At 49.6% G+C, this 70,650-nt stretch overlaps 3 protein-coding genes and 3 non-coding genes across 6 annotated transcripts; 5 read left to right on the forward strand and 1 right to left on the reverse strand.

Moving 5' to 3' along the window:
* Nucleotides 1-5,001: 5,001 nt before the first annotated feature.
* On the forward strand, nt 5,002-12,074 carry LOC133346334 (histone-lysine N-methyltransferase PRDM7-like). The gene is made up of 4 exons (XM_061557829.1): nt 5,002-5,013; nt 5,903-6,041; nt 9,289-9,447; nt 11,703-12,074. Exons 1-4 carry the CDS (start codon nt 5,002-5,004, stop codon nt 11,837-11,839), a joined length of 447 nt encoding a protein of 148 aa, XP_061413813.1. The 3' UTR covers nt 11,840-12,074.
* A 3,732-nt stretch (nt 12,075-15,806) lies between these two features.
* On the forward strand, nt 15,807-31,702 carry LOC133346335 (histone-lysine N-methyltransferase PRDM9-like). Its single transcript, XM_061557830.1, has 4 exons — nt 15,807-16,641; nt 17,727-17,794; nt 18,597-18,939; nt 28,630-31,702. The coding sequence occupies exons 1-4, from the start codon at nt 16,219-16,221 to the stop codon at nt 29,392-29,394; spliced, it is 1,599 nt and encodes a 532-aa protein (XP_061413814.1). The 5' UTR covers nt 15,807-16,218; the 3' UTR covers nt 29,395-31,702.
* Nucleotides 31,703-56,039: 24,337 nt separating this feature from the next.
* LOC133346514 (uncharacterized) lies at nt 56,040-63,292 on the reverse strand. The gene is made up of 2 exons (XM_061558152.1): nt 57,050-63,292; nt 56,040-56,896 (listed from the first exon to the last, which is right to left on the reverse strand). Exons 1-2 carry the CDS (start codon nt 59,248-59,250, stop codon nt 56,515-56,517), a joined length of 2,583 nt encoding a protein of 860 aa, XP_061414136.1. The 5' UTR covers nt 59,251-63,292; the 3' UTR covers nt 56,040-56,514.
* A 253-nt stretch (nt 63,293-63,545) lies between these two features.
* On the forward strand, nt 63,546-63,652 carry LOC133346812 (U6 spliceosomal RNA). Its single transcript, XR_009755602.1, has one exon. It is a non-coding gene; the product is annotated as a U6 spliceosomal RNA (small nuclear RNA).
* Nucleotides 63,653-64,610: 958 nt separating this feature from the next.
* On the forward strand, nt 64,611-64,717 carry LOC133346838 (U6 spliceosomal RNA). Its single transcript, XR_009755627.1, has one exon. It is a non-coding gene; the product is annotated as a U6 spliceosomal RNA (small nuclear RNA).
* Nucleotides 64,718-65,652: 935 nt separating this feature from the next.
* Nucleotides 65,653-65,759, forward strand: LOC133346813 (U6 spliceosomal RNA). The gene has a single exon (XR_009755603.1). It is a non-coding gene; the product is annotated as a U6 spliceosomal RNA (small nuclear RNA).
* Nucleotides 65,760-70,650: the final 4,891 nt, after the last annotated feature.

Genomic DNA, 70,650 nt, shown 5'->3' on the forward strand with positions numbered 1-70,650 from the left:
CGTCAACACCCCCCTCCCCACTGACTCGCGCGCACACAGAGCGATGACGTCAACACCCCCCTCCCCACTGACTCGCGCGCCCACAGAGCAAGGATTGCAACAGGCGATGTCATTGGCTGTGCCGGATGCGACGGCCATCTTGTTTAGTTCATTTAGTTCACGGATCGCAGGGGGAGCGGGCGGCCATCTTGTCAGACAGAGGGACGGCCTCGCGAAGCCTTCTGCACTAGGCCTCGCGAAGCCTCCTGCAGTAGGCCTCGCGAAGCCTTCTGCACTAGGCCTCGCGAAGCCTCCTGCAGTAGGCCTCGCGAAGCCTCCTGCACTAGGCCTCGCGTAGCCTTCTCTGCAGTAGGCCTCGCGAAGCCTTCTCTGCAATAGGCCTCGCGTAGCCTTCTCTGCAGTAGGCCTCGCGAAGCCTCCTGCACTAGGCCTCGCGTAGCCTTCTCTGCAGTAGGCCTCGCGAAGCCTCCTGCACTAGGCCTCGCGAAGCCTTCTCTGCAGTAGGCCTCGCGAAGCCTCCTGCACTAGGCCTCGCGTAGCCTTCTCTGCAGTAGGCCTCGCGAAGCCTTCTCTGCAGTAGGCCTCGCGAAGCCTCCTGCACTAGGCCTCGCGTAGCCTTCTCTGCAGTAGGCCTCGCGAAGCCTTCTCTGCAATAGGCCTCGCGTAGCCTTCTCTGCAGTAAGCCTCGCGATGCCTTCCCTGCAGTAGGCCTCGCGAAGCCTCCTGCACTAGGCCTCGCGAAGCCTCCTGCAGTAGGCCTCGCGAAGCCTTCTGCACTAGGCCTCGCGAACCCTCCTGCACTAGGCCTCGCGTAGCCTTCTCTGCAGTAGGCCTCGCGAAGCCTTCTCTGCAGTAGGCCTCGCGAAGCCTCCTGCACTAGGCCTCGCGTAGCCTTCTCTGCAGTAGGCCTCGCGAAGCCTTCTGCACTAGGCCTCGCGAAGCCTCCTGCACTAGGCCTCGCGAAGCCTTCTCTGCAGTAGGCCTCGCGAAGCCTTCTCTGCAGTAGGCCTCGCGAAGCCTCCTGCACTAGGCCTCGCGTAGCCTCTGCAGTAGGCCTCGCGAAGCCTTCTGCACTAGGCCTCGCGAAGCCTTCTCTGCAATAGGCCTCGCGAAGCCTTCTCTTCAGTAGGCCTCGCGAAGCCTTCTCTGCAGTAGGCCTCGCGATGCCTTCCCTGCAGTAGGCCTCGCAAAGCCTCCTGCAGTAGGCCTCGCGATGCCTTCTCTGCAGTAGGCCTCGCGAAGCCTTCTCTGCACTAGGCCTCGCGAAGCCTTCTCTGCACTAGGCCTCGCGAAGCCTCCTGCAGTAGGCCTCGCGATGCCTTCTCTGCAGTAGGCCTCGCGAAGCCTCCTGCAGTAGGCCTCGCGATGCCTTCCCTGCAGTAGGCCTCGCGAAGCCTCCTGCAGTAGGCCTCGCGATGCCTTCTCTGCAGTAGGCCTCGCGAAGCCTCCTGCAGTAGGCCTCGCGAAGCCTTCTGCACTAGGCCTCGCGAAGCCTTCCCTGCAGTAGGCCTCGCGAAGCCTTCTGCACTAGGCCTCGCGAAGCCTTCCCTGCAGTAGGCCTCGCGAAGCCTTCTCTGCAGTAGGCCTCGCGAAGCCTTCTGCACTAGGCCTCGCGAAGCCTTCCCTGCAGTAGGCCTCGCGAAGCCTTCTCTGCAGTAGGCCTCGCGAAGCCTCCTGCAGTAGGCCTCGCGAAGCCTTCTCTGCAGTAGGCCTCGCGAAGCCTTCCCTGCAGTAGGCCTCGCGAAGCCTTCTCTGCAGTAGGCCTCGCGAAGCCTTCTCTGCAGTAGGCCTCACGATGCCTTCTCTGCAGTAGGCCTCGCAAAGCCTTTTCCGCAGTAGGCCTCGCGCCGTGCTTTTCGTGCACAAATAAGGCGATTAAATGTATCTTGTCTCTGTGTTAATAAAACGTGCTGCGTTTCAGTAAAGTAAATTTGAAGCGAAGTTTATTATTACACTTGTTAAGCCAGGAAAGCCCCACTGAGTCAAAAGGTTTTTGTAGGGTCCTGCCAAGTGTTTGCAGTAGGGGGCGATGTTGCTACACCTAATCGGACGATACGAAGGGAGAGATTGAGGCCTAGTTCTAGGCTTTAGGCCTAGCTGTAGGCTTTAGGGCGCTGTGAGTTAATTTTTAATTTAAATGTTTTAATGATTTATATAAAAGCTTTAAATTTAAATGTTTCTATTTAAAAACATGAGGGAATGTAACATTGGTAAACATAACTCCTTTTCACACACGCGGGGGTACGATACGAAGGGAGAGTTTCAGGCCTAGTTCTAGGCTTTAGGCCTAGCTGTAGGCTTTAGGGCGCTGTGAGTTTTTTTTATTTAATTTCAAAGTTTTAATTAAAAGCTATCTCAGGGAATAAGGGAATGTTACACGTGTCATGCCAAGTGTTTGCAGTAGGGGGCGATGTTGCTACCAGGATAGCGTCACTGAGTCTAAAGGTTTTTGTAGGGTCATGCCAAGTGTTTGCAATAGGGGGCGATGTTGATACATGGACGGACGGACAGTCAGATGGACGGACGGACGGACAGACACATTAATCTATTGGTGGTCTGGTCCACTTCATTCCTTCCAGTATAAAACCCCACCCACTCCCCCCACCCCATCACCCCCCCACCCCATCACCCCCCACTCCCCCCACCCCATCACCCCCCTTCACTCCCCGCCACTTCCCCCACCCCCACTCCCCCCACCCCATCACTCACCCCCACCCCCTTGTCCCCCTCCCCCCTCTTCCCCACCCCCCCACACCCCCAACCGCCATTCCGCCCCCACTCCGTTTTCCCCCCCCCCACTCCCCCCCACCCCCCCCCCACTCCCCCCCACCACCAATCGCTGCCATTGGCCACTCAGTGACGGTGACGTCACCACGGCGCCTGTGCCAGGCTGGGTGCACTTCGAGGCTGCCGCGTGAAGTGTCGACGGCTCGACACTGAGGTGGTGACGTCACGCGAGCGTTGTGTTTAACGATTTAACGATATTAGCGTAAAGATATGAGCATTAGCTGAAGTGATGTGAATACGTTCGGATTACCTCAAGTAATGTTACATTTACCTGAGGTGATGTTACCTCCCGCGAGGTAAAGTTACCTCGCCTTCCATTGCATTCCGATTACCTTACCCTGAGGTAATAATCACGCGATAATTGTGTTGAACGATTTACCTCACTTAAGGTAACATTACCTCGCCTGAGGTAAAGATACCTCACCTGAGGTGAAATTAACTAACCTGGGGTAATGTTTCCTCTACCCTGAGGAAGTAATGTTACCTCAGGTGAGGTAAAGTTACCTCTACCTGAAGTAACGTTACCTCACCTAAGGTAAAGTTATCTCACTTGAGGTAATGATACCTCAGGTGAGGTAAAGTTACCTCGACCTGAAGTAACGTTACCTCACCTAAGGTAAAGTTATCTCACTTGAGGTAATGATACCTCAGGTGAGGTAAAGTTACCTCGACCTGAAGTAACGTTACCTCACCTAAGGTAAAGTTACCTCACCTGAAGTAATTTTACTTCACCTAAGGTAACGTTACCTCGACCTGAGGTTACTAAGGGCACCACGGGGTGACCAGCTCCTCCCCACCCCCCACCGAGCCCCCCCCTCCCCACCCATCCCCACCCCCCACCCAGCCCCACCCTCCCCACCCAGCCCCACCCCGCCCCACCCTCCCCACCCAGCCCCTCCCTCCCCACCCAGCCCCACCCTCCCCACCCAGCCCCTCCCTCCCCACCCAGCCCCACCCCACCCAGCCCCACCCTCCCCACCCAGCCCCTCCCTCCCCACCCAGCCCCACCCAGCCCCACCCCACCCTCCCCACCCAGCCCCACCCTCCCCACCCAGCCCCTCCCCTCCCCAACCATCCCCACCCTCCCCACCCAGCCCCTCCCCAACCATCCCCACCCTCCCCACCCAGCCCCTCCCTCCCCACCCAGCCCCACCCCCCCCACCCAGCCCCTCCCCTCTCCACCCCCTCCCAGCCCCTCCCCACCCAGCCCCTCCCTCCCCACCCAGCCCCTCCCTACACGACGCACGGACGGACACATAATCCCCTGTGGGCTGGTGTAACCAGGAGGTTCCTACCAGTAGTCAAGTGAGGATTCTATCTCACGCGAATTTTAAATCGTGTAAGATTTACGCTACGAGACGACTTCACGTTACGATTACAGCTACACATCTCGTACAGTGTTGACATGAGCGACTAATTAATTGTACAATATTTACTTTGCACTGAATGAGAATGTCGCGGTGAAGATTACCTTATAATATAACGTGATTTGATACGGATTGCATCACATTCTGATTACCTTACCCTCAGTGCCGGATAAAGTTAGTTCGGGGCCTCTAGCATGTGCTAGAAAGGGGCCCAATTATTATTTTTTAAACGTAAACATTAAAACACATTTTTTACTTGCACAGTAAAGTATTTGTATTTTTTCATTTGCTATACAGCCGGATAATACGAATAATCGCTAACCTTAAACACCCAGTCGTTCATAAAAAAAAGTTGAAGGCGGTATAGTACTATAGTAATAGAGCAAGTGCAGAATCAATTAACCCGAATTGATATCTTGAAAGCATTTAGCGCGGGGCCCTTGAAAGTGCGGGGCCCGTAGCATTTGTAGCAACTTTTGCGACTCCGATAATTATAAACCCCCCCACCCCCCACTCCCCCCCACTCCCCCACTCCCCCCCACCCCCTCGTCCCCCCCCCACTCCCCTCCCACCACCGCCAATCGCCGCCATTGGCCACTGAGTGACGGTGACGTCACCACGGCGCCTGTGCCAGGCTGGGTGCACTTCGAGGCTGCCGCGTGAAGTGTCGACGGCTCGACACTGAGGTGGTGACGTCACGCGAGCGTTGTGTTTAACGATTTAACCACGTGACGATATTACGATATTAGCGTAAAAATATGAACATTAGCTGAAGTGATGTGAACACGTTCGGATTACCTCAAGTAATGTTACATTTACCTAAGGTGATGTTACCTCATCTGAGGTGATGTTTCCTCAGGTGAGGTAATGTTACCTTAGCTGACGTAATTTTACCTCTGCCTGAGGTAATGTTACCTCGACCTAACGTTATATTACATCGCTTGAGGTAAAGTTACCTCACGTGAGGTAAAGTTACCTCGCCTTCCGACAGTCTGTTAAGGCCACACGGGGGATCTTAGTCTCGTATCCCTGTGACTCTGTCTCCGTGTGACTCTGTCTCCCTGTGACTCTGTCTCCGTGTGACTCTGTCTCCGTGTGACTCTGTCTCCGTGTGACTCTGTCTCCCTGTGACTCTGTCTCCGTGTGACTCTGTCTCCGTGTGACTCTGTCTCAGTGTGACTCTGTCTCAGTGTGACTCTGTCTCCCTGTGACTGTCTCCGTGTGACTCTGTCTCCGTGTGACTCTGTCTCCCTGTGACTCTGTCTCCCTGTGACTCTGTCTCCGTGTGACTCTGTCTCAGTGTGACTCTGTCTCCCTGTGACTGTCTCCGTGTGACTCTGTCTCAGTGTGACTCTGTCTCCCTGTGACTCTGTCTCCCTGTGACTCTGTCTCCGTGTGACTCTGTCTCAGTGTGACTCTGTCTCAGTGTGACTCTGTCTCCCTGTGACTGTCTCCGTGTGACTCTGTCTCCGTGTGACTCTGTCTCCCTGTGACTCTGTCTCCGTGTGACTCTGTCTCAGTGTGACTCTGTCTCCCTGTGACTGTCTCCGTGTGACTCTGTCTCCCTGTGACTCTGTCTCCGTGTGACTCTGTCTCCCTGTGACTCTGTCTCCGTGTGACTCTGTCTCAGTGTGACTCTGTCTCCCTGTGACTCTGTCTCCGTGTGACTCTGTCTCCGTGTGACTCCGTCTCCGTGACTGCGTCTGACTGTCGTCCGCGTCTCGTCCCTCCGTGTCTCTGCGCCTCAGCAGCAGCAGCAGCAGGAGATGGGCGACTTCCGAGACATCAGAGGCTTCTTCACCAAGGCCGAGTGGAGCGATCTGGCCGAGTGCGAGAAGCGGCGCTACAGGAACATCAAGCAGAACCACGCCGTCCTGCTGAACCTCGGTGGGTACGGCAGGCCGAGCCTCTTCGCAACTCAACTAATTGTCGCAGTGATTATAATGATGAGACCAAGACGTCGTAGCAGAGTGGCATGCATGGGGCGCCATGGTGGCGAGATGTTAACTAACTCGCCTGGTCTACAGGAGGTCGTGGGTTCGATCCCGACCCTGACGATGCCTGTCATATATCTGGAGTCTGCGTGTGTCTCTTCCCGGTGAGATGTTAACTACCTCGCCTGGTCTACAGGAGGTCGTGGGTTCGATGGCGACCCTGACGATGCCTGTCATATATCTGGAGTCTGCGTGTGTCTCTCCCCGGTGAGATGTTAACTACCTCGCCTGGTCTACAGGAGGTCGTGGGTTCGATGGCGACCCTGACGATGCCTGTCATATATCTGGAGTCTGCGTGTGTCTCTCCCCGGTGAGATGTTAACTACCTCTCATGGTCTACAGGAGGTCGTGGGTTAGATCCCGGTCCTCCGGGTTTTTGCTCCACTTGTAGAATCAACATCACGCGTTTAGAGTATTTGTCTGCTGCTATAAATGTCCACGTGGTAAGCCACTTGGTTGAGCTGTCATTTGTGGCAGCCAGGTCGCTTCTGAAGAAGGAGCCAATAGCTCAGTGGACTTCACCTGTGAAGTAAAAATAGATTTAGTTTTAGTTTAATGATTTGTTTACCTTTACTCTACTTTGCACGCCTATCGTGTTTGTGTTTTGTGTTGTAACTTTCTGACCCCGTGCCCCCTATGGGACATCTATGAAAAAGAGCTTCATAGCTCATCGGATTCATAATTCTAGTCACGTAGGTAAAAATAAAATTAAAATTAATCAAAGTAAAATTAAAATTTATAAAAGTACTTTTATTAATTTAAATTTTATTTTTTACCTACGGATTCATAATGTTGGAGAGTAAACCCACAACATTTACAAAAATAGTTTATTTTGACTTAAAACTTTCGTGACTGCAGGAATTCATATTCTTTGGTTCTTTCGATAAAGTGACGTAGATAGAAAAACTAAAATAAAAATAAAGTGAATAATAAAAATGATAAAGCACTCATGTATAATCAAAACTTTTGAGTTATAAATTAGTCTTCTTGGTTCTTTCGGTAAAGTCACATAGAAGGGAAAAAAACATAAAATACAATTATTAAAATACAATTTTAATGTTTTCTTTTTAATATTTTATTATTTCCCTTCTACGTGACTTTACCGAAAGAACCAAGAAGATGAATCCCTGCAGTCACGAAAGCTTTAAATTGAAATGTATACATTAGTGTTTTTTTTATGGAGCAGTCTAATTAGTGTCTTATTTTTATAATTTTTTATTCACTTAATTTGTATCATTTGAACTGCCTCTATTGGGAGGGTTTCCACATAACCATGAGATCTTTTAACAATCTCCGTGACAAGAAAGTTCATCTGATCGAGTCACTCACATTTCTGAAGAGATGCCGTGACTCTAACGTAATACCGATCTCATTGACACTGATTTCTGCTGCAGTCACATCTTCCAATGCCAGACGAATTTTGTTCAGGGCGAGCTTGGCCCTGATCTCAGAGAGAATTAGACTGCTCCATACTGAACTAGATCATGTAGACAAGACACTCTTGAAATCACACTTAACATTGACGGGAAAAATGTCGACATCTGATTGGGAACATGTAGATAACATGACCGCTTAATCAGCCACTACAATGTCAGCGAAATGTAAAGATCTGATTTTCGAGTTCAACCTCCTTTCTAACAAGAAACCAGATCCACACGTTAAAAGGTTAGACGTTGACAAGGTTGTTATTAATCTGAGTAATAGCCCAATGTGCGATGGTCTAAAGTCGGTTTTGGCTAAAGGGTTGAACTTCTCAGTCACCCCCAAACACATTCCAGTGGATGACGTTATTGCCCAGGTCGATGTCGCTCTTAAGGGTTTGGGGCGCATCGCTGCAGACGTTACAAGATCTGAAATTGCTGCAACCCTCAAAAGCGCTAAGATACCAGTCAGCAACATCAGTGAGGATGAACGTTTTTGTGGTTTTTGATTATTTTTATTCACTTTATTTTTCTATCTACGTGACTTTGCCGAAAGAACCAAAGAATATTTACAAAAAAATGTATTTTGTGTGTGTGTAATTTGTTTACCTTTTCTATACTTTGCACTCCTATCGTGTTTACTGTATTGCTTGGAGTTATTGTAGCAGCCAAATAATATAAATGAACGTAGTAGCGGTACACCGTTGCGCTGTATGAAATAATCATCACATTTTTGGCAAAAGTTATTTATTTCCTCGCGATTCGAGACCCCAGACAGAAGGATATTTTGGGGTGGTGGTGGTGCGTCAAAATCAGTTGTCGTGATGCCAAAGCGGTGGGAAGACGGAACGTGACATGAGCAGCACTGAACACGAAGCTTCGCAGTCTGTTGCCGTACAGCGGCGCCCAGTCTGATGACGATCGGCTGCTCCGTGCTCCAGTGGCAAGATTGGACTCCTCGTGCCCCTAGAGACTCGGTCGGACGGTGCCTCGATACGACTCGTGGTGTCGCCACCGCACGTTCGGAATGGGGGACGCGGCTGCTGAATCTGAGTGCAACTTCTGATGGAGAGTCCTGCAGCTCACTCAAGGGGCAACGGCGACATCGTCGGGACTATGAAAAATAAGAATCGGTTTTACTCTTTATGGGAATGAAACAGGAGGTGTTAAGATGTTCAAACACCAGATAGATTATAGCTTTTGCAAGGAATCAGGTTACTGCATTAACCACGCGTACTGAACACGCAAACAAACACTCTCTGATAACATTTAATCATTGTCTTTGATACTGATTGGTCTACCCCAGAGACAGCCTTCTTCATGGCCTAGTCTCACCAGTGTCAGACCAGAGAACAACACCAAAAGGCGACCAGTACAAAGACAATGCAGTGTCAAGAGCATTTATAGCTCGGGGTGAGTAGCTATATCATTGGACCTTTTTGCCAGAATCAAAGTATAAAAAATAGGAATCGGTTTTACCCTTTCTGGCAATAAAACAGGAGCTGTTAAGATGTTCACACACCAAATAGATGATTCCTTTTTGCAAGGAATCAAGTTACTGCATTAACCACGCGTACTTGTGTTGAACACGCAAACAAACACGCTCTGATAGTAATCACATCGTCAGGACTGTGTTACGAGGACCCGGTGTGTTGCTATGCTGCACGGGTGTACTGCCAATACGTACAAATAACAATGACCGACTGCCTCCTTGCGCAGGGATGAACCCGGCCCAGCCCGAGTTCATGCGCGCACGCGGCAAGCGCAGGGCGAGGGGGAATAGAGCGGAGTGCGGGCGGTCGAGCGACTCCGACGAGGAGTGGACGGGGAGGAGGAAGAGGAAGGAGGTGGCGATGCACGGAGGACGAAGAGGCAAACGTAAAAGGGCGCTTGCAGACCGTGCAGAGACCCCCTGTAGACTCACACAGAGACCCCCTGTAGACTCACACAGAGACCCCTGTAGACTCACACAGAGGCCCCCTGTATACTCACGCAGAAACCCCCTGAAGACTCACAAAGAGACCCTGTGTAGAATCACACAGAGACCCCTGTAGACTCACACAGAGACCCCTGTAGACTCACACAGAGACCCCCTCTCGACTCACGCAGAGACCCCCTGTAGACTCACACAGAGACCCCCTGTAGACTCACGCAGAGACCCCCTGTAGACTCACGCAGAGACCCCCTGTAGACTCACGCAGAGACCCCTATAGACTCACACAGATACCCCCTGTAGACTAACACAGAGACCCCCTGTAGACTCACACAGAGACCCTCTGTAGACTCACGCAGAGACCCCCTGTAGACTCACGCAGAGACCCCCTGTAGACTCACACAGAGACCCCCTGTAGACTCCCACAGAGACCCCCTGTAGACTCACGCAGAGACCCCCTGTAGACTCACACAGAGACCCCCTGTAGACTCACACAGAGACCCCTGTAGACTCACACAGAAACCCCCTGTAGACTCACACAGAGACCCCCTGTAGACTCACGCAGAGACCCCTGTAGACTCACACAGAAACCCCCTGTAGACTCACGCAGAGACCCCCTGTAGACTCACACAGAGACCCCTGTAGACTCACGCAGAGACCCCTGTAGACTCACACAGAGACCCCTGTAGACTTACGCAGAGACCCCCTGTAGACTCATGCAGAGATCCCCTGTAGACTCACGCAGAGACCCCCTGTAGACTCACACAGAGACCCCCTGTAGACTCACACAGAGAACCCCTGTAGACTCACGCAGAGACCCCTGTAGACTCACACAGAGACCCCCTGTAGACTCACATAGACCCCTGTAGACTCACACAGAGACCCCCTGTAGACTCACACAGAGACCCCCTGTAGACTCACACAGAAACCCCCTGTAGACTCACACAGAGACCCCCTGTAGACTCACGCAGAGACCCCTGTAGACTCACACAGAAACCCCCTGTAGACTCACACAGAGACCCCCTGAAGACTCACACAAAGACCCCTGTAGACTCACACAGAGACCCCTGTAGACTCACAGAGACCCCCTGTAGACTCACGCAGAGACCCCTGTAGACTCACACAGAGACCCCCTGTAGACTCACGCAGAGACCCCTGTAGACTCGCTTGATGAAGCTGGTTGTAATCACCAGCGGAACCAAGTTAAATGCCCGCTCACGGCCAACACCAGTGACGACGATCCGAACCGGTCCTGAGCCTCCCCTAGGTTGACTCAGCGTCAAAATGAGTACCCGGTGCAGTGGTGTGTAGTAAACATCACAACTGGGGAGACAAAGACGGTCGGGCGTGTTGCTAGCTGCCCATCCCCCCGTGTGCCGTGCTGGCCTTCGTAGATGCTGCTTGCTGACAGCACTTGACCGCAACAGTCTGTGAAGGCTACACGGGGCATCTTTTTAATTGTGGACCGAGTTGGCACAGTCGCGGGCACAGGTGGTGCATCTGGCAGTCATCTCAGTAAACCTATGGCACCTGCAGGGTCCGTCTCGTGACCTGCACCTAGCCTGGCACAACAGTCAACCCATGGCATGGCACCTGGTTCTGTCCTGTGACAACAGTCTGTTAAGGCGGCACAGGGGAGATCATTGACTTTTTGGTAAATATGTGAGTGAGTAAATGTTTGCATGCGTAAATACGCGTGTGGGTGTGTTCACACGTGTGTGTGTGTGTTAATGCATTTCCGTGTGTTCACACGTGTGTGCGTGTGTTAACGCGTGTGCATATGGGGAGCGGTAGTGTAGCGGTTAGCGCGCTGCGCTATGAACCCGGCGACCCGGGTTCGATTCCCGCTCACGGTCAACACCAGTGACGATTATTTGAACCGGTCCTGTGCCTCCCCTATGTCGGCTCAGCCTCAACTGAGTACCTGGTGCGGTGTGTAAACATCACCACTGGGGAGACAAAGACGGTCGGGCGTGGTGCTGGCCACCCACCCCCTCGTGTACCGTTCTGGCCTTCATAGGTGCTCACTAACAGCACTTGCCCCTACAGTCTGTTAAGGCTATACGGGGGAGCTTTGTCCTTGCATATGTTCATGCGTGTCCGTGTGTTCACACGTGTGTTCACGTGTGTGCGTGTGTTCACGTGTGTGCGTGTGTTCACGTGTGTGCGTGTGTTCACGTGTGTGCGTGTGTTCACGCAGGAGGAGGCAAGGGGGCTGCTTCACGCTGGGCCACCGTGGGAGAGTCTCACGCGAGGGCAGCTTCCAGCAAGCGCAAGGTCTCTGTGCACAGCGCACGGCACTCCTCTCGTTACAGCTGCTGCTGCTGTTGTCTTTAGTTTGTTGTCCTTCCCCCGCACCTCCCATTAGCGAGGTTGGCTACGTACGGTGACAAAGACATTCAACGTACATACATACTACTAGACACTGCTATACCAGGGACGTGCGGTCAGGGGAGACGGGCGAGGCAGAGCCTCACCTGTCATATACTCCAATGAAAATAGCTGTTACGAAAAGTACAAAAAAATGTTCCACTGGTCTGTGTTATAAAAGTAATTTCTATATAATTATACCAGAGACGTGCGTCATTATTGTGGTGGTGGTGGTATTGGAACGCGCGCACACCAGCTCCGGTTAACTCCCATTACTTACCTGTGCGGGGCGGTTGTGATATCCCTAGCCGGGGCCCCTCCCGAGGGGAGGGGGCTGTGGGGTGTGTGTGATCCCACAGAACCCCGCCCCTCAGTGGGGAATCGTATAAAAGGCGAGACTCTGAGAGGAGAGAGTTAGTTCGAACAAGCCAAGGACAAAGAACCAGCTGAAGTCCAGCTAGCTAGACCCTGGGACTCCTCTGACCCGCTGTCCTTCTAAAGGCCGGGCAGAGCAAGCCAGTGGTGCGACCCCAGAGCCGCGAAGGCTGATGTCCTTGTAAGGGCCGGATTCGTGTGGCTGGTGGTCGGGACCTGTGCCTTGGCTGGGCCAGGTCAGGTAGTCTCCTTGAGAGGAGGGTCGTAGTATTGGTGGTGAGTCGGTGAGTTAGCTTGGGGAGTTAGCTCCCTTGAGAGAACGGGTGAAGAGGCCGTTACCTCTTCAAGTGTGAAGCTGTAACGGGCTCAGAGTTAATAAATATGGGTTGCCTCTACTTCAACTGTCTCTGTCGTCACGGTGTCCACTACATTATTATAATTAGTTTATTAATTAGTTGAGTTGTGAAGAGGCATGGCCTGCCATACCCACCGAGGTTCAGCATGACGGCATGGTTCTGCTTGATGTATGGAATCAGATTTACAGATTCAGAATATCAGAATTAAAATATGTATTGTACTGGAGGAATCCGATGAGGTGTCAGGGTCGAGATGGAACCCGCGACCTCCTGCGTACCAGGCGAGGGAGTTAACATCTCCTAGCCACCGCTGGTCACCGCACCAACTCCGCCCCCACACCCCCTCCGCCCCCTCACCCCACCGCCCCCTCCGCTCAGACTAAAGCGGAAGCCCTGGAGTACGTGTGGAGCATCTTGCAGGGCGTGGAGGAGGAGGAGCAGCAGGAGGAGGAGTTCAGGGGATTTGAGCTGAGGGAGGTGCACAAGGCCAGGATGGCGATGTTCAGGCTGGAGCGCAGAGCCACCGCCTGCAAGGAGGCCCTGAGGGTGGCGCTCCAGAGGATACGTGGAGGTGCGTAGCCTGCAGCGGTGATTTCTATTCCCACCGCAACTCCACACTCCCCTCTATTCTCACCGGAACTCCACACTCCCCTCTATTCTCACCAGAACTCCACGCTCCCCTCTATTCTCACCGGAACCCCACACTCCCCTCTATTCTCACCGGAATTCTACACTCCCCTCTATACCCACCAGAACTCCACACTCCCCTCTATTCTCACCAGAACTCCACACTCCCCTCTATTCCCACCGGAACTCCACACTCCCCTCTATTCCCACCGGAACTCCACACTCCCCTCTATTCTCACCGGAACTCCACGCTCCCCTCTATTCTCACCGGAACTCCGCAATCTTCTGTTAGTGCTGATGGAAGTCGCCACTGCTGTTGATGCTACTGCTACATGTGCTCCTGTCAGGGCTGCTGCTGGTACTGATGCAGCCTATGAACTAAACGATGTTTATTTTTCTTATTGGTTCTTTCGGTAAAGTCACGTAGAAGGGAAGTAATAAAATAATAAAAATAAAACATAACAAAACAATTCTCACGACGTTTCGGCCACAACGCAAGCAGCCGTCCTCAGGTGAAAACCAGGTCTGTCGAGGCGACAGCGTCTGAATGATACAGCACACGTGCTTGGAGCATATATATAAGCTGGGTTGGAAGGGGGGAAAAGAGCGCCTTGACAAAAGAATATGCATATCAAGAGGCATTTAGCATATTTATGGGAAATGCAGGTATGTGATTAGTACTACTCATGCCCGTGCATTATGCAGGATTAGCAGCATCAAAGGGAGGGGATATGGGAAATGCAGGTATGTGATTAGTACTACTTATGCCCCTGCATTATGCAGGACTAGCAGCATCAAAGGGAGGGGATATGGGAAATGCAGGTATGTGATTAATACTACTTATGCCCGTGCATTATGCAGGATTAGCAACCAGGGTGTGCCCCACTGAGCTGTGTAGCTGTTTTTCAGAAGCGACTGGCTATCACAAATAAGAGCTCAACGAAGTGACTTGTCATCATCGTCATTACGTGGACATTTATAGCAGCCAAATATTCTCAACGCATGACGTTGGTTCTATATGTCGAGGGAAAAAAACGAAGGACCCGGAGAAAAATCCACGCAACCACGGGGAGGTATTCGCCATGAAAGTTTGCACAGACAAGGAATTTACTATGGCCGGAAGGTGCATACATTCAACATGTAGGAATCTTAAAACTGAAATGAGTGGTATACAGTCAAACTATACTAAAATTACAAAGTCTAACTAATACTAAGGGGCTAAAGTATGTAAAATTGTGAATAAGTGTACAATATAAAATGTAAACTAGCCATAATATACAATCTAAAAATACAAAAATACAAATAGGGTAACATGTTGTAAACTATACAGTCGGGATGGAACCCACGACCTCCTGTAGACCATGCGAGGGAGTTAACATCTCGCCACGGAGGAGAGAGAGACACGCAGACTCCAAATATACAGCAGGCTTCGTCAGGGTCGGGATGGAACCCACGACCTCCCGTATACCACGAGAGGTAGTCAACATCTCGCCGTGTTTGCCTGCAGGCTCCTCCGTGCCGCCGGCCTCCGCCCAGGCTGTGGCGGTGTCGCGCAGCGCTCGCTCTCGCTACGGCCTGCGCCCGCGCGAGAGGAAAGTCTACACAGAGGTGGAGGAGCCCCAGGACGACGACTTCTGTGAGACCCCCTGCTCCCTCTCACTCTCTCTCTCACTTTCTCACTCTCTCTCTCACACTGTCACTTTCTCACACTCTCTCTCTCACTGTCACTTTCTCACACTCTCTCTCACTGTCACTTTCTCACACTCTCTCTCACTGTCACTTTCTCACACTCTCTCTCACACTGTCACTTTCTCACACTCTCTCTCACACTGTCACTTTCTCACTCTCTCTCTCACACTGTCACTTTCTCACACTCTCTCTCACACTGTCACTTTCTCACACTCTCTCTCACACTGTCACTTTCTCACACTCTCTCACACTGTCACTTTCTCACACTCTCTCTCACACTGTCACTTTCTCACACTCTCCTCCACACTGTCACTTTCTCACACTCTCTCTCACACTGTCACTTTCTCACACTCTCTCTCACACTGTCACTTTCTCACACTCTCTCTCACACCTGTCACTTTCTCACACTCTCTCTCACCGTCACTTTCTCACCTCTCTCTCTCACTGTCACTTTCTCACACTCTCTCTCACACTGTCACTTTCTCACACTCTCTCTCACACTGTCACTTTCTCACTCTCTCTCTCTCACACTGTCACTTTCTCACACTCTCTCTCACACTGTCACTTTCTCACACTCTCTCTCACACTGTCACTTTCTCACACTCTCTCTCACACTGTCACTTTCCTCACACTCTCTCTCACACTGTCACTTTCTCACACTCTCTCTCACACTGTCACTTTCTCACACTCTCTCTCACACTGTCACTTTCTCACACTCTCTCTCACACTGTCACTTTCTCACACTCTCTCTCACACTGTCACTTTCTCACACTCTCTTAGGGCCGTCCATTAATGGCGTCACGCGATTTTGGACCCCCCTCCCCCCCATCACACGACATCACAAAAAGTCAGACCCCCCCCTCAAATGTGACGTCACAAAGCTCATTTAATATGCTTAAAATCGCTTCAAACTATTGTCATTGTAGTGCATATTTAATGTGGCACTGCAGTCTGATGTTGTAGGAGAAAACATTTATTAAAAAGTATTTAATTAAGTAGAACGTGTTGTCTGTGGTTCCTCACACATCGTCACAAATGTCTGACCCCCCCACCCCCCTAGGTGCATGAAGTCATTTATGGACGGCCCCTTACTCTAACTTTCTCACACTCTCTCCTATCTCTCTCTATTGCTCCCGCGCTCTCACTCGATATATTCCACCTGCTCCCTCTCACTCTCTCTCCCTTTCCCTCCCTCTCACACGCTCCCTTTCTCGCACTCTCACTTACCTCCCTGTCTTTTGCTCCCTCACTCAGGGATGCAGGGAGGGAGCAGGGAGGGTGACAGGGTTTACATCTCCGATGAGCGAGCTAAAGAAGTTCACAATGCAGAGAGGGAGGAAAGGAGGCATCTGTCTGGAGCGCTCCTCACCCTCTCACTCTCTCACAGTGCCACTGCTGCTGCTGCTGTTGCTACTGCGGTTCGCCCTCCTCCTGCTGCTGCTGCTGTGGCTCTCAGTCTGCGAGCTGTGCAGGGATTTCTACCTGGGGGAGTGCTCCGTGCACGGCCCGCCAGAGTTCATTGCAGACGCGGCCGTGGCCCCGGGAGTGGCCAACAGGGCCCGGCTCAGCCTGCCCCAGGGCCTCACCGTCGGCGCCTCCTCCATCGCCGGCGCCGGCCTCGGGGTGTGGAGCAACAGGAAGAAGCTGCCCAAGGGGGTGATTTTTGGGCCCTACCAGGGAGAGGTGTCTGAGGAGAACCCCGTGAGCGAGTACTGCTGGCTGGTGAGCTGCTGCTGCTACTGCTGCAGCCTCCTCCTATTCCTACATCATCATCGTGTGTGTGGAGAGGAGGCTCGTGAAGGAGATGCAGAGAAACCCATAGCCTCACACAGTCACCCACAGACTTACACAGAGATCTAGAGACTGGCACAGAGAGACCCAGAGACTCACAGAGACCCATAGACTCACACAGAGACCCATAGACTCGCACAGAAACCCATAGACTCACACAGAGACCCATAGACTCGCACAGAGACCCATAGACTCGCACAGAGACCTATAGACTCGCACAGAGACCCATAGATTCACACAGAGACCCATAGACTCGCACAGAGACCCATAGCCTCACACAGTCACCCACAGACTCACACAGAGACCCAGAGACTGGCACAGAGAGACCCAGAGACTTTGCACAGAGACCCAGAGACTCGCATAGAGAGACCCACAGACTTGCACAGAGACCTAGAGACTTGAACAGAGACCCAGAGACTCACAGTGGGACACACAGACTCACACAGAGACCCAGAGACTCACACAGAGAGACCCAGATACTCACACAGATGCTCAGAGAATCGCACAGAGAGATCCACAGTCTCACACAGAGACCCAGAGACTCGCACAGAGACCAAGAGAATCGCACAGAGACCCACAGTCTCACACAGAGACCCAGAGTCGCACAGATACCCTAGAGACTCGCACAGAGACCCAGAGACTCGTACAGAGACCTAGAGACTCACCCAAAGACCCCCAGAATCACAGAGAGACCCAAAAATTAACGTAATTATTTGAACTTGTAACACACAGCAAAGACGGTGGTCACCGCATGGCGCGGCGCTTACAGATGCACTTCTGCGGCCGTCTGGAAGGTTCTTCCTTCCAATGTTAGGAAGCCACTGGGAGCTATGCACTTTAAAATCTTGTAGATTGAAAATGCATTTCTTTAGAACTGCTTTTAGTGTTTAGTTTGTTGTCCTTCCCCCGCACCTCCGATCAGCATGGTTGGCTACGTGCGGTACGAAAGAAGTTCAACTTACAGTCCAACTGACATTAATTATCCGTGGATCCGCTCGTGTGCGTGTGTGTTTCAGATTTACAAAAACAAAAAGGATCGTGAATATGTTGATGCTCAGGATGAATCTAAATCAAACTGGATGAGGTGATTATTGTCTGAAGGACCACTACACAGAGACCAGAACCACTACACACAGAGACCAGAACCACCACACACAGAGACCAGAACCACCACACACAGAGACCAGAACCACTACACACAGAGACCAGAACCACTACACACAGAGACCAGAACCACTACACACAGAGACCAGAACCACTACACACAGAGACAAGAACCACTTCACACAGAGACCAGAACCACTACACACAGAGACCAGAACCACTACACACAGAAACCAGAACCACTACACACAGAGACCAGAACCACCACACACAGAGACAAGAACCAGCACACACAGACCAGAACCACTACACACAGAGACCAGAAACACCACACACAGAGACCAGAACCACTACACACAGAGACCAGAACCAGCACACACAGAGACCAGAACCACTACACACAGAGACAAGAACCAGCACACACAGAGACCAGAACCACTACACACAGAGACCAGAACCACCACACACAGAGACCAGAACCACCACACACAGAAACCAGAACCACCACACACAGAGACAAGAACCACCACACACAGAGACCAGAACCACTACACATAGAGACCAGAACCACCACACACAGAGACAAGAACCACTACACACAGAGACCAGACCCACTACACACAGAGACCAACCCTGGGCCTCCCCTTGGTCGACTCGGCATCAAATGAGCACCCGGTACGGAGCGTGGTTCCAGCCACACCACCCCCACGTAGCGCCCAGTGCCGGCCCTTAATAGGCGCTCGCTAACGGCGCCCACCCCGCCCCCGCGTCTGCCCGCGCAGGTTCGTCAACTGCGCGAGGAATGAGCAGGAGCAGAACCTGGTGGCCTTCCAGCACCGGGGGCAGATTTACTACCGCACATTCCGTGCCGTGGGGCCCGGCTCTGAGCTGCTGGTCTGGTACGGCGAGGAGTTCGCCCAGGAGCTGGGCATCGCCTGCGAGGCCGGGCCCTCGCGACGCCGCAGCAGCAGCAGCAGCGAGATGGCTCCTAGGGCCACCGCCAGAGACCTGCAGCCCGTGCAGCCTCCACCAAGCGAGGAACACCGTGAGCACTGCTCACCAGAGACTCACCACTGCTCACCAGACTATAGCCACCACTCACCAGAGATGATAGCCACCACTCACGAGAGACGATAGCCACCACTCACCAGAGATGATAGCCACCACTCACCAGAGATGATAGCCACCACGCACCAGAAATGATAGCCACCACTGTTGTATGTGTTGGTATTATGAAATTTTGATGAAAATAATAAAAATTAATAATTTTCCGAAAAATGCGCAAATCGCATTAATTATGATAGTGTGTGTATTAATACGCATAAATTATGATAATGCGTGTAATTATATGCATAAATTATGATAATCACGGAGATAATCGTAGTAATTTATGCTGAGGCTTGCGATTATGTTAATGTGTGCAGTTGTGATAATTTGCTTAGTTTCGTTTATCCAGGGTTATCAATCAGGATAACACGATTATCATAGATTCATTTACCGATTATCCTAGTGTGTGTTATAATATTTTAGGTCTCCATTTTCATATCTCATCACAGGATACAGTTGTCAAGAATAAGACAGTTTTGCATGGACTTGGAAGGAACCCTCGATATGCTTCTGGATTACAATTTTATTCTAACAAGCACGTGACATTCTATCATGCAGGTCAAACATGCGTCAATAATTCATGGGCAAGATTATGCAATTAACTAATATGAACGACAAAAACTTATGCAGTTGTGACATTATGCAATTATGCAATATGAATAACGAAAACTCTTATGCATTTATGTAACTCGACGGCAGCAACTGCTTTGCACGATCAGTTGATATTGAACGCACCACCTCGAAATGGCAAACCTTTTTGAAACGAAAAGACAGTTTTTCTTTTAAAGTCTTATTCGTGTGCGTGCTGTGTGTGCGTTGTCCCCTCGTAATATTAATTGTGTCGTTAGCTTGTGTGGTGTGAGAGGATACGAACAGCTCCTGCTGCTCCCTCGCTCGGCGTGTCGCTCGGCTTTTGCTCTCTCTCTCTCTCTCCACTGCTGGATTGAGCGGCGTTGGCACGATGTTCCTTGAAGAAACTTGCTTGCTTGGCGCTTGATGGTTCCGGGGGCTTGGTGCTGCTCGTGCGCTCTCTCTTTCTACTGCTAGATGACGAGTTGGCACGATGCTGTCCTTGAAGATGCTCGGTCGCTCGTGTCGCTCGGTGTCGCTCGGTGGCGCAAGGTGTCGCTCGTTGTCGCTCGTTCAGCGATCTCCGCCTTTCCTGCGGGTTGTTCGCTGGTCGTCACTCTGACGAGGAGCGATGCTTCGTTCGTGGCAGGGTGGACGTTGGCGTCTTTGTTGGCTTCACTCGCAGCTCTGCGACTCAGGGTAGCGATTCTTCTCAGGTGGTGCAGACCTCGGCTTGTAGCTACGCGTCGCTACTCCGCAAACCTCGTCATTCTGAATGACAGGAGCTTCTTCGTTGGCGGCGACGAGGAGAGATGGAGCCACAGCCCTGGAGATCTGTGATGGGGGCCAGAGCCCCTGACGATCTCTGTGATGGGGGCCAGAGCCCCTGACGATCTCTGTGATGGGGGCCAGAGCCCCTGACGATCTGTGGTGGAGCCGAAGATGGGCTCGTAGCCCGGATGATATGTGTGTTGGAGCCGAAGCCCGGACGATATGCTTTGTATGGATTTTCCTTCGGTTTATATCGGAAAATTCCACTCGGCTTCCCGAGTTGTTCAAAGGCTGTGTCATAAAACCTTCCTGTGGGGGTGGACCATCTGCGTCCGTGTGTGTGTCCGTCCGTGTGTTTCGCGTGCGTGTTTGTCCGTGTGTTTATTAGCTTTGAAGACACAGCTGTGTGTGTCGTTCTGGAAGAAAGGGGTGGGGGTCTCGTGACGGTGCCACCAAAGTTATCCATTAGCCAGACCGATGATTCGCGTCGAGTTATAAAAAAAACATTCGAATCCATGTTTTGTTACTGAATAATATTTGTCGCGAAAACTTACGCGTTAAGCGAGCTTAATTATTACCTCCCTTGCTCTGGGATCACATCCTTTGTCTCACACAGCTTAAGTTGGTTTGGTTTGGAAGTTGAAATGCAACTTATTTGCTGCTTGGTTCCATCTGCACAGTTATGCCGAAACCGTGTTCACGATGTTTCATCGTGACCCAACCTTTATGGGTGTCATTTCCTGGCTTGGTGCCTGTGTGTGGAGATCCTCTCGGAAAGACAAAGGCGGTCGTGTTGCTCGCTTTCCATGGGTGTTGTGTTTGGTTAATTTTGAGAGCCTTCTCCGCCCTTGATTCCTCTTCTATTTTAATTCCGTACTTATTATTCGACTTCTTGTGATTATTTGATCTGATATCCTGGCTAGGAATTTGTTTTGGAGCGAAATAGATGCCCTAATTATTCTTTGATGCTTCGGCCCGGCCGTGTAGATATTCTTTAAAGGTAAATAATGTCAGTACTTAATTAACAATGATGGGTCGCGATTCTGGTGCAGATTGTCTTTTGGTTTTCAATTGGAGTGAGGATGGATACTGTTTGCTTAATCTTTATGGTTGAGTTGGTAACTTGTGTATTTAACATGGTTCAAAGACCCATCTGTGCTTTTTGTCGTCGATGCTGTTTCTTTGTTAAGAATATAATTATCTCTTCCTCCGTGTCTCCTGGTTCTGCAACCCCCCGCCTGCAATTCCCCCCTCCCTTGTTCCTCTTGTGTGAAATTCGGGGAGTTTATGACCTTGATTACCCTCTTTCATGCCGTCTTTCCTTTGAAATGAGGTATGCGCGCATCTGTGGAAGTGTGGGGGCCTCTGTGGAAGTGTGGGGGCGTGTTCGTTCCCACGTGGCCCCGTGTCTATTAAAAAACAATATTATATATGATGGCAGAATAAGCCTTAAAAAAAAAAAAGAATATTAAAAAAAAATAAAAAGGGGGTACATACACAACAGTCCGCCCGTTTGAAAATTATCAGGGGTCGATTTGGCCACTGGCGAATTTTCAAACAAAGTAATGCCCCCTTTTTATGTCATGAATCCCATCAGCCGCCCTTACTCTCGGCGGTTATTTCTTACGACGCGCGTGCACGTATTACCATCTTAACCTGGTTACATCTGAAATAAGCAAAGAAAATAAACAACACGTTAACATCGATATTGCGTTACATCGGTTCTCATACATCATAACTCTGACGAACATTCATTTTTGTTTTGTTAAATCCTGGGAAACGCTAGGTAGCGGTTTCGAACGCATTTATGCGTTACCTTCCTCATGTTGCCTGGTTTACCACTTATCACTTTGATAATTTGATCACGGTTTTCGGGTTCGTTTTTGTAGTTTCCTCTCTCACTCTCTCGCGTCGTGGGAGTGTGTGGTGAAAAATTGTGCTGCACGTAACCAGAATTCGCGCACACGACCCATTTTGACACTTGGTTCGTGGCATTCGCTCTCTCTGCGATTACATGCACATTTGCCGAGTCAGTGTGTCGACTTAATTCCGTGCCTCGTAATGTTGCCCTCTTTGTTTTTACGAGTGTGTTAGATTCCAACACCATTCCTGATATGTCATGAACATTCGTCTCCATTTTAGCACTCCGATCCACATACATTTTGGTTTCCCTTGGATATTTTCCATTCAAAGGCTCACGCCTGCGCTCCTCAGGGCGTGTCTCTGTGTTCTCTCTTTGTCTCTGCTGTCTGCTATCCACCGTCCGATCACACTTCAATTCAGCCCTGTCACTTGCAGCCTGCTCAGGGTTTAACACCTCGGCGGGTGGGGCGCGTGTTGGCCGCTCGCTCGCACTCACTGTGGATGGTTCATCACGTATTTGGACCGCATTCTGTGTTATTCCTCTATTCCCTCTTGGTATAGCCGGTGGAGGAATTGGTCGGAATTGGATCGATTGTGTTTGACCTCCCATCCTGCGATTCTCCTGAATGTTCGCATCCATACCTCCGCGGTCTGTGTAACACCTTCCCGCTAGGTGGTTATCTTGCCATCTCTGTGCGTAATTTGAACCTTGCGTGTGTCGTGGGATGGGGTGTTGATATGGTTCTGCTCTGAACCTCTCCCTCCTGCGATTCTCGTACATTTTTGGCCAAGTATTTCTCCCATTTGGGTGCCACATTTTTCCTGGATTGTTACCTCGCCATCTTTGTGGGTAATTTTGATCTTGTGTGTGTCGTGGCATGGGGTGTTGATATGGTTCTGTTCTGAACCTCTCCCTCCTGCGATTCTCCTGAATGTTCGGCTTTGTGCCGCTCTCATTCTCGTGCCAACCTCTCTCTGGGTTATTTTGCCATGTGTGCGTGCGTTTCTGCTCCGTCCTGCATGGTGGGACTGCTCGGTGATTTTTATTCCTCTCTGAGAGGCTGGGTTCCTCATCCCTCTCCCTGTGTTCTGGATCCGAATTATGATTCTTAGCTCTGTATAACCATGCCATGTACGCCTTGCTCTCTATGCGGCGTAAGGATGCGGTTTCTGGATTCAAAACCATTCTCACCCTTTCTGTAATCTCTGGGCTCAAGGATTCAAAAAACATAATTTTGAACATTTTATCTCCTTCGTGGTATTGATTCACATCGCCTGCGTAATACGCTCTTTTAAATTGGACGAGGTAGTCACGTGGATCTTGGTCCATGCCCTGGGTCATCGATTTTACAGCATAAAACCCCTCAGTGAGTGTCGAATATTCTCCAAACTTCCGAATCACTGCCAGGCTCAGTTGTTTAAAATCATTTCTAACCTTGTGTGGTAGTGACTTTACCCATGGAATAGATTCTTTATGTAAGGTCCGTTTCAACAAACTCGCTTTTTCATCCCGTCTCCTCAGCCCTCTAATCATTGCCTCCTCTTCTACGGTTGCGATATGTGTGTGGATATCCATAGTCTTATTGTGGGGGTCAAAATCGGGAATTCTGACTAGAGCCTTGTCCATCAATTTAAGGGTTTTACTGGTGAATAGGTATTCCGAAAGTTGATTGCCGACAGCGTCATCATCAAACAAGTTATCATCAGGCAATCTGTCACTTTGGTCTGTGCTGTGTCGCTTGTGTTTAAGTGGTGTGCATTTTCTGTGTGCGCGCCCAGTGCCGTGTCGCTCGTGTTGCCATTTCCCTTCAGTTTTTGCCTCTGCCCTTAGTGTACCATGTCCTGGCGATTTTACTTTAACATTTTTCCTCCCTCTATCTGTGAAGTTGTCAGTCTCACATGTTTTTGTTTGCATATGTATCTCTCCATTCCTTCTCTCGAATTGTGAGGGTTTCCCTTTGTCAATGATTTTTTGTTCGATATCCATAATTTTTGTGCGATTAGTCCCTGGACTCTGTCCACGTACCCAAGAGTGTGATTTAATGTTACTTCCATATTTATTCTGTGGATCAACGTCTGTGAGTTTCGCTGGTGTCGCGAGCACTGATTTCTCTCCCGTTTCCTTTCCAAATTTTCCCTCATTCCACAATCCCTGTCTGTATGCCTGTGTGAGAAGGCATGAGTCCTGTCCTGCCTTTCCTGCAGTTTTTACATCGTGTTCGCCTTCGTTACCTTTTATCCAGTCAATTAGTTTCCCCCGAGGTGTGTTCGTGTTATCGATACAGCTCCCTTCCCATATGTCTCTCTGACTGTACTGCTTTGTAACAGATTGGTCGGTACGTTTAAATACGAGCTCCCCGTTTCCCGTAACCCATTCAAAAATTATTCTTAATCCTAGCATCTTAGGTATGGCGAAAGTTACTTTGACATTTCTTTTCAGAGTGCATATAAACAATTATCTCACAGAGTGTAGTCAATTCGACTCGAGCTATCTGTTATTTTCCGATTCAGAGTGCGTACCTCTAACACCATTTATCACAGGATGCAATTGGTTTGATACGATATTATCTTAATTCCACTGTCTCTGTTTTAACCTGCTATTCTGGGTTTTAACCTTAGAGGGCGTTTTTTTGTTTTCCGCCCGTTCACAATTACCATGCAATGTTCGATCCTGATATTCTGGTTAACACGAAGTGATTCATTCGATCATCCATGCAAAACACTGTCTGCGAGAGATCCCGGACGACGCCACCCATTATGTTGTATGTGTTGGTATTATGAAATTTTGATGAAAATAATAAAAATTAATAATTTTCCGAAAAATGCGCAAATCGCATTAATTATGATAGTGTGTGTATTAATACGCATAAATTATGATAATGCGTGTAATTATATGCATAAATTATGATAATCACGGAGATAATCGTAGTAATTTATGCTGAGGCTTGCGATTATGTTAATGTGTGCAGTTGTGATAATTTGCTTAGTTTCGTTTATCCAGGGTTATCAATCAGGATAACACGATTATCATAGATTCATTTACCGATTATCCTAGTGTGTGTTATAATATTTTAGGTCTCCATTTTCATATCTCATCACAGGATACAGTTGTCAAGAATAAGACAGTTTTGCATGGACTTGGAAGGAACCCTCGATATGCTTCTGGATTACAATTTTATTCTAACAAGCACGTGACATTCTATCATGCAGGTCAAACATGCGTCAATAATTCATGGGCAAGATTATGCAATTAACTAATATGAACGACAAAAACTTATGCAGTTGTGACATTATGCAATTATGCAATATGAATAACGAAAACTCTTATGCATTTATGTAACTCGACGGCAGCAACTGCTTTGCACGATCAGTTGATATTGAACGCACCACCTCGAAATGGCAAACCTTTTTGAAACGAAAAGACAGTTTTTCTTTTAAAGTCTTATTCGTGTGCGTGCTGTGTGTGCGTTGTCCCCTCGTAATATTAATTGTGTCGTTAGCTTGTGTGGTGTGAGAGGATACGAACAGCTCCTGCTGCTCCCTCGCTCGGCGTGTCGCTCGGCTTTTGCTCTCTCTCTCTCTCTCCACTGCTGGATTGAGCGGCGTTGGCACGATGTTCCTTGAAGAAACTTGCTTGCTTGGCGCTTGATGGTTCCGGGGGCTTGGTGCTGCTCGTGCGCTCTCTCTTTCTACTGCTAGATGACGAGTTGGCACGATGCTGTCCTTGAAGATGCTCGGTCGCTCGTGTCGCTCGGTGTCGCTCGGTGGCGCAAGGTGTCGCTCGTTGTCGCTCGTTCAGCGATCTCCGCCTTTCCTGCGGGTTGTTCGCTGGTCGTCACTCTGACGAGGAGCGATGCTTCGTTCGTGGCAGGGTGGACGTTGGCGTCTTTGTTGGCTTCACTCGCAGCTCTGCGACTCAGGGTAGCGATTCTTCTCAGGTGGTGCAGACCTCGGCTTGTAGCTACGCGTCGCTACTCCGCAAACCTCGTCATTCTGAATGACAGGAGCTTCTTCGTTGGCGGCGACGAGGAGAGATGGAGCCACAGCCCTGGAGATCTGTGATGGGGGCCAGAGCCCCTGACGATCTCTGTGATGGGGGCCAGAGCCCCTGACGATCTCTGTGATGGGGGCCAGAGCCCCTGACGATCTGTGGTGGAGCCGAAGATGGGCTCGTAGCCCGGATGATATGTGTGTTGGAGCCGAAGCCCGGACGATATGCTTTGTATGGATTTTCCTTCGGTTTATATCGGAAAATTCCACTCGGCTTCCCGAGTTGTTCAAAGGCTGTGTCATAAAACCTTCCTGTGGGGGTGGACCATCTGCGTCCGTGTGTGTGTCCGTCCGTGTGTTTCGCGTGCGTGTTTGTCCGTGTGTTTATTAGCTTTGAAGACACAGCTGTGTGTGTCGTTCTGGAAGAAAGGGGTGGGGGTCTCGTGACGGTGCCACCAAAGTTATCCATTAGCCAGACCGATGATTCGCGTCGAGTTATAAAAAAAACATTCGAATCCATGTTTTGTTACTGAATAATATTTGTCGCGAAAACTTACGCGTTAAGCGAGCTTAATTATTACCTCCCTTGCTCTGGGATCACATCCTTTGTCTCACACAGCTTAAGTTGGTTTGGTTTGGAAGTTGAAATGCAACTTATTTGCTGCTTGGTTCCATCTGCACAGTTATGCCGAAACCGTGTTCACGATGTTTCATCGTGACCCAACCTTTATGGGTGTCATTTCCTGGCTTGGTGCCTGTGTGTGGAGATCCTCTCGGAAAGACAAAGGCGGTCGTGTTGCTCGCTTTCCATGGGTGTTGTGTTTGGTTAATTTTGAGAGCCTTCTCCGCCCTTGATTCCTCTTCTATTTTAATTCCGTACTTATTATTCGACTTCTTGTGATTATTTGATCTGATATCCTGGCTAGGAATTTGTTTTGGAGCGAAATAGATGCCCTAATTATTCTTTGATGCTTCGGCCCGGCCGTGTAGATATTCTTTAAAGGTAAATAATGTCAGTACTTAATTAACAATGATGGGTCGCGATTCTGGTGCAGATTGTCTTTTGGTTTTCAATTGGAGTGAGGATGGATACTGTTTGCTTAATCTTTATGGTTGAGTTGGTAACTTGTGTATTTAACATGGTTCAAAGACCCATCTGTGCTTTTTGTCGTCGATGCTGTTTCTTTGTTAAGAATATAATTATCTCTTCCTCCGTGTCTCCTGGTTCTGCAACCCCCCGCCTGCAATTCCCCCCTCCCTTGTTCCTCTTGTGTGAAATTCGGGGAGTTTATGACCTTGATTACCCTCTTTCATGCCGTCTTTCCTTTGAAATGAGGTATGCGCGCATCTGTGGAAGTGTGGGGGCCTCTGTGGAAGTGTGGGGGCGTGTTCGTTCCCACGTGGCCCCGTGTCTATTAAAAAACAATATTATATATGATGGCAGAATAAGCCTTAAAAAAAAAAAATAATATTAAAAAAAAATAAAAAGGGGGTACATACACAACAGTGCAGCGAGATGGCTCCTAGGGCCACCGCCAGAGACCTGCAGCCCGTGCAGCCTCCACCAAGCGAGGAACACCGTGAGCACTGCTCACCAGAGACTCACCACTGCTCACCAGACTATAGCCACCACTCACCAGAGATGATAGCCACCACTCACGAGAGACGATAGCCACCACTCACCAGAGATGATAGCCACCACTCACCAGAGATGATAGCCACCACGCACCAGAAATGATAGCCACCACTCACCAGAGATGGCAGCCACCACTTACGAGAGACGATAGCCACTACTCACCAGAGACGATAGCCACCACTCAGTAGAGATGATAGCTACCATTCACCAGAGATGATAGCGACATCTCACCAGAGATGTGGATGTAGCTACCACTCACCAGAGATGATAGCCACCACTCACTAGAGATGATAGCCACCACTCACCAGAGATGATAGCCACATCTCACCAGAGTTGGTAGCCACCACTCACCAGAGATGACAGCCACCACTCACCAGAGATGATAGGCACCAGCCACACTGATAAGGTGGAAGTGAGTAACTGGTGTGGTGTGTAGTAGTAAACATCGCCACTGGGGAGACAAAGGCGGCTATGTGTGGTGCTGGCCACCCTCCCACTCGTGTGCCGTGTTGGCTTTCATTGGTGCCCATAACAGCACTTGTCCCAAAAGTATATACAGGCTATATGGGGGTTCTTTGTCTTTGTGTGTATATATAATGGAGCCCACTGCACTACGAACCCGGCCACCTGAGTTCGATTCCCACTCACGGCCAACGTCAGTGGTGAATATTTAGGCCTCCCCTAGGCTGACTCAGCCTCAAATGAGTACCTAGCTTAAACGTGGAAACATCGCCACTGGAGAGACAAAGGCGGCCGGGCCTGGTGTTGGCCACCTACTCCCTCGTGTGCCATGCCGGCCTTCATAGGTACTCGCAAACAGCACTTGCCCAACAGTCTGATATGGCTGTGGGAAACCTTTACCTTTGTGTATACACACACGTGTGCAAGAGTGTTCATGTCTAGATGTTGGTGTGTGCGCGTGTGTCTTGTTCCTCTGGGATGACGCAGGTGGAGTGGGTGTGGAGGTCACAAGGCTGCCGTGTCCTGCCTGCAACCGTCAGTTCATCTGCCGCTCGAGTCTACAGTATCACGTGCAGAGCAGACACCCCACTAAGCCCAGTAACAAAAGTCATCAGTGTGACCAATGTCCATACAGCACAGACTACAAGAGTACCTTGAAGAAGCACCAGAGAACACACACGGGAGAGAAGCCGTTCAAGTGCACCGTGTGTGAGAAGGCGTTTGCACGGCTATCACATCTTCACAGCCACCAGAGAACACACACGGGAGAGAAGCCGTTCAAGTGCACCGTGTGTGAGAAGGCATTTGCACATTTACAACATCTTCACAGCCACCAGAGAACACACACGGGAGAGAAGCCGTTCAAGTGCACCGTGTGTGAGAAGGCATTTGCACATTTACAACATCTTCATAGCCACCAGAGAACACACACGGGAGAGAAGCCGTTCAAGTGCACTGTGTGTGAGAAGGCGTTTGCACAGCTATCAGATCTTCACAGGCACCAGAGAACACACACGGGAGAAAAGCCGTTCAAGTGCACCGTGTGTGAGAAGGTGTTTGCAGACCCATCCAGTCTTTGCCGGCACCAGAGAACACACACCGGCCAGAATGCATTTTCTCATTCCCGTGGAAACAGAAAAGTCAGCCATCCTGAGCAAAACGCGCACAGCGCCGAGCTGTGAATTAGTTTTAAACAACAGGCCACGTGACTAGCCGAGGCTGTGCCACTCTTGAAACTGATTTTGAATGTGAACACGGAAACCTACGGACCCTCCTACACCTGCCTCACACTCTGTGGGGGGTGGGAGATTAAACCGACCTGGCCACCCCTCGATTGCAAGTGCGGAGTTCTAGGTCCCAACCACTGCACGTGTCCCCCCCCACCCCCATCACCTGGGGGTCCCTGTGTGTGTGAGTGTGCAGAGTCCCCCGTGCAGAGCTGCACTGTTGTTACCCTAGAGGGGGACACCGCAGGGCGATCCACCTACAGATACCCCAGTCTGCACGTCTCCCGCCGGTCTCCATGCGCACCACGTGCCGTCTCGTAGCCCTGCCCCGTGCGACGTACGTACAGTACGTACAGTACGTACCCATCCAGCGGTAGACTGAACCGCGGCCGATGACGAAGGTGGCATCCGCTCACAAATCTCCGTGCACTCAGTCCCGTAGCCCTGAGCCATCGCTTGCGCGATATTCACTTTGCCGCTGAGAGGAAAGCTACGGGGAGGAGGTGGGGGGGGGTGTTAGGAGAGGACATCTGTGGAACGGCTGGAGATCTGCGAAGAAGAGCTTCATAGCTCATCGGATTCCTGCGGTCTGAAAAAATATTCCGAGAGGGCGTTGGGGGAGGGGGGTGTAGGTATGATTGGGGCATCTGCACTTGGATCACCCTGCGTGTTGTTGCTGCCTCCCCCGTTGAAAATGTTCCCAGCGTGAACTTAACCCTTTGCCGTCGCGACGACGCCGCGCGCCGTGCGTGAACGTCGTCGTCGGAATAACAAAACGCAGTAAAAACTAAAGCAACATTATCGGTACCGAGGCTCCCACAGGGCCACGCGGGGCAGGGAGTGTGGCACAGTTTTCGCGCCGGCTAGCGCAGAGTGGCGGCGGTCGTGTCGCTACGCTTCTCTGCGGTGAGCAACGACGTCTTTATAACAACAACAGCAGTGCTGCTGCTGCTGCTGCCACTGCTGCGGTGAACGGTGACAGCCACCCCGTGACCTGTGACCCCCACCCCGTGAACGGTGACACCCACCCCGTGAACGGTGACACCCACCCCGTGAACGGTGACACCCCATGGGTGGAAAAAACCCGATTTTTCCAGCTGCAGGCATCGGGTTTTTTCTTTAACACAATTAAACCCGATTTCGGGGAATTAAAACCTGGTTTAATGAATACGAAACTCTGATAGGCTTAGGCTGCTTCCTCGTCGGTGCTGCTATGGTACTCGGGGCCGTCGGGCACGGGGTAGTCGTAGAATGCGGCGGGCAGGTTGGTCTTAATGAACACGAGCTTCTCCACAATCGTGGGCGCCAGTGAGTTCCTTAGCTTGGAATGGATGAAGCCCATCGTTGAGAAGTGCGGTTCTGCAATTAGAACCAATGAAACCGGATTTCTCTCAATCTTAGATGATCGGGTTTAATATAAAAAGACAATTAAACCCGATTGTAAAAAACCCGACTGTGCCACCCTTGTGACACCCACCCTGTGAACGGTGACACCCACCCCGTGAACGGTGACACCCACCGACCCTGCAACTCTGCAGACGTCTCGGACGCGGGAAAGGGTTGAGAGATTTTCTGCGTCGTCCTGGTTGCTCGCGTGATGTCGCACGGTGGTGGCGCGCGTTGACTCTTGCACGTTTAAGAAAGTTGAGCGTTAGTTTGTGATTCTGTTTAAAATGATATATATACATACTTAAACTAACAAACATTATCTTGGGATTCTACCAAGTAAGGTCCAACTGGATACGTAGTAGCTCTTTTATCAGACGCGACCACCTGGCCATCACAAATGAAAGCTCAACGAAGTGGCTTATCATTGTGTGGACATTTATAGCGGCCAAATACTCTGATTGCGTGATCTCGATTCTAAATGTCGAGGGAAAACCGGAGGACCTGGAGAAAATCCACACGACCACGGGGAGAGAGAGAGAGAGACGCGCAAACTCAAAATATACAGCAGGCGTCAGGGTCGGAATCAAACACACGATCTCCTGTATACCAGGAGAGGTAGTTAACATCTCCACATGTGTTCAGAGTATTTGGCTGCTGTAAATGTCACGTGATAAGCCACTTCGGTGCGCTGCTGTCATTTGTGATAGCCAGGTCGCTACTACACAGCTCAGTGGGGGCCTTACCTGGAAAAGTAAAATGATTAATAAAAATCTACTGTATTCTTGGTTCTTTTGGTAAAGTCACGTAGAAGGGAAATAATAAAATAATAAAAATGTAAGAATCAAATTAACACGACGTTTCGATTGCAACACAAGCAATCATCAGTTTATGAAAACCCACAACAACAAAAACAATATTGCTGTGGTTTTCACACCTGATGATGATTGCTTGCGTTGCAATCGAAACGTCGTGAGAATTGTATAGTTTTATTTTTATCATTTTATTATTTTCCTTCTACGTGACTTTACCGAAAGAACCAAGAATATGAATCCCTGTAGTCACGAAATCTTCAAATCGAAAAAAAATCTCTTCTTGGTTCTTTCGGTAAAGGCACGTAGAAGGGAAGTAATAAAATAATAAGAATAAAACATAATAAAATAATATGATATAATAAAATAATATAATAATATAACATATTATTATATAAGTCACTTATAAAGCAAGTAATAAAATAATAAAAATAAAACAATAATTTAATATAATAAAATATTTTATTATATTTTGTTTCATTATCTTTTATTTTTATTATTTTATTACTTCCCTTCTACGTGACTCTACCGAAAGAACCAACAATATGAATCCCTGCAGTCACGAAAGCTTCAAATCGAAAAACAAAAATCTCCTGTTGAGAATGACCTCACCGGACCGGTGGAGGCAGCGCTGCCGTCTTGGTCCCAATTGGCAGCGGCGGCGTCTCGTTGGTTGTGAAGGCGGCCCAGCTCACACAGCCCGTGCCGGTGCAACAGGCCGTAGTCTACCCGGGGTTCAAGCGGCCTAGGCTACATTGTACCCGGGTGTATCATGGCCGAGGCCAAATTATACCCCTCTAGGCCAAATCATACCCCCATGATAGTAATAGTGTTGAGCGATATCTTCTTGTTTAGTGCTGCCTAACGGCGTGTGCGACTTCACGATGATATTGGTCCCGGTCTAGCACGGCGTGTAGAGTTTGTGCTGTTGTTAATTGTAGCCATGTTTTGATGTTACTGAGCCATGTCGTTTTTGGCCGTCCTGGTCGTTTTTTCCCTTCGATTTTTCCTTCCAGGATTTGCTTTAATAGCTGGTATTTGTGATATACACATGAATTACTAAATTTTTCCAACATTTTATTTAAAACTGTAAACACATAGACTTTGATTACTTCAACCAGAAAAACTGATAATAACCCTAAAAATGCTTCAATTGATCAAATTGAGATTCTTACTTCCATTTATACGCTTTTTAGATATCGATTGAAGTCCGTTGTCGGCTGTTCTCTGTATGGATAATTGCCTTTGAACTTTCACATGGGGCATGTTCTGCCCTGGAGGGGGGGTATGGTCTGGACCAGTCTAGTTTAAACCCCCGGGTATAGTTTAGCCTAGGACACTTTATCCCCCGGGTCTACTCTGGCCTGGGCCAAACTATATCCGGGTTTAATCGGGGCAGGGGTTATTTTTAAATCCTTTATATTAAGTTCACTTGCTTGCTTGCTTGCGCGCTCACGACCGTGCAAATCTTTCAGTCGTTTTTTAACCGACTTCCCGTGATCCAATCGAGCTGACATTTTGCACACAGACTCGTTGTGCGTGACAATTAATTTTCGTGAAAAAATTTTCCCAAAATTTTACACTTTTTAGGAAAAAAAAAATTGTATTTAATTACCAATTGCTTAATGGTGGCAGGCAACCATCTGAGCCATAGGTGGCAGCCATCTCAAGCCAGAGGACGAGAGGACTCTAGCCGCCACGCATATAAAGGATTTATAGTGAAAAACTTTGTTTTTACGGGTTAATTTTTAGCCTGTTTCACCGGTATCTCCAGGAGGTCGGAGCGACTTGCTCTGCGGTAACACTTTTCCGTGACAGAGGTTTGGTTTTTGTTGTTGTTGTTGGGTTAGAGATCTCGTAAATATCAACATTGTGTCGTTAACCCACCACCACCCACCACCATCGCCTGACACGGCCAATCAGTCAGGGTTTGTCACGTAAACGAAACGTGCCAATTGGTTACCAACTTCAGCACACACAGCGCTTGTGTGTCGGGGAGAGTGAACCCACAACAGCATTTACAATTCGAGTGCCGGTGACGTTTCGCCGGTGATTACAAACAACGGCGACCGGTTTCATCGGGCGATGTGCCAGGATTGTGATCCAACGCCATCTAACCCAGGAGCAGCAGCAGCGACGACAACAAAAACCTTCATCACAGACACCGCTGGTCGCAAGAGACTGCGCGTGGCGCTTTGTGTTGCCGTTGCCACGAATCGTCGAAGGGCGTTCACGATCTGTTGTTCTCCTGTAACGCGGTGGTCATTTCGATTTAAAGCTTCTTTCGTGACTGCAGGGATTCATCTTCTTGGTTCTTTCGGTAAAGTCACGTAGAATGGAAATAATTAAATAATAAAAATAAAGCAATAAAGTAATTGTTTTATTTTTATTGTTTTATTATTTAATAATAAAAATAAACATTTACTTTATTATGTTATATTTTTATGGAAATAATAAAAATAATAAAAATAAAACAAGAAAGTAATTGTTTTATTTTTATTATTTTATTATTTAATAATAGAATAATAAAAATAAACATTTACTTTATTATGTTTTATTTTTATGGAAATAATAAAATAATAAAATTTAAACAATAAAGTCATTGTTTTATAATTATTATTTTTATTTAATAATAAAATAATAAAAATTAACATTTTCTTTATCATGTTTTATTGTATTTATTTTATTATTTCCATTCTACGTGACTTTACCGAAAGAACCAAGAAGAGGTGGTCATTGTTGCGTTCCTGAAGAACACGCGTTGTGGAGAAATAATATAAACTATAGGGGGTGAAGCGTGGTCCGCGACAACACGCAAGATGATGGGTGAGACAGAGGCCGGACTACGACTGAGGCGCGTGGGTAGCGTCTAGAAGCAGCATCCAGCAGCATCCCAATGCCTCCTCGCGTGATGCCGCTACGCCGAGGCAGCCGCACGGAGAACCGCTTGTTCCTACTCGCGTTGCGACCTCGTTCCGTTCGCTCGCTCGCGTTGCATCCAATCCGCATCCGCGTCACAAACAGCGTGTTCCCCTACACATCATTCATGGCGTTTTATCATCCAATCGGCGTTGTTCAAACTAACACGCGGCGTTGTAGGAGAACCAGACTGTGCCGTTGTCTTCTGCTGTTTAACGCAGAGGCCGCATCGACCGTTCCAATAGTCGCTGTAGCCACTGCGAGCCCCAAGCTGTCGGCTCCCGGCTCTTAAACTGCCCCCCCCCCCCTGGCGTTATCTGTAATCGTTACACACAGCAGCACCTGGTCACAACTTCTCACTGCTAATCCTAACAACACCAATCCTAGTCGTCATCCCTGCACCTCAAGGATGGTAACACTATGACCCAACAAAATTACACATCACACTGTCCGACAGATTGCAAGTCACACGGCCCTACAGATTCCAATTCACACTCCCCTACAGATTTCAATTCACACGCCCTACAGATTTCAATTCACACGCCCTACAGATTTCAATTCACACTCCCCTACAGAATTCAATTCACACGCCCTACAGATTTCAATTCACACGCCCTACAGATTTCAATTCACACGCCCTACAGATTTCAATTCACACTCCCCTACAGATTTCAATTCACACTCCCCTACAGATTTCAATTCACACGCCCTACAGATTTCAATTCACACTCCCCTACAGATTTCAATTCACACGCCCTACAGATTTCAATTCACACGCCCCTACAGATTTCAATTCACACTCCCCTACATAATTCAATTCACACGCCCCTACAGATTTCAATTCACACGCCCCTACAGATTTCAATTCACACGCCCCTACAAATTTCAATTCACACGCCCCTACAGAATTCAATTCACACGCCCCTACAGATTTCAATTCACACGCCCTACAGATTTCAATTCACACGCCCCTACAAATTTCAATTCACACGCCCCTACAGAATTCAATTCACACGCCCCTACAGATTTCAATTCACACGCCCCTACAGAATTCAATTCACACGCCCCTACAGATTTCAATTCACACGCCCCTACAGATTTCAATTCACACGCCCCTACAGAGTTCAATTCACACGCCCCTACAGATTTGTCTTGGTCATGTGCCTACCTTTCCTCTACTCTGCACTGCTACGGTGTTTATTGTGTTGTGTTTGTTGTTGTGGCGTTCTGACCACGTGCCCCTACTGGACATCTGTGGATAATAAAGAGCTTCACAGCTCATCGGATTCCTCCAGAATAAAAATTTTAAACTTAAAAACTCTGATGACGTCACTGCGTGGTGACGTCACGCGTCTCGCCCCCCCACTCCCCCGTTACCCCCCACCCCTCCCACCCTCCATTCCCCCCTCCCACCACTCACCAACCGCCATTCCCCCCACCTCCAATTCCCCTCCCCACCCCCCCCACCCCCTCCTCCCCCCCACCCCCCACTCCCCCCCCACTCCCCCCCACCTCCCACCCCCCACTCCCCCCCACCACCACCAACCGCCGCCATTGGCCACTGAGTGACGGTGACGTCACCACGGCGCCTGTGCCAGGCTGGGTGCACTTCGAGGCTGCCGCGTGAAGTGTCGACGGCTCGACACTGAGGTGGTGACGTCACGCGAGCGTTGTGTTTAACGATTTAACCACGTGACGATATTACGATATTAGCGTAAAAATATGAACATTAGCTGAAGTGATGTGAATACGTTCGGATTACCTCAAGTAATGTTACATTTACCTGAGGTGATGTTACCTCGCCTTCCATTGCATTCCGATTACCTTACCCTGAGGTAATAATCTCTGTCTCCCTGTGACTCTGTCTCCGTGTGACTCTGTCTCAGTGTGACTCTGTCTCCCTGTGACTCTGTCTCCCTGTGACTGTCTCAGTGTGACTCTGTCTCCCTGTGACTTTGTCTCAGTGTGACTCTGTCTCCCTGTGACTCTGTCTCCCTGTGACTCTGTCTCAGTGTGACTCTGTCTCCCTGTGACTCTGTCTCAGTGTGACTCTGTCTCCCTGTGACTTTGTCTCAGTGTGACTCTGTCTCCCTGTGACTGTCTCCCTGTGACTCTGTCTCAGTGTGACTCTGTCTCCCTGTGACTCTGTCTCCGTGTGACTCTGTCTCCCTGTGACTTTGTCTCAGTGTGACTCTGTCTCCCTGTGACTCTGTCTCCCTGTGACTCTGTCTCCCTGTGACTCTGTCTCAGTGTGACTCTGTCTCCCTGTGACTCTGTCTCCCTGTGACTCTGTCTCCCTGTGACTCTGTCTCCGTGTGACTCTGTCTCCCTGTGACTCTGTCTCCCTGTGACTCTGTCTCAGTGTGACTCTGTCTCCCTGTGACTCTGTCTCCCTGTGACTCTGTCTCCCTGTGACTCTGTCTCCCTGTGACTCTGTCTCCCTGTGACTCTGTCTCCCTGTGACTGCGTCTGACCGTCGTCCGCGTCTCGTCCCTCCGTGTATCTGCGCCTCAGCAGCAGCAGGTAGAGGTAACTTTACCTCATCTGAGGTAAAGTTACCTCAGGTGAAGTAAAGTTACTTCTATCTGAGGTAAATTTACCTCACCTGAGGTAAAGTTTCCTCCCCTGAAGTAAAGTTATTTCACCTGAAGTAAAGTTACCTCCCCTGAGGTAAAGTTACCTCTACCTGAGATAAAGTTATCCGTGTGACTCCATCTCCGTGACTGCGTCTGACCGTCGTCCGCGTCTCGTCCCTCCGTGTCTCTGCGCCTCAGCAGCAGCAGCAGGAGATGGGCGACTTCCGAGACATCAGAGGCTTCTTCACCAAGGCCGAGTGGAGCGATCTGGCCGAGTGCGAGAAGCGGCGCTACAGGAACATCAAGCAGAACCACGCCGTCCTGCTGAACCTCGGTGGGTACGGCAGGCCGAGCCTCTTCGCAACTAAACTAATTGTCGCAGTAATTATAATGATGAGACCAAGACGTCGTAGCAGAGTGGCATGCATGGGGCGCCATGGTGGCGAGATGTTAACTAACTCGCCTGGTCTACAGGAGGTCGTGGGTTCGATCCCGACCCTGACGATGCCTGTCATATATCTGGAGTCTGCGTGTGTCTCTCCCCGGTGAGATGTTAACTACCTCGCCTGGTCTACAGGAGGTCGTGGGTTCGATGGCGACCCTGACGATGCCTGTCATATATCTGGAGTCTGCGTGTGTCTCTCCCCGGTGAGATGTTAACTACCTCTCATGGTCTACAGGAGGTCGTGGGTTAGATCCCGACCCTGACGATGCCTGTCATATATCTGGAGTCTGCGTGTGTCTCTTCCCGGTGAGATGTTAACTACCTCGCCTGGTCTACAGGAGGTCGTGGGTTCGATGGCGACCCTGACGATGCCTGTCATATCTGGAGTCTGCGTGTGTCTCTCCCTGGTGAGATGTTAACTACCTCGCCTGGTCTACAGGAGGTCTTGGGTTAGATCCCGGTCCTCCGGGTTTTTGCTCCACTTGTAGAATCAACATCACGCGTTTAGAGTATTTGTCTGCTGCTATAAATGTCCACGTGGTAAGCCACTTGGTTGAGCTGTCATTTGTGGCAGCCAGGTCGCTTCTGAAGACGGAGCCAATAGCTCAGTGGACTTCACCTGGTGAAGTAAAAATAGATTTAGTTTTAGTTTAATGATTTGTTTACCTTTACTCTACTTTGCACGCCTATCGTGTTTGTGTTTTGTGTTGTTGTAACTTTCTGACCCCGTGCCCCCTATGGGACATCTATGAAAAAGAGCTTCATAGCTCATCGGATTCATAATCCTAGTCACGTAGGTAAAAAATAAAATTAAAATTAATCAAAGTAAAATTAAAATTTATAAAAGTACTTTTATTAATTTAAATTTTATTTTTTACCTACGGATTCATAATGTTGGAGAGTAAACCCACAACATTTACAAAAATAGTTTATTTTGACTTAAAACTTTCGTGACTGCAGGAATTCATATTCTTAGGTTCTTTCGATAAAGTGACGTAGATAGAAAAACTAAAATAAAAATAAAGTGAATAATAAAAATGATAAAGCACTCATGTATAATCAAAACTTTTGAGTTATAAATTAGTCTTCTTGGTTCTTTCGGTAAAGTCACATAGAAGGGGAAAAAAACATAAAATACAATTATTAAAATACAATTTTAATGTTTTCTTTTTAATATTTTATTATTTCCCTTCTACGTGACTTTACCGAAAGAACCAAGAAGATGAATCCCTGCAGTTGTGGGGGCCGTTGGCCCCCGGGGTCCCTCCCGCCTGCATCCCCTATTCCGTTTACGTTACCCCACCTCCCTATTACTCGCTACGGTTTCGCCGGCATTCGAATGCGACGCCCCTACTGTTACAGCCTCGCGCCGCGCTCCCACGCTGCGAGCATACGTGCGCACATCATCGTCAATCAAACGCCGTGCTCGCAGTATAGCCCTGTGCGGCACGTTACCAATGCGCATCCGTATTATACCCGTAGTGAACGTGCGCGCATACACGCATACAGCTCCACACGCGATACGCACTCTTGCGCCGCTCTGCGCAGCGCTCGCCGCCTGCTGGCCGCTTACGTTATGAGCGCGCACCTGGGGGACGCCGATTACGCACGCACGCCCACACACACGCCGCTCCGCGCACTCCAACTCAACTCACGTTATACTCGCGCACCTGTATCACACACGGAGTGAACACACGTGACACCCACTCTCGCACCGCTCTGCGCCGCGCTCCCCCGAGGCGAGCCGCAGCACCACAGAATCACTGCGTACCCACGCGCAACCCGCGCGCTCAGCTCCGCGCAGCGCTCACTCACGTGGCGAACCACTGTGCACACAGCGCACCCACACGCTCACACTGCACGACAAGATCACGCGAGACCACGCTTCGCTATTAATGATTTATTACCTGATAACTAATGTTGAATTAGTGAGTCGACGAGGCTGGCCTATTCCACTAAACCGGCACCTATTCCCTATTTATCGGCTATGATTCTAATTCACCTTCTTACTCACTGTTAAGTGTCCACGGCGGTCCGCTGATCCTTGTGTTAACCGCGTGCCTCGGTGCGTCGCACGGACGTCCGGGTCGCTGGCTCGAGCTGCGTCTGGTCGCCTGGCGCTGGAGTAAGAGAGCGATTTCCCCTCTGCGCTCCTCTATTTATCCTCCCTACCTCAAAGGGGATGCTGCGCTGAACAATGGGCTCGTGCACCCCAAGCCCGCGCACGGCGGTTCCCGGGCGCTGTTGATATGCTAATCAGTGAGCGACGTTGGCGGCGTACATCCTAATTACTCCCTTACCCTTCCTAACAATGGGGCCTGCGCGCTCAAGCGCAATTATCCCAACCCTCCATGACTATGCGCAACAGCCCCTGTGACCCCGCTATTCATGCTGTCCCGTGCTTCCCCTGCTTGCCCCGTCGACTCGTGGGGGTGTGTGTGGGGGGGAAATGCGCCTCAACCGCGGTGGCCGAATGCCCCACGCCGCGACCACACCATATTAAGGCCGGCAGCAGCGCCGCGGTACCACGTAGCACGGGGGAGGTCATCCAATTCCCTGATCGCCGGAAACCGTGAGAATGAATCCCGATAAGGGTCTCTCGGATAAAAACCGGTCGATCAGGTAACCTTCCCTTCCAGCTCTATGGGGGGGGGTGGAATGCGTGCGGGTGTGTGCTTATGTGGGGCGGGTGATGGGGGGCAGTGCGGTGGGGGAAGCCGGGCGGCTCCCTGGCTCGGCAGAGCGGCCCCGTCGTTGTGGCACCACATAGCCCCCCGGGGTGCCAGTCCCCGTCCCGGGTTGACTGGAGCACCTCGCCTGGGTTGCCCCCACGAGGTATCGCCGCGGGGTCCGCGGGATTCGCCCGGCCCTTGTGGCTGGCCTCGGGGGTGGCGGCTCCGTCTCCTGGGGCTCCGGCGGTGGTCTCCTCCTCCATTCCAACGGCTCCCCTCGGCCTCTGGCACCTGCGGGCTGGGGAACAAACTCAGAGGCGGTGGGGTTTAAGGGTCGCCGTCCTCGTCGCCCCCGGCCCCGCCCGGGGCCCCTCGGAGCCCGGGGCTCCGTGGGGCCCATGTACTGCGCGAGGCCCCCGGGCACGGGGGGTGGGGGGACCCCGGGGTTTCGGGGTACTTGGACGGCGGGGCTCCCCCCCTCGGGGGCTGCTCGCCACGGCTTCAGTCGGCGGATGTTGACCACCATCTCCCGGCCCCTCTCTCCTCCCTGAATCAGCACCGTCCATGGTGAGATCTGCCGTCTCACAATCCAGGGTCCTCGCCAGTAGGTGGTCAGCTTCCCCACCTGTCCGGCACCGACGCGGGGAGTGTACAGCCACACCTCGGAGCCCGCAGTGTAGAAGGGGGGCTCCATACGGGGTCGGGCGCCCTGCTCTTGCCGCTGGTGCGCGGCCTCTCCGTGCGGGTAGGCTCGGCCCCTGGCCCCTCGCAGGGTCTCCAGCAAGTGCTCCACGGGGTGGCTCCCTTCCTCCCATTGCGGCGGAGGGACACCGAACAGCAGATCTGCGGGCAGGCGAGACTCGCGACCAAACATCATTAGGAACGGGGTCTGTCCTGTAGAGGTGTGAACGGCGGTGGTGTAGGCGAACAGGGCATAGGGAAGGTGTTCGTCCCAGTCCTGTTGATTCGCGGCCGCCATGCGTTTAAGCTTCCCGGCCAGAGTCTGGTTCATCCTCTCTACCATCCCGTTCGCCTGGGGGTGATACGCCGTGGTTCGGTCCTTCTGGATCCCGAACTCTCGGCACAGCGCCTGAAATAGTTCGGCCTCGAATTCACTACCCTGGTCGGTAATGACTCGTTCGGGGATCCCGCACTTAAGTACGTAGTTTTCCACGAAGGCCCGGGCCACTACGAGGGCTGTTTTATCCGGGATAGCCACCGCCACGGGGTAGCGGGTGAAGTATTCCACCGCTACGAGAATATATCGGTTGCCCCGGTGGGATCGTGGAAAGGGCCCCTGCAGGTCGATTCCGACCAACTGATTCGTCCGACTGACTCGGAACGGCCTCAGGGGTACCTGGTACCTCGCCGGCTTTTGCCCACACTGCTGACAGGCCCGGCAGCCCTGCACCCAGGCGGCCACATCTTGTGCCAATTTGGGCCAGAGATACTGGCGACGCAGGGTCTCTCGAGTGCGTCGTTCCCCATCGTGGCCCCCGAGTGGGTGGTCATGCACCAGCCGTAGCAGCTGGGGTCGCACCTGGGCAGGAACACAGATGCACCCCGGCTGGCCGGCCTCGGTTAACTCCCGTACCACTCCGTTCTGCACACACAACCGGGCATACAAACCGCTCCAGGGTCCTGGTAGGGCGCTCTTTTCCTCCCGCAGTGCCGCCTCCACTGCCGCCAGATCCGGATCTCGCTGCTGGGTCTGTCTCAGCTGCTCGTCGTTTAGGCCCGGGAAGGCGCAGCCGACGTCCTCCTGGATCCGTCCGATCGGGTCCCGAGCCGCGGGTCCCGCGCTTGCCGGGCGGTCGACGGGATCCTCAGTGCCACCTGTGAGGGTCTCTGTGGCGCACACTGCACTCTCTCTCGCTGGGGGGGGGTCAGTGGCCGCGGCCTCTCGGGGGTCCGTTGCCTGCCGGCAGCGTCCCCCCGTGAAACACGGGCAGGCCTCCTCCGCCCTCGTCTCGGCGTACACCGTGGGTCGCCTCGACAAGGCGTCCGCGTTTGCATGCGTCCGGCCAGCCCGATACTCGATTTGCAGGTTGTACTCCTGCAACTGCGCCAACCACCGGGCCATCTGCCCCCGCGGCTCCTTGAATGTAAGAAGAAACTGCAGAGCATAATGGTCAGTGCGTACGCGACATCTCCTGCCGTACAAATACGGCCGGAACTGTTTGCATGCGAAAATCACGGCGTACAACTCTTGGCGGGTCACGCAATAGTTCAGCTCGGCCCCACTCAAGGTCCGGCTGGCGTACGCGATGACTCGTTCCGTCCCATCCTGTACCTGTGACAACACCGCGCCCAGCCCGCTGCTGCAGGCGTCGGTGTCCAAAATAAAATCGGTGGTAAAATCGGGGAAAGCGAGGGTGGGGGCGTGGGTGAGGTGGTCTTTGAGAGTGGTGAAGGCCGTCTGGCAGGTCCCCGTCCACTGGTAGGGGTGCTTAGGGGAGGTGAGTTGGGTGAGAGGGCGTGCAATCTCGCTGAATCCCTTTACAAATCGACGATAATAGGTGGCGAGCCCCAAAAATGATCTGATCTCCGTCAGATTCCTTGGCCGTGGCCACTCCACTACGGCGCGTACCTTCTCCGGATCGGTGTGCACGCCTGCCTCGCTGACGCGATGCCCGAGGTACCCCACCTCGCGTTGTGCCATGTAACACTTACGTGGCTTGAGCTTGAGATGAGCCGCTCGCAGTCGCTGGAACACCTCTCGAAGCCTGGACCAATGCTCAGACAAAGATCTACTGAACACTATCACATCGTCCAAGTAAATCAGGCACTGTTCCCACTGCAAGCCCCGCATCACCAACTCCATCAACCGCTGGAACGTCGCGGGCGCGTTAGTGAGTCCGAACGGCAACACTCGAAACTCAAATAGGCCCATCGGGGTGGTGAATGCTGTTTTTGGCCGATCCTCCTCCGTCATCTCCACCTGCCAGTAACCGGACGCCAGATCGAGGGTGGAAAAATACCGCGCTCCTGCGAGGACTGTCGAAGGTGTCGTCGATGCGGGGTATGGGGAAGGCATCGCCGAGCGTGACTGCGTTTAGTTTACGGTAATCGACGCAGAACCGGGTTGACCCATCCTTTTTCGTTACTAGTACCACCTGGGGCTGACCAGGGGCTCGCCGAGGGCTGAATTATGTTATCGCGAAGCATGTCCCCAACTGCCTCTTTGATTTGGGCGCGTTCGGGTGCGCCCACTCGGTACGCAGGGAGTTTGATGGGTCGGGCTGCACCGGTGTCAATTTGGTGCTTAACAAGATCGGTCCGACCCACGTCCGAGTCGTGTTCACTGAATACGTCGGCATACTCCCGCAGTAACTCGCGCAGCCGATCGCCCTCTCCCTTAGGTAAATCCGCCCATGGTACATGTAACGCGTCGAGCAGGGGAACGACCTCGGCTCGGGGAGTCGGGCCGACTCGCCAGGCCAGGTCCTGCTCACCCTCAGGACGACCGGGGTCCTCAGCCCAGAGTGCGAACACCGAGTCGTTAGAGTGGCGTGCGTGCAGGGGGTGTACTGTGGCTATCGGGGTGCGCCGTCGCAGTATCGCTGGGGTATGGTGGGGGTTAAACATCCGCATAAACAATCGGTCCCCATCTGCGTTTACCAACGTGGCGGATCCCACAACCCCATACCGTTTTGCCAACTCCGGGTGAGGAGTTAGCATTACCTCCCCTGATGGTCGGAGCGCGGGGTCGGTGGGGGATGTTGCCACCGGCACCAGCATCTCGGTGAGCGGGCCGATGGTGACTGCCTTCGCCAGGATAGCGGCCACAGGTGCAAAGCGGCGGCGCGTTGGTTCTCGTCCCAGGAATGGTATCCGCTCGCCGTTGCTCTCCATGGTGGCGCATCGCTGGCGGGGTTGCACGTTGAGTCCCAACCGTTCTAGGAGGTCGGTGCCTGCGATACACTCGTGACACAACGCACTCGACACGTAGAACTCCTGCGTGCACACCTGGCTGCCTATGCGGACCTCTAGGGTGGCTCTCCCCAGCAGCCCCATTCCGGCTCCGCTCGCCGTGTGCAGCGCGCGGTCCGGTGCCTGCAGGTGACGCACGTCGACCCCGATCGCGCTGCAGTGCGCTGCGCTCACGAGCGAGGCCACCGCCCCCGTGTCCAGCAGGATTCGGGTACGCACTCCGCTCCCCCGCCACCAGCTCCCGCAGCCAGTCGCCAGGAGTCACCGTTTCTGTGGGCGTTGTTGCTGGAACCTGTGTGGAGATCACTCGCTCGCCATTATTCTCACAGCTTGCTTGTGTCGGGGCTACGTCGATTTCACCCCCCGGTGGTCCCCTCTCTAGGGGGGCCTTAGTGTTTGACCTTAGCTCTTGTCTAGCTCGGGCGACCTGAGGACAGTCCCTCACTAGATGCCCTCGGCGATCGCACATATAACATGCCCGGGGAGGGGTGGCGGCTCCGTAGTGGGCTCTCTGCCCACTCCCTCCTCCCCCAGTGCGCAGTTGTCCCAAATCGGACTCTAATTGGGACACCCTCCCGGCTAGTCCCCCTACTGTCGAGCGTAGTTCACCCATCTCAGACTGGAGGGTCTTCATATTTTTATTTGCTTCCTCGCGTACCTGGGTTACCCTCTCACCTACGTGAGTTACCCTCTCACCTACTTGGTTTACCTTGTTGTCTATCTGGGTTACCTGGCCGGAGACATCCTTTATACCCGTTTGTATACCGGCAACCCATCCCGGGGTTGTCTCGCGGGACACTGGAGGCTCTCTTTCCCGGCCCCTTACCGTCCTCGCGAGCTCCTGTTCCTCCTCCTCGTCTTCCGAGAGCAGGCTCGCAATGGCGCGCTCTCGTCCCAGCCCCCGGAGCTGCGCGCGTTCGCTGTGAATTCTTTCACACTTACGTGCGCGCTCGACAAGGGCGTTAAAGGGAAGACGTGGGCAGCTCATGTCTGGCTGCCACCACGCCGTGCGAGACAGGTACCGCTGGATTTTCTCGGCGGCCAGTTCCTCAATAACATCAGTTGCGTACCCCGGGCGTGCGATCTTTGTTAACTCGCGCACATCCTCGGCGTAATCACGTAGATCTTCGCCAGGTTGGCGCCGGCGCGCCTCTAAGGCCGATTTTGCTTCCTCCTCGTCACGCGTGCCAAAACGCTGATCGAGTCGGCGCATCAGCTCCTCTAGCTGTGTCTGTGCGCTCGCGGGTAACGCTTCTACAAAATCGGCTGCCCGCCCATCAAGATTCATATTAAGTTGACGTACTGCCTGCGCGTCCGTCCATCCATTCATTTCCTTGGCCCCTAAGAGATTGCGGGCGAATGCCTTCCACGAAGGGGCCCCCCGGCCGGTAAATATTAGTCTTATTTTAGCGTGAGGTAACGCGGGGGTCCGTCCCGCTTCTGACACCAATTTGTAGGGGTCGCTAGCCCCCGAGATCCCTCCCGCCTGCATCCCCTATTCGTTTACGTTACCCCACCTCCCTATTACCCGCTACGGTTTCGCCGGCATTCGAACGCGACACCCCTACTATTTACAGCCTCGCGCCGCGCTCCCACGCTGCGAGCATACGTGCGCACATCATCGTCAATCAAACGCCGTGCTCGCAGTATAGCCCTGTGCGGCACGTTACCAATGCGCATCCGTATTATACACGTAGTGAACGTGCGCGCATACACGCATACAGCTCCACACGCGATACGCACTCTTGCGCCGCTCTGCGCAGCGCTCGCCGCCTGCTGGCCGCTTACGTTATGAGCGCGGACCTGGGGGACGCCGATTACGCACGCACGCCCACACACACGCCGCTCCGCGCACTCCAACTCAACTCACGTTATACTCGCGCACCTGTATCACACACGGAGTGAACACACGCGACACCCACTCTCGCACCGCTCTGCGCAGCGCTCCCCCGAGGCGAGCCGCAGCACCACAGAATCACTGCGTACCCACGCGCAACCCGCGCGCTCAGCTCCGCGCAGCGCTCACTCACGTGGCGAACCACTGTGCACACAGCGCACCCACACGCTCACACTGCACGACAAGATCACGCGAGACCACGCTTCGCTATTAATGATTTATTACCTGATAACTACTGTTGAATTAGTGAGTCGACGAGGCTGGCCTATTCCACTAAACCGGCACCTATTCCCTATTTATCGGCTATGATTCTAATTCACCTTCTTACTCACTGTTAAGTGTCCACGGCGGTCCGCTGATCCTTGTGTTAACCGCGTGCCTCGGTGCGTCGCACGGACGTCCGGGTCGCTGGCTCGAGCTGCGTCTGGTCGCCTGGCGCTGGAGTAAGAGAGCGATTTCCCCTCTGCGCTCCTCTATTTATCCTCCCTACCTCCAAAGGGGATGCTGCGCTGAACAATGGGCTCGTGCACCCCAAGCCCGCGCACGGCGGTTCCCGGGCGCTGTTGATATGCTAATCAATGCGCGACGTTGGCGGCGTACATCCTAATTACTCCCTTACCCTTCCTAACAATGGGGCCTGCGCGCTCAAGCGCAATTATCCCAACCCTCCATGACTATGCGCAACAGCCCCTGTGACCCCGCTATTCGACTCGTGGGGGTGTGTGTGGGGGGAAATGCGCCTCAACCGCGGTGGCCGAATGCCCCACGCCGCGACCACACCATATTAAGGCCGGCAGCAGCGCCGCGGCACCACGTAGCACGGGGGAGGTCATCCAATTCCCTGATCGCCGGAAACCGTGAGAATTAATCCCGATAAGGGTCTCTCGGATAAAAACCGGTCGATCAGGTAACCTTCCCTTCCAGCTCTATGGGGGGGGGGGGGGGGTGCGTGCGGGTGTGTGCTTATGTGGGGCGGGTGATGGGGGGCAGTGCGGTGGGGGAAGCCGGGCGGCTCCCTGGCTCGGCAGAGCGGCCCCGTCGCTGTGGCACCACAGTTTCTGCTTGAATGCAAAACTCCACTGTGGTCCTCCCTCAAATATATGCATTATTTGGTGACACTGCGTTGGCCCGTGCTCGAAATGTCGCATATTTATTACTTTTCCTACGTGCTCAATGTACAAATGTGCAAATAAGAACGGCTTTGACCCGTCAGTAAATTCAAACTGCCTCTGACCCAGGACATCTTTGTGCCATCCATGAAGGCACCTCCAGAGTGCCCACCTGTTCGATCCCACAATGCACTCGGGCATAAAACATGCATGTGCATTGTTGTATATGTTGGTTATCAAAATTTGTTATGTTGTATGCGTGCGTGGGTGAAATTATTATGTTGTATATGTGGGTTATGAATATTCAGTGAAAATAATAATAATTAAATGAAATTTGGCCAAATGTGTAATTATCCGGAAATATGTTAATTTATGTAATTATGCACAATTTAATTATGCCAATTCGAGAGGTAATTGTATTAATTATGCGAGTGGGTGTAATTATGATAATGCAAGTCGTTATGATAACCAGACCCCGCCTCGGTGACGAGGGTGGGTTATCGATCGGAATAAGGCAATTAATCGTATGCAGTTATGCAGGTGTGGTGTAAGTATGCAAGATTAACTTAGATTAACTCGGCATCGTTGTCTAGGTTCGTCTCATTCTCGCTTTAACATTCCCAGAGTGTGTATTCGTGGTTATATTTTAGGTCCCCGGTTCACCCCGTTATCGCTTTAACATTTACTGAGTATGTATTAGTGTGTTTATTAAGGTCACCAAGTTCAGATCTCGACGCAGAAGCAGATCTTATGCATAGATTTCAGGAAAGAATCACACAACCACTTCTGTATTGATCAATTTATTACTAATTCAACCTTAACTATGATATAGTATGCGAACTCTCAATCCCGGAACGTCAACACGGCATCAATACAGTATCATCAACGATTGTCTGATTTCACTTTGACAACGGCACATGGATCCCGCATAACGCGATGGTTGTTAGTGAGAGAGAGAGTCGTTAAAATATGCAAATACTATGCTAAGAAAACCTTAACGTTAATGAATGATTATACTCAATATTGTTCACGCAGTACCGCACTCCTTATTGATCATACGCAACCCTTATCACGTTGTTAGCACCTTGGGTCACGGGACAGTTGAATATTCTGTAGAGGATGCGAGTACGTGCGGCGATTATGACTGAAAGATACTTGAAAGATTATACGGCGATAAAAAAACACAATCAAAAACAGTTATTATTCTTAAAGGCACCAATCTCAACAGATACATCGGCAGGTTATCTGACAACAGAACGGCTCGGAGTAAGGGCCTACGACGGTGCTCCTTTTCCGAAGATCGTTATCTTATACCAAGTTTACTAATTGGGGACCAGATCACCTGATAAGGATCCGGTGGGCCACCACTCCCCACGTGAGCGTGGCTCGGCGGAAGGAGGTGCCAAGAATCAGTTCGTATTGATGGATCTGTTGGGAATTTATGCGATTAAGAGTACAGCCCACTAAATATTAAAGATAAAAATTACGAATACTCTTATAAACGACGGATGGCCATCACTCGGTCTCGTTGTGATGCCTTCCCAGCCACAGATGGCTTATGGGTTCGAGTGTGTTTGAGTGGTAAGAGTTGTCTTGAATAGTCAGTGTTCGGAGTCGATTCTTTATGTCAAACAGACGCCTGGTGGTCGTGTGGTGAGGGGGCGGTGCGCGTCATACGTATCAGTCGCTCCCCTGTCACCGTGGTGAACTGGTTCGGATGCCCGTTGATACGCTGTCGCAGTTCGGAACCCGGTCGGTAGGTGGCGCCCACAACTCGCTCGCAGCGTGCAGTGTTGGGTCGTCGTGTGCACGGAGCCTCGTCGCCAAACCGCGACCCTCACCACTCCGGCGGCAGCAGAGACCTCCGACTCGGCAGAGGTTGACCCACGCAGGCCGAGTTGAGCTGTCAATCGGGTCTTGCCCGCCTGCAGAGGAGATGGGGAGCCGCTTGAGTCGAGCCCCGAGAGCCGGCTTTGGTAAGCCGATCGAACTCGGCTGAGTCCCAGACGAGCTGAAGATGAGTCGAGCCGACCCGCTGGTCGCACTCGTTCCTGAGCCGACCCTCCCGGTCGAGCTCGCTCCTGAGCCGACCCGCTGGTCGCACCCCCCACGTGAGCCGACCCGCTGGTCGCACTAGTTTCCAATGCTCAGGATCCTTTCCTTTATGCCGAAAAATCCCCCTGGATCCCGCCCACAAGGCGGGGCTTCTTTCGATTTTTGCTGTCAGGATTTGTCCGTAGGCAGGTGTGTCCATGTGTGTGTCCGTATGTCCGTATGTCCTTGTGTGCATCACCCACTGAATATTCCGTTGTCACACTCCCTCCATAAAACCCACGAGCAAACAATCAGATGTTACAAATTGCCTCGAGGTCGTCTCTCTGTCTGGGTGCAATATTATCTCTTGTCTGGCCTTCTTCATGAACCCAAAACACAGACGTTACAAATCGTCTCATAGGCGTCTTTGTTCGTGTTGCACCACCTGGAGGGAGGGGCAACACTCTCTCCGACCCGGCGCACAAAGAAATGGTTAAGAAGTTTTAAGTTAACATTTGTCCCTTACTATTTCACAGTTATGATTCTGTATGTAACCTAAGGTCTGTCGTTTCCCATCGTGGTGCTTGACTCAAGTGGAGGTGTTTCCCCGAGCGTATACACACTCCTATCCCGCGCTGCGGAGATACAAAGACGGCCGGGATCTCCCTTTCTCTCCGACCCTGGGTTTAACATCGTTTTTTATTATGTATTTATATTCGACCTGGTGGTGATTCATCCCGTTATCCTGGCTTTTCATAAGTTTTACTTTTGTCTTTTCATGCATATGCTTCGGGTCGAGTTGTATAGAAAGTATTAAAGTATGGAAATAACATTTCATATTGACTTAATGATGGTGATGGTTCAGTAGGCGTAACTTGTGACCTGGTTTAATTGGAGTGGGTGTGAATATCAAACTTTAGCCTACCCTGTTGTTAAATTCCGACTTTAACGTTACTTTAATAGCAATACAGAATGATTGAGCTTTTTGTCTTAACTAGGCGAACGCGAACTTCTGGTGACCCCCGCAGCCTTGTTGTTCAGCTGGGTCTGCATCCTTGAGAGATATACAACCCTCTTATTCTCGTCTCACCGTGGCCATCACCTTCTGCTCTGGGAGTGTTATTCTTAATTTCAGGTCCAGGGCCCCCTCACGTTCAGACGTGCAGGGTTGTTTAAATCAGCTCCCTCCCCTGTGCACACAGCCTTGAGCTGACCCACTTAATTTAATTTCTTGGCCTTCTTGGGTTTATCTTTGCTCCCTCAGCTGCAGGAGGACAAGGCGTACTTCTACCTCCCCCCTGTGTGCACGTGTTCCAACTAGCTCGGAATCCCTAAACACACAATCAGTGATGATTCCTGGCTTTCTGTGGTTGTGATTTAGACAAAGGCGCCTCTGTTTTCTTCCATTGCCTTTGAGTCGACACTGCCCTATTATTTGCCCATGTGCTGAGGTCATAGAATTCGTTTTGACTTCAGTAATATTAACATTCAGTATTGGATTAGCAAATGGGCAATGGTTCATTGATGTAGCTCGCAGCCTGGTCTCCAATTTGAGCGAGCGCGAGGATCGATACTTTAGCCTACTCTGTTGTTGAATTTCGAATTTTGACGTTACTTTAAAACCATGCAGGATGGTTGGGCTTTTTGCCTTAACTATGTCTGGCTGACACTCCCACTGTCTCTGCCGCCTGCACGGGTGACATGTGCCCGTTCATCAGGCCTTATCTTTCCTTGACGCAAGGTTGCAAATTCTGCCATCCTAGCCCTCCTCCAGTTCATTACTTAACAACACCTGGTGTTTTGCAGTTTGCTGCGCTTTGGTGTGTTTCATTCATTAAAAAAAACAAGTAAAAAGATCATATATAAAAATATCATCAAATATTATTAATCTCAATTTTGGAAGAAGGGTTAGTATACAACATTCCGCCCTTTTAAAAATGACCAGTGGTTAAATGGCCACGGGTTATTTTTAAAAAAAATGTATACCCTTCTTCCATCATGAACCATCGATTGTCCTCAAGTTTTGCTGCTATTCCTTACAACGCGCGCGTACGTGTCACAACTTAACATGGTTATATGTGACAAGAGAGAGGAAAAAAGAAAAAGAAAAAAATTCTAAAGGAAGGTAAAACGATAAGGGAGGGAAAAATTATTCTATTGACTACGTGTTATAGGAGATATCGTTAAAAAGATAGTTTCTACGGTTATTCTTGGGTGGCATCATCAGGCCTTGGCTCTATCCCTGTTCCTGGGCTTGAATGGTAGGTGGCTTGTGCCTGCGATTAGTCTTTTAAGTTCGGCATTCATTTTGGCCACATGGTATGTTAAGGTTAGAATAGCCAGGACTAGTATGATCATCCCTGTTCTTGTATTCGATCCGCGCGTCATTTACGTATCACTGTCCACGTGTTTGCCCGCCCTGTCACTTGCAGCCTGCCTGTATTTCACATTGAGCTCCGGGTTTAACACCTCGGCGGGTGGGGCGCGTGTTGGCCGCTCGCTCGCGCTCACTGTGGGTTGTTTATCATGTATTTGGACCGCATTCTGTGTTATTCCTCTATTCCCTCCTGGTATAGCCGGTGGAGGAATTGGTCGGAATTGGATCGATTGTGTTTGACCTCCCATCCTGCGATTCTCCTGAATGTTCGCATCCATACCTCCGCGGTCTGTGTAACACCTTCCCGCTAGGTGGTTATCTTGCCATCTCTGTGCGTAATTTGAACCTTGCGTGTGTCGTGGCATGGGGTGTTGATATGGTTCTGTTCTGAACCTCTCCCTCCTACGATTCTCGTACACCCTTGGCCCAGTGTTTTTCCCATTTGGGTGCCAAATTTTTCCTGGATTGTTACTTCGCCATCCCTGTGGGTAATCTTGACCTTGCGCATGTCGGGGCATGGGGTGTTGATATGGTTCTGCCCTTAACCTCTCCCTCCTGCGATTCTCCTGAATGTTCGGCTTTGTGCCGCTCTCATTCTCGTGCCAACCTCTCTCTGGGTTATTTTGCCATGTGTGCGTGCGTTTTTGCTGCTCCCTGCATGGTGGGACTGCTCGGTGATTTTTATTCCTCTCTGAGAGGCTGGGTTCTTTATCCCTCTCCCTGTGTTCTGGATCCGAATTATGATTCTTAGCTCTGTATAACCATGCCATGTACGCCTTGCTCTCTATGCGGCGTAAGGATGCGGTTTCTGGATTCAAAACCATTCTCACCCTTTCTGTAATCTCTGGGCTCAAGGATTCAAAAAACATAATTTTGCACAATTTAATTATGCCAATTCGAGAGGTAATCGTATTAATTATGCGAGTGGGTGTAATTATGATAATGCAAGTCGTTATGATAACCAGACCCCGCCTCGGTGACGAGGGTGGGTTATCGATCGGAATAAGGCAATTAATCGTATGCAGTTATGCAGGTGTGGTGTAAGTATGCAAGATTAACTTAGATTAACTCGGCATCGTTGTCTAGGTTCGTCTCATTCTCGCTTTAACATTCCCAGAGTGTGTATTCGTGGTTATATTTTAGGTCCCCGGTTCACCCCGTTATCGCTTTAACATTTACTGAGTATGTATTAGTGTGTTTATTAAGGTCACCAAGTTCAGATCTCGACGCAGAAGCAGATCTTATGCATAGATTTCAGGAAAGAATCACACAACCACTTCTGTATTGATCAATTTATTACTAATTCAACCTTAACTATGATATAGTATGCGAACTCTCAATCCCGGAACGTCAACACGGCATCAATACAGTATCATCAACGATTGTCTGATTTCACTTTGACAACGGCACATGGATCCCGCATAACGCGATGGTTGTTAGTGAGAGAGAGAGTCGTTAAAATATGCAAATACTATGCTAAGAAAACCTTAACGTTAATGAATGATTATACTCAATATTGTTCACGCAGTACCGCACTCCTTATTGATCATACGCAACCCTTATCACGTTGTTAGCACCTTGGGTCACGGGACAGTTGAATATTCTGTAGAGGATGCGAGTACGTGCGGCGATTATGACTGAAAGATACTTGAAAGATTATACGGCGATAAAAAAAACACAATCAAAAACAGTTATTATTCTTAAAGGCACCAATCTCAACAGATACATCGGCAGGTTATCTGACAACAGAACGGCTCGGAGTAAGGGCCTACGACGGTGCTCCTTTTCCGAAGATCGTTATCTTATACCAAGTTTACTAATTGGGGACCAGATCACCTGATAAGGATCCGGTGGGCCACCACTCCCCACGTGAGCGTGGCTCGGCGGAAGGAGGTGCCAAGAATCAGTTCGTATTGATGGATCTGTTGGGAATTTATGCGATTAAGAGTACAGCCCACTAAATATTAAAGATAAAAATTACGAATACTCTTATAAACGACGGATGGCCATCACTCGGTCTCGTTGTGATGCCTTCCCAGCCACAGATGGCTTATGGGTTCGAGTGTGTTTGAGTGGTAAGAGTTGTCTTGAATAGTCAGTGTTCGGAGTCGATTCTTTATGTCAAACAGACGCCTGGTGGTCGTGTGGTGAGGGGGCGGTGCGCGTCATACGTATCAGTCGCTCCCCTGTCACCGTGGTGAACTGGTTCGGATGCCCGTTGATACGCTGTCGCAGTTCGGAACCCGGTCGGTAGGTGGCGCCCACAACTCGCTCGCAGCGTGCAGTGTTGGGTCGTCGTGTGCACGGAGCCTCGTCGCCAAACCGCGACCCTCACCACTCCGGCGGCAGCAGAGACCTCCGACTCGGCAGAGGTTGACCCACGCAGGCCGAGTTGAGCTGTCAATCGGGTCTTGCCCGCCTGCAGAGGAGATGGGGAGCCGCTTGAGTCGAGCCCCGAGAGCCGGCTTTGGTAAGCCGATCGAACTCGGCTGAGTCCCAGACGAGCTGAAGATGAGTCGAGCCGACCCGCTGGTCGCACTCGTTCCTGAGCCGACCCTCCCGGTCGAGCTCGCTCCTGAGCCGACCCGCTGGTCGCACCCCCCACGTGAGCCGACCCGCTGGTCGCACTAGTTTCCAATGCTCAGGATCCTTTCCTTTATGCCGAAAAATCCCCCTGGATCCCGCCCACAAGGCGGGGCTTCTTTCGATTTTTGCTGTCAGGATTTGTCCGTAGGCAGGTGTGTCCATGTGTGTGTCCGTATGTCCGTATGTCCTTGTGTGCATCACCCACTGAATATTCCGTTGTCACACTCCCTCCATAAAACCCACGAGCAAACAATCAGATGTTACAAATTGCCTCGAGGTCGTCTCTCTGTCTGGGTGCAATATTATCTCTTGTCTGGCCTTCTTCATGAACCCAAAACACAGACGTTACAAATCGTCTCATAGGCGTCTTTGTTCGTGTTGCACCACCTGGAGGGAGGGGCAACACTCTCTCCGACCCGGCGCACAAAGAAATGGTTAAGAAGTTTTAAGTTAACATTTGTCCCTTACTATTTCACAGTTATGATTCTGTATGTAACCTAAGGTCTGTCGTTTCCCATCGTGGTGCTTGACTCAAGTGGAGGTGTTTCCCCGAGCGTATACACACTCCTATCCCGCGCTGCGGAGATACAAAGACGGCCGGGATCTCCCTTTCTCTCCGACCCTGGGTTTAACATCGTTTTTTATTATGTATTTATATTCGACCTGGTGGTGATTCATCCCGTTATCCTGGCTTTTCATAAGTTTTACTTTTGTCTTTTCATGCATATGCTTCGGGTCGAGTTGTATAGAAAGTATTAAAGTATGGAAATAACATTTCATATTGACTTAATGATGGTGATGGTTCAGTAGGCGTAACTTGTGACCTGGTTTAATTGGAGTGGGTGTGAATATCAAACTTTAGCCTACCCTGTTGTTAAATTCCGACTTTAACGTTACTTTAATAGCAATACAGAATGATTGAGCTTTTTGTCTTAACTAGGCGAACGCGAACTTCTGGTGACCCCCGCAGCCTTGTTGTTCAGCTGGGTCTGCATCCTTGAGAGATATACAACCCTCTTATTCTCGTCTCACCGTGGCCATCACCTTCTGCTCTGGGAGTGTTATTCTTAATTTCAGGTCCAGGGCCCCCTCACGTTCAGACGTGCAGGGTTGTTTAAATCAGCTCCCTCCCCTGTGCACACAGCCTTGAGCTGACCCACTTAATTTAATTTCTTGGCCTTCTTGGGTTTATCTTTGCTCCCTCAGCTGCAGGAGGACAAGGCGTACTTCTACCTCCCCCCTGTGTGCACGTGTTCCAACTAGCTCGGAATCCCTAAACACACAATCAGTGATGATTCCTGGCTTTCTGTGGTTGTGATTTAGACAAAGGCGCCTCTGTTTTCTTCCATTGCCTTTGAGTCGACACTGCCCTATTATTTGCCCATGTGCTGAGGTCATAGAATTCGTTTTGACTTCAGTAATATTAACATTCAGTATTGGATTAGCAAATGGGCAATGGTTCATTGATGTAGCTCGCAGCCTGGTCTCCAATTTGAGCGAGCGCGAGGATCGATACTTTAGCCTACTCTGTTGTTGAATTTCGAATTTTGACGTTACTTTAAAACCATGCAGGATGGTTGGGCTTTTTGCCTTAACTATGTCTGGCTGACACTCCCACTGTCTCTGCCGCCTGCACGGGTGACATGTGCCCGTTCATCAGGCCTTATCTTTCCTTGACGCAAGGTTGCAAATTCTGCCATCCTAGCCCTCCTCCAGTTCATTACTTAACAACACCTGGTGTTTTGCAGTTTGCTGCGCTTTGGTGTGTTTCATTCATTAAAAAAACAAGTAAAAAGATCATATATAAAAATATCATCAAATATTATTAATCTCAATTTTGGAAGAAGGGTTAGTATACAACATTCCGCCCTTTTAAAAATGACCAGTGGTTAAATGGCCACGGGTTATTTTTAAAAAAAATGTATACCCTTCTTCCATCATGAACCATCGATTGTCCTCAAGTTTTGCTGCTATTCCTTACAACGCGCGCGTACGTGTCACAACTTAACATGGTTATATGTGACAAGAGAGAGGAAAAAAGAAAAAGAAAAAAATTCTAAAGGAAGGTAAAACGATAAGGGAGGGAAAAATTATTCTATTGACTACGTGTTATAGGAGATATCGTTAAAAAGATAGTTTCTACGGTTATTCTTGGGTGGCATCATCAGGCCTTGGCTCTATCCCTGTTCCTGGGCTTGAATGGTAGGTGGCTTGTGCCTGCGATTAGTCTTTTAAGTTCGGCATTCATTTTGGCCACATGGTATGTTAAGGTTAGAATAGCCAGGACTAGTATGATCATCCCTGTTCTTGTATTCGATCCGCGCGTCATTTACGTATCACTGTCCACGTGTTTGCCCGCCCTGTCACTTGCAGCCTGCCTGTATTTCACATTGAGCTCCGGGTTTAACACCTCGGCGGGTGGGGCGCGTGTTGGCCGCTCGCTCGCGCTCACTGTGGGTTGTTTATCATGTATTTGGACCGCATTCTGTGTTATTCCTCTATTCCCTCCTGGTATAGCCGGTGGAGGAATTGGCCGGAATTGGATCGATTGTGTTTGACCTCCCATCCTGCGATTCTCCTGAATGTTCGCATCCATACCTCCGCGGTCTGTGTAACACCTTCCCGCTAGGTGGTTATCTTGCCATCTCTGTGCGTAATTTGAACCTTGCGTGTGTCGTGGCATGGGGTGTTGATATGGTTCTGTTCTGAACCTCTCCCTCCTACGATTCTCGTACACCCTTGGCCCAGTGTTTTTCCCATTTGGGTGCCAAATTTTTCCTGGATTGTTACTTCGCCATCCCTGTGGGTAATCTTGACCTTGCGCATGTCGGGGCATGGGGTGTTGATATGGTTCTGCCCTTAACCTCTCCCTCCTGCGATTCTCCTGAATGTTCGGCTTTGTGCCGCTCTCATTCTCGTGCCAACCTCTCTCTGGGTTATTTTGCCATGTGTGCGTGCGTTTTTGCTGCTCCCTGCATGGTGGGACTGCTCGGTGATTTTTATTCCTCTCTGAGAGGCTGGGTTCTTTATCCCTCTCCCTGTGTTCTGGATCCGAATTATGATTCTTAGCTCTGTATAACCATGCCATGTACGCCTTGCTCTCTATGCGGCGTAAGGATGCGGTTTCTGGATTCAAAACCATTCTCACCCTTTCTGTAATCTCTGGGCTCAAGGATTCAAAAAACATAATTTTGAACATTTTATCTCCTTCGTGGTATTGATTCACATCGCCTGCGTAATACGCTCTTTTAAATTGTACGAGGTAGTCACGTGGATCTTGGTCCATGCCCTGGGTCATCGATTTTACAGCATAAAACCCTTCAGTGAGTGTCGAATATTCTCCAAATTTCCGAATCACTGTCAGGCTCAGTTGTTTAAAGTCACTCTTCACCCTATTTGGCAGGGAGGCTACCCATGGTCTGGCGGGTTCATGTAGGCTCCTTGATAATAAACATGCCTTTTCTGCTGATTTACCCAGACCCCGGATCTTAGCCTCCTGTTCTACTGTAGCTATGTGAGTGTGTATATCCCTGTTCTTGTTATGTGGATCGAAATAGGGAATTCTCACGAGTGCTTTGTCCATTAGTTTTAGTGTCTTACTGTTTAAAGTGTGTTGTTCGTCATCAGTGGTGTCGGTTCCTGAGGAGTGCTCCCTTGAGCTACCCTTGTCTCCACTATCACTGTTGTCATGTGTCCCGTGTCTGTGTCGTGATCTCCCTCTGTCCGAGGATTCGTATCTGTCCCGTTGCTTGTGTCTCTTGTTTTCCTTATGTGGGTCTTGTGATTCGTGCTTGTGGGTTGGTGTGCGTGATCTCCTTGAGCGGTGTCTATGTGGTGAGTGTTTTTGTCCTTGACCTTCATGCTGCCTACTACGTGTGTGGTGCCTGCTAGGTGAGGTGTTGCATTTATGTTTGTCTCGTGCTTCATGGTTATCGGGATTCCTGTCTCTGTCATCTGTGGTGCGGGTAGTTTTGCACGGGTGATTTTTACATGTCATGCGTCCCTCTGGTGAGCTCTCTCTGTTACCCATGTCGTATTGGTCATCGTCAGAGGAGTCAGTGTCAGATGAGCCGTCACCATCACGGTGGCTCTGCTTAACATAACTTTTGTAGTGCCTTTTGCACCTGTTACGTGGGTCAACTTGGCTCGGTGATTTCTGCTTATCCCATGGCTCATGCTTGTGTGATGTGCGTCTCTCTGGTGAGCTCCTGTTACCCGTGTCGTGTTGGTCGTGTTTGTGCGAGGTGCGTTTCTCTGGTGAGCTGTCTTTGTCATCTGCATCATGTCGGCCATACTTGCGTAGCGTGCGTCTGCCTGGTGTGCTGTTTATGTCATGTTTCCCGTCTTGCACCAGCTCCGCCCTTTTCCGCTCTATCATTACAGTGTATCCTGATGACTTAGGGTTAATTATTTGTCTCTCTCTAACGTTGGGGTGGTCGGCCTCATGTTTTCCCGTTTGTATTATTATTTCCTCTTCTCTCTCCTCGATTTGCGAGGGTGTTACTTTATCAAAATTGCTTTGCATAGTAGCCATACTCGTTGTGAGATCTGGCCCTGGGCTACGTCCACGTGGCTCGGAGTGTGGTAAATTGTTACTCCCGTATGTGTTCTGTATATCAACGTCTGGGTGTTTCACTGGTGCATTTAGTGCGGATTCTTTCTCTCTCACGAGGGCGTGCAGACGCTCTACCTGCACCATTAAGGACAGTTTCTCTTGTCTCTCCCTTTCAAATTTTTCCTCATTCCATAATCTTTCTCTGTCTGTCTGTGCGAGGAGATACGAGTCTACCCTCGCTATTTCTGCAATTTTTACGTCACGTTTGGCTTTGCCACATTTCATCACATCCTTAAGTAGTTTCCTTCTATGGGCCTTAACATCTTCTGTATGGCTCCCCTCCCATATATCTCTCTGCTCCGTCTGCTGGCTAGCAGTCCGTCCAGTACGTTTTAACACAAATTCCCGATATTGTTTTTCCATAGATTCCATCTCCTCCTCAGAGGTCCACTCTGTATCAGTGTTATGCGTTGGTGTGTCAAACTCAGAATGTTGTGGATCCTGTGCCATCTCTATTATGTAGTGTGGTTAATAGACTTAAGAGTGTATCTTAATTCTAACATCTCATGTGCGTCGTGAGTTACTCTAGAATTCCCCTTCAGAGCACATATAAACAATTGTATCACAGGATGCGTCAGTTCAACTCGAGCAAATAATCTCAGCCCAGCTGTCTTTGTTATACTCTGCTACTCTGGTATTTCCCTTCAGAGCGCGTTTTGTTTGTATACCCCCGTTTACAATCACAAGGCAACGTTAGTTCACAACACTTTGATTAACACAACAGTGATTCGTTCCTGAATTCATGCATAAACTGTCTGCGAGAGATCCCGGACGACGCCACCCATTATGTTGTATATGTTGGTTATCAAAATTTGTTATGTTGTATGCGTGCGTGGGTGAAATTATTATGTTGTATATGTGGGTTATGAATATTCAGTGAAAATAATAATAATTAAATGAAATTTGGCCAAATGTGTAATTATCCGGAAATATGTTAATTTATGTAATTATGCACATTTTAATTATGCCAATTCGAGAGGTAATCGTATTAATTATGCGAGTGGGTGTAATTATGATAATGCAAGTCGTTATGATAACCAGACCCCGCCTCAGTGACGAGGGTGGGTTATCGATCGGAATAAGGCAATTAATCGTATGCAGTTATGCAGGTGTGGTGTAAGTATGCAAGATTAACTTAGATTAACTCGGCATCGTTGTCTAGGTTCGTCTCATTCTCGCTTTAACATTCCCAGAGTGTGTATTCGTGGTTATATTTTAGGTCCCCGGTTCACCCCGTTATCGCTTTAACATTTACTGAGTATGTATTAGTGTGTTTATTAAGGTCACCAAGTTCAGATCTCGACGCAGAAGCAGATCTTATGCATAGATTTCAGGAAAGAATCACACAACCACTTCTGTATTGATCAATTTATTACTAATTCAACCTTAACTATGATATAGTATGCGAACTCTCAATCCCGGAACGTCAACACGGCATCAATACAGTATCATCAACGATTGTCTGATTTCACTTTGACAACGGCACATGGATCCCGCATAACGCGATGGTTGTTAGTGAGAGAGAGAGTCGTTAAAATATGCAAATACTATGCTAAGAAAACCTTAACGTTAATGAATGATTATACTCAATATTGTTCACGCAGTACCGCACTCCTTATTGATCATACGCAACCCTTATCACGTTGTTAGCACCTTGGGTCACGGGACAGTTGAATATTCTGTAGAGGATGCGAGTACGTGCGGCGATTATGACTGAAAGATACTTGAAAGATTATACGGCGATAAAAAAAACACAATCAAAAACAGTTATTATTCTTAAAGGCACCAATCTCAACAGATACATCGGCAGGTTATCTGACAACAGAACGGCTCGGAGTAAGGGCCTGCGACGGTGCTCCTTTTCCGAAGATCGTTATCTTATACCAAGTTTACTAATTGGGGACCAGATCACCTGATAAGGATCCGGTGGGCCACCACTCCCCACGTGAGCGTGGCTCGGCGGAAGGAGGTGCCAAGAATCAGTTCGTATTGATGGATCTGTTGGGAATTTATGCGATTAAGAGTACAGCCCACTAAATATTAAAGATAAAAATTACGAATACTCTTATAAACGACGGATGGCCATCACTCGGTCTCGTTGTGATGCCTTCCCAGCCACAGATGGCTTATGGGTTCGAGTGTGTTTGAGTGGTAAGAGTTGTCTTGAATAGTCAGTGTTCGGAGTCGATTCTTTATGTCAAACAGACGCCTGGTGGTCGTGTGGTGAGGGGGCGGTGCGCGTCATACGTATCTGTCGCTCCCCTGTCACCGTGGTGAACTGGTTCGGATGCCCGTTGATACGCTGTCGCAGTTCGGAACCCGGTCGGTAGGTGGCGCCCACAACTCGCTCGCAGCGTGCAGTGTTGGGTCGTCGTGTGCACGGAGCCTCGTCGCCAAACCGCGACCCTCACCACTCCGGCGGCAGCAGAGACCTCCGACTCGGCAGAGGTTGACCCACGCAGGCCGAGTTGAGCTGTTAAGCGGGTCTTGCCCGCCTGCAGAGGAGATGGGGAGCCGCTTGAGTCGAGCCCCGAGAGCCGGCTTTGGTAAGCCGATCGAACTCGGCTGAGTCCCAGACGAGCTGAAGATGAGTCGAGCCGACCCGCTGGTCGCACTCGCTCCTGAGCCGACCCTCCCGGTCGAGCTCGCTCCTGAGCCGACCCGCTGGTCGCACCCCCCACGTGAGCCGACCCGCTGGTCGCACTAGTTTCCAATGCTCAGGATCCTTTCCTTTATGCCGAAAAATCCCCCTGGATCCCGCCCACAAGGCGGGGCTTCTTTCGATTTTTGCTGTCAGGATTTGTCCGTAGGCAGGTGTGTCCATGTGTGTGTCCGTATGTCCGTATGTCCTTGTGTGCATCACCCACTGAATATTCCGTTGTCACACTCCCTCCATAAAACCCACGAGCAAACAATCAGATGTTACAAATTGCCTCGAGGTCGTCTCTCTGTCTGGGTGCAATATTATCTCTTGTCTGGCCTTCTTCATGAACCCAAAACACAGACGTTACAAATCGTCTCATAGGCGTCTTTGTTCGTGTTGCACCACCTGGAGGGAGGGGCAACACTCTCTCCGACCCGGCGCACAAAGAAATGGTTAAGAAGTTTTAAGTTAACATTTGTCCCTTACTATTTCACAGTTATGATTCTGTATGTAACCTAAGGTCTGTCGTTTCCCATCGTGGTGCTTGACTCAAGTGGAGGTGTTTCCCCGAGCGTATACACACTCCTATCCCGCGCTGCGGAGATACAAAGACGGCCGGGATCTCCCTTTCTCTCCGACCCTGGGTTTAACATCGTTTTTTATTATGTATTTATATTCGACCTGGTGGTGATTCATCCCGTTATCCTGGCTTTTCATAAGTTTTACTTTTGTCTTTTCATGCATATGCTTCGGGTCGAGTTGTATAGAAAGTATTAAAGTATGGAAATAACATTTCATATTGACTTAATGATGGTGATGGTTCAGTAGGCGTAACTTGTGACCTGGTTTAATTGGAGTGGGTGTGAATATCAAACTTTAGCCTACCCTGTTGTTAAATTCCGACTTTAACGTTACTTTAATAGCAATACAGAATGATTGAGCTTTTTGTCTTAACTAGGCGAACGCGAACTTCTGGTGACCCCCGCAGCCTTGTTGTTCAGCTGGGTCTGCATCCTTGAGAGATATACAACCCTCTTATTCTCGTCTCACCGTGGCCATCACCTTCTGCTCTGGGAGTGTTATTCTTAATTTCAGGTCCAGGGCCCCCTCACGTTCAGACGTGCAGGGTTGTTTAAATCAGCTCCCTCCCCTGTGCACACAGCCTTGAGCTGACCCACTTAATTTAATTTCTTGGCCTTCTTGGGTTTATCTTTGCTCCCTCAGCTGCAGGAGGACAAGGCGTACTTCTACCTCCCCCCTGTGTGCACGTGTTCCAACTAGCTCGGAATCCCTAAACACACAATCAGTGATGATTCCTGGCTTTCTGTGGTTGTGATTTAGACAAAGGCGCCTCTGTTTTCTTCCATTGCCTTTGAGTCGACACTGCCCTATTATTTGCCCATGTGCTGAGGTCATAGAATTCGTTTTGACTTCAGTAATATTAACATTCAGTATTGGATTAGCAAATGGGCAATGGTTCATTGATGTAGCTCGCAGCCTGGTCTCCAATTTGAGCGAGCGCGAGGATCGATACTTTAGCCTACTCTGTTGTTGAATTTCGAATTTTGACGTTACTTTAAAACCATGCAGGATGGTTGGGCTTTTTGCCTTAACTATGTCTGGCTGACACTCCCACTGTCTCTGCCGCCTGCACGGGTGACATGTGCCCGTTCATCAGGCCTTATCTTTCCTTGACGCAAGGTTGCAAATTCTGCCATCCTAGCCCTCCTCCAGTTCATTACTTAACAACACCTGGTGTTTTGCAGTTTGCTGCGCTTTGGTGTGTTTCATTCATTAAAAAAAACAAGTAAAAAGATAATATATAAAAATATCATCAAATATTATTAATCTCAATTTTGGAAGAAGGGTTAGTATACAACAGCATCCCAACAAATATGTGCTCAATAAACACACTTTTTTAACGTAAAATACAATTAAAGTTGCAATGACATATCTATAATATTATAATATAATGTTTCGTGAGTATTACTGCTAACACGTTGCTCTTTTTAAACACTAGAACATCTTTTACAGGCCCCATGGTGAAAAGGATGTCAGTACCCTGGTCTTACAAATACCCGTCGCGACACGAGTGTGTTCTGTACTTGCTCCGGTAGTACATATACTAAAATTGGAACGATACAGAGAAGATTAGCATAGCCCCTGCGCAAGGATGACACGCAAATTCGTGAAGCGTTCCATATTTTTCACTTTTTAATTCACATTCCTGGACGGCTGCTTGTGTTGCGGACGAAACGTCGTGAGCATTTTATTACGTAAAATATTTATTATTTTATTATTTCCCTTCTACGTGACTTTATCGAAAGATCCTAGAATATTCCTGTACCTAATGGCAAACAAACGTTGCTGAACGTCTGCTTGTGTTGCGGCCGACACGTCGTGAGAATGTAATTATGTTTAACATTTATTATTTTATTATTTCCCTTCTACGTGACTTTACCGAAAGATCCAAGAATATTCCTGTACCTAATGGCAAACAAGCGTTGCTGAATTTATTTGCTTACACGAATGATACACTAAGTGTCTTCAGGATTTCAGCTGGTTGGCATTACACAGATCCGGGGGCTGGTGAGGAAGTACAGCAAGTAGGTTCCCGTACCTGTCTGTGCAGATCTTTGAGCCTTAGACTGATGTTTGTGGTTTTCCTGCCACGTTGGTTTCTCCTTGAATGCAAAACTCCACTGTGGTCCTCCCTCAAATATATACATTCTTTGGTGACACTGCGTTGGCCCGTGCTCGAAACGTCGCATATTTATTACTTTTCATACGTGCTGAATATACAAATGTGCAAATAAGAACGGCTTTGACCCGTCAGTAAATTCAAACTGCCTCTGACCCAGGACATCTTTGTGCCATCCATGAAGGCACCTCCAGAGTGCCCACCTGTTCGATCCCACAATGCATTCGGGCATAAAACATGCATGTGCATCCCAACAAATATGTGCTCAATAAACACACTTTTTTTAACGTAAAATACAATTAAAGTTGCAATGACATATCTATAATATTATAATATAATGTTTCGTGAGTATTACTGCTAACACGTTGCTCTTTTTAAACACTAGAACATCTTTTACAGGCCCCATGGTGAAAAGGATGCAGTACCCTGGTGTTACAAATACCCGTCGCGACACGAGTGTGTTCTGTACTTGCTCCGGCAGTACATATACTAAAATTGGAACGATACAGAGAAGATTAGCATGGCCCCTGCGCAAGGATGACACGCAAATTCGTGAAGCGTTCCATATTTTTCACCTTTTAATTCACATTCCTGGACGGCTGCTTGTGTTGCGGACGAAACGTCGTGAGCATTTTATTACGTAAAATATTTATTATTTTATTATTTCCCTTCTACGTGACTTTACCGAAAGATCCAAGAATATTCCTGTACCTAATGGCAAACAAACGTTGCTGAACGTCTGCTTGTGTTGCGGCCGAAACGTCGTGAGAATGTAATTATGTTTAATATTTATTATTTTATTATTTCCCTTCTACGTGACTTTACCAAAAGATCCAAGAATATTCCTGTACCTAATGGCAAACAAGCGTTGCTGAATTTATTTGCTTACACGAATGATACACTAAGTGTCTTCAGCTGGTTGGCATTACACAGATCCGGGGGCTGGTGAGGAAGTACAGCAAGTAGGTTCCCGTACCTGTCTGTGCAGATCTTTGAGCCTTAGACTGATGTTTGTGGTTTTCCTGCTACGTTGGTTTCTCCTTGAATGCAAAACTCCACTGTGGTCCTCCCTCAAATATATACATTCTTTGGTGACACTGCGTTGGCCCGTGCTCGAAACGTCGCATATTTATTACTTTTCCTACGTGCTGAATGACCAAATGTGCAAATAAGCACGGCTTTGACCGGTCAGTAAATTCAAACTGCCTCTGACCCAGGACATCTTTGTGCCATCCATGAAGGCACCTCCAGTATCCCACAATGCACTCGGGCATACAACATGCCAGTGAATCCCAACAAATATGTGCTCAATAAACACACTTCTTTAACGTAAAATACAATTAAAGTTGCAATGACATATTTATAATATTAGAATATAATGTTTTGTGATTATCACTGTTAACACGTTGCTCTTTTTAAACACTGGAACATCTTTTACAGGCCCCATGGTAAAAAGAATGTTAGTACCCTGGTGTTACAAATACCCGTCGCGACACGAGTGTGCTCTGTATTTGCTCCGGCAGTACATATACTAAAATTGGAACGATACAGAGAAGATTAGCATGGCCCCTGCGCAAGGATGACACGCAAATTCGTGAAGCGTTCCATATTTTTCACCTTTTATTCAATTTATTATGCTCCATAATAAATTGCTAGGGCACATGCCAATTCGTTTCTCGTGTCGTGACGTAAATGGAGTGACTATGTCGTTTATCGCCAGCTACTGTCACAAGAGTGGGACTGTGCATCTTGAGCACAGTATGGCATGGAAGTGGACCCCAAGGGGCATGGTTCTGGTGACGGTCAGAGAGAGGTCAAGTAAGGACGTGACATTCTGGATGAACCCGAGAGGGCACGTGAAGGGTAGCGAGGGGGCCCAAAGGGTGGCTTGAGGGACTCGTGATGCTTGGTCGAGAACCTTCTGGTAAGATCCAGAAGAGGGTGTACCCGAAGGCGGAGCGAGGCCACTCTCAGGAGCATAAAAGGGAAGTCCTGAAATCAATTACGGCTGTCTGTTGGAATGGACCCCATCAGTGCTACGTCTCTTCGATCCTCGGTCTTTACACTCGGCATCGTGCGTCAGGCAGTGTTTTACTGACGGACCCGGTTATGTAGTTAAAGGGCGACAAGAAATGTCCCTAGTGGTCCTCAAGGTAGGGCTGCTGATGTGTGGAATGGAAAATTGCAACGATATAACTTTGTGGTACCCGCCGTTCTGTGGGGCAAAGTATAGGGGCTGCAGACTAACGGTTGCTGCACCTTGAGGTGCAGCATACTGAGTTGACCTTGAAGCGTGTCTTCCTTGACCCGGTACATGGGTCGACCTTGAAGCACGACTTCTTTGGCCCGGGATGCCGGAAGACGTCCAAACTGTACTTAAGAGGTGTGTGATTTGATGGGCACTTGAAGGTTCATACGTCGCCCCATCACCACCTGATTGTTGAGGGAGGTGTGTGATTGGATGGGCACTTATAAGGTTTAGACTTCGCCCTATCACCAACTAACTAATTGATGTGATGGTTGCACGGTGGCAGGGGACCCTGACATCCATGTTTTGTCGATGGGTGTGTGTGTATCCAGTCTGATCGTTTGCTGTGCATCCGTCACGACTGAAACCGTTGTTATCCTGCCGGGGTGGGATCCCTTCATCTCCACTACCCAAGGGCCGGGTGGCTGATGTTGTCCAACGAACTGGGGCGTTTAAATTTCGATTTAAAGCTTTCGTGACTGCAGGGATTCATCTTCTTGGTTCTTTCGGTAAAGTCACGTAGAAGGGAAGTAATAAAATAATACAAATAAAACATGCAAATTCTTTTGTCAAGGCTCTCTTCCTCCTCCCTCACAGCTTAAATACACTCCAAGCCTAAGACGTGTCATTTAGACTCTGTCTTATCGACAGACATGTTCTTCACCTGAGGACGGCTGCTTGCGTTGTGGCCAAAACGTCGTGAAAATTCTTTTACTATGTTTTATTTTTATTATTTTATTACTTCCCTTCTACGTGATGACTTTACCGAAAGAACCAAGAGCTGGGGCTTGTGTCCACGGATGTCGTGCCTGAGAAGATTCAGGTTTTCCGCCCCCAGGATTCCAGCGCCTGGTACCCTTGGAGTTGCCGGTTGCGCCGACAGGTTGTGGATTGGGGTCGAGTGGAGCAGCCGTCACCCACTTCTCCTCCCGTTGGTCTTCTTCCCTGGAGGGGCCGCACCCGTTAGGCGGTCTTCAAGTACGCCCGGTGAAATGACCCTTTCCCGTCTTATTGATCCCTACGCCGTTGGAGATCGCACACACGAGCCGGACTGTGCTGCCGGTTGCTCGTGGGTTGTGACATTGTTTACGGGTGTTGGGTCGTGGACATTGTCTGGGGGTTGTGTTGGTCATGTGTGTGTCTGTGTAATGATGTGTGTAATGCTGTGTGTGTGTAATGCTGTGTGTGTGTCTGTGTAATGCTGTGTGTGTGTGTGTAATGCTGTGTGTGTGTAATGCTGTGTGTGTAATGCTGTGTGTGTGTCTGTGTAATGCTGTGTCTGTGTAATGCTGTGTGTGTGTGTAATGCTGTGTGTGTGTAATGCTGTGTGTGTGTGTGTGTGTAATGCTGTGTCTCTGTAATGCTGTGTGTGTGTCTGTGTAATGCTGTGTGTGTGTAATGCTGTGTGTGTGTGTAATGCTGTGTGTGTGTAATGCTGTGTGTGTGTGTAATGCTGTGTGTGTGTAATGCTGTGTGTGTGTGTAATGCTGTGTGTGTGTGTGATGCTGTGTGTCTGTGTAATGCTGTGTGTCTGTGTAATGCTGTGTGTGTGTAATGCTGTGTGTGTGTGTAATGCTGTGTGTGTGTGTAATGCTGTGTCTCTGTAATGCTGTGTGTGTAATGCTGTGTGTGTGTGTAATGTGTGTGTGTGTGTAATGCTGTGTGTGTAATGCTGTGTGTGTAATGCTGTGTGTGTGTGTAATGCTGTGTGTGTAATGCTGTGTGTAATGCTGTGTGTGTGTGTAATGCTGTGTGTGTAATGCTGTGTGTGTGTAATGCTGTGTGTGTGTAATGCTGTGTGTGTGTAATGCTGTGTGTGTGTGTGTAATGCTGTGTGTGTGTAATGCTGTGTGTGTGTAATGCTGTGTGTGTAATGCTGGTGTGTGTGCTGTGTGTAATGCTGTGTGTGTGTGTAATGCTGTGTGTGTGTGTAATGCTGTGTGTGTGTAATGCTGTGTGTGTGTAATGCTGTGTGTGTGTAATGCTGTGTGTAATGCTGTGTGTAATGCTGTGTGTGTAATGCTGTGTGTGTAATGCTGTGTGTGTGTAATGCTGTGTGTGTAATGCTGTGTGTGTGTGTAATGCTGTGTGTGTGTAATGCTGTGTGTAATGCTGTGTGTGTGTAATGCTGTGTGTGTAATGCTGTGTGTAATGCTGTGTGTGTGTAATGCTGTATGTAATGCTGTGTGTGTGTAATGCTGTGTGTAATGCTGTGTGTGTAATGCTGTGTGTAATGCTGTGTGTGTGTAATGCTGTGTGTGTGTGATGCTGTGTGTAATGCTGTGTGTAATGCTGTGTGTGTATGTAATGCTGTGTGTGTGTAATGCTGTGTGTGTAATGCTGTGTGTAATGCTGTGTGTGTGTGTAATGCTGTGTGTAATGCTGTGTGTGTGTAATGCTGTGTGTAATGCTAGTGTGTGTGTAATGCTGTGTGTGTGTAATGCTGTGTGTGTGTAATGCTGTGTGTGTGTGTAATGCTGTGTGTGTGTGTAATGCTGTGTGTGTAATGCTGTGTGTGTGTATGCTGTGTGTGTGTAATGATGTGTGTGTGTAATGCTGTGTGTGTGTAGTGCTGTGTGTGTGTAATGCTGTGTGTGTGTAATGCTGTGTGTGTGTAATGCTGTGTGTGTGTAATGCTGTGTGTGTGTAATGCTGTGTGTAATGCTGTGTGTGTGTGTAATGCTGTGTGTAATGCTGTGTGTGTGTGTAATGCTGTGTGTAATGCTGTGTGAATGCTGTGTGTGTGTAATTCTGTGTGTGTGTGTAATGCTGTGTGTGTAATGCTGTGTGTGTGTAATGCTGTGTGTGTGTAATGCTGTGTGTGTGTAATGCTGTGTGGTGTAGTGCTGTGTGTGTGTGTGTAGTGCTGTGTGTGTGTAATGCTGTGTGTGTGTAATGCTGTGTGTGTGTAATGCTGTGTGTGTGTAATGCTGTGTGTGTGTAATGCTGTGTGTGTGTAATGCTGTGTGTGTAATGCTGTGTGTGTAATGCTGTGTGTAATGCTGTGTGTAATGCTGTGTGTGTGTAATGCTGTGTGTGTGTGTAATGCTGTGTGTGTGTAATGCTGTGTGTGTAATGCTGTGTGTGTGTAATGCTGTGTGTAATGCTGTGTGGTGTAATGCTGTGTGTGTGTAATGCTGTGTGTGTGTAATGCCTTGGTGTGTGTAATGCTGTGTGTGTGGATGCTGGTGTGTAATTGCTGTGTGTGTAATGCGTGTGTGGAATGCTGTGTAATGCGTGGTGTGTGTAATGCTGTATGTAAATGCGTGTGTGTGTTGTGTAATGCTGGTGTGTAAATGCTGGTGTGTAATGCGTGTGGTAATGCTGGGTGGGTGTAATGCTGTGTGTGTGTGATGCTGTGTGTAATGCTGTGTGTAATGCTGTGTGTGTATGTAATGCTGTGTGTGTGTAATGCTGTGTGTGTAATGCTGTGTGTAATGCTGTGTGTGTAATGCTGTGTGTAATGCTGTGTGTGTGTAATGCTGTGTGTAATGCTGTGTGTGTGTGTAATGCTGTGTGTGTGTAATGCTGTGTGTGTGTAATGCTGTGTGTGTGTAATGCTGTGTGTGTGTGTAATGCTGTGTGTGTGTGTAATGCTGTGTGTGTAATGCTGTGTGTGTGTGTAATGATGTGTGTGTGTAATGCTGTGTGTGTTTAATGCTGTGTGTGTGTAGTGCTGTGTGTGTGTAATGCTGTGTGTGTGTAATGCTGTGTGTGTGTAATGCTGTGTGTGTGTAATGCTGTGTGTGTGTAATGCTGTGTGTGTGTAATGCTGTGTGTAATGCTGTGTGTGTAATGCTGTGTGTGTGTGTAATGCTGTGTGTAATGCTGTGTGTAATGCTGTGTGTGTGTGTAATTCTGTGTGTGTGTGTAATGCTGTGTGTGTAATGCTGTGTGTGTGTAATGCTGTGTGTGTGTAATGCTGTGTGTGTGTAATGCTGTGTGTGTGTAGTGCTGTGTGTGTGTGTAGTGCTGTGTGTGTGTAATGCTGTGTGTGTGTGTAATGCTGTGTGTGTGTAATGCTGTGTGTGTGTAATGCTGTGTGTGTGTAATGCTGTGTGTGTGTAATGCTGTGTGTGTAATGCTGTGTGTGTAATGCTGTGTGTGTGTAATGCTGTGTGTAATGCTGTGTGTAATGCTGTGTGTGTGTAATGCTGTGTGTGTGTAATGCTGTGTGTGTGTAATGCTGTGTGTAATGCTGTGTGTGTGTAATGCTGTGTGTGTGTAATGCTGTGTGTGTGTAATGCTGTGTGTGTG

This window comes from Lethenteron reissneri, chromosome 24 (assembly GCF_015708825.2).
Source record: "Lethenteron reissneri isolate LAM-NWPU_2019-01 chromosome 24, ASM1570882v1, whole genome shotgun sequence".
Classification (NCBI taxonomy): domain Eukaryota; kingdom Metazoa; phylum Chordata; class Hyperoartia; order Petromyzontiformes; family Petromyzontidae; genus Lethenteron; species Lethenteron reissneri.

Coding starts and splice junctions, on each gene's coding strand:
- LOC133346334 (XM_061557829.1), top strand. Junction 6,042..9,288: donor CGCCGTCCTGCTGAACCTCG/GTGGGTACGGCA, acceptor CTCCTTGCGCAG/GGATGAACCCGGCCCAGCCC. Junction 9,448..11,702: donor CGGAGGACGAAGAGGCAAAC/GTAAAAGGGCGC, acceptor GTGTTCACGCAG/GAGGAGGCAAGGGGGCTGCT.
- LOC133346335 (XM_061557830.1), top strand. CDS start 16,219: ATGAGCGAGCTAAAGAAGTTCACAATGCAGAGAGGGAGGAAAGGAGGC. Junction 17,795..18,596: donor TCTAAATCAAACTGGATGAG/GTGATTATTGTC, acceptor CTGCCCGCGCAG/GTTCGTCAACTGCGCGAGGA. Junction 18,940..28,629: donor AGATGATAGCCACCACTCAC/GAGAGACGATAG, acceptor TGTATACACACA/CGTGTGCAAGAGTGTTCATG.
- LOC133346514 (XM_061558152.1), bottom strand. CDS start 59,250: ATGGCACAGGATCCACAACATTCTGAGTTTGACACACCAACGCATAAC. Junction 56,897..57,049: donor GAGAATCGCAGGAGGGAGAG/GTTAAGGGCAGA, acceptor TAGGAGGGAGAG/GTTCAGAACAGAACCATATC.